This window comes from Biomphalaria glabrata, chromosome 11 (assembly GCF_947242115.1).
Source record: "Biomphalaria glabrata chromosome 11, xgBioGlab47.1, whole genome shotgun sequence".
Taxonomy (NCBI): domain Eukaryota; kingdom Metazoa; phylum Mollusca; class Gastropoda; family Planorbidae; genus Biomphalaria; species Biomphalaria glabrata.
The window spans coordinates 3,078,134-3,139,081 of NC_074721.1; the positions used below are offsets into that span (position 1 = coordinate 3,078,134).

The 60,948-nt window shown below is 36.3% G+C and overlaps 4 protein-coding genes and 1 long non-coding RNA gene across 10 annotated transcripts in view; 4 read left to right on the forward strand and 1 right to left on the reverse strand.

Moving 5' to 3' along the window:
* LOC106051628 (uncharacterized) overlaps positions 1–7,922 on the forward strand; it is a 13,829-nt gene extending 5,907 nt beyond the window's left edge. Inside the window, exons 3-5 of the mRNA XM_013206831.2 lie at positions 1,407–1,583; positions 4,853–5,038; positions 7,639–7,922. Coding sequence (XP_013062285.2) covers positions 1,407–1,583; positions 4,853–5,038; positions 7,639–7,760 — 485 coding nt within the window. The 3' untranslated portion in view covers positions 7,761–7,922. The remainder of the gene's footprint in view (positions 1–1,406; positions 1,584–4,852; positions 5,039–7,638) is intronic.
* A 7,960-nt stretch (positions 7,923–15,882) lies between these two features.
* LOC129928996 (uncharacterized) lies at positions 15,883–28,403 on the forward strand. Its single transcript, XM_056045635.1, has 4 exons — positions 15,883–16,151; positions 21,479–21,655; positions 25,478–25,663; positions 27,148–28,403. Exons 1-4 carry the CDS (start codon positions 15,923–15,925, stop codon positions 27,270–27,272), a joined length of 717 nt encoding a protein of 238 aa, XP_055901610.1. The 5' UTR covers positions 15,883–15,922; the 3' UTR covers positions 27,273–28,403.
* Positions 28,404–38,585: 10,182 nt separating this feature from the next.
* On the forward strand, positions 38,586–41,668 carry LOC129921778 (alpha-N-acetylgalactosamine-specific lectin-like). 2 transcript variants are annotated; one of them, XR_008773741.1, is made up of 3 exons: positions 38,586–38,823; positions 39,989–40,186; positions 41,389–41,668. XR_008773741.1 is itself a non-coding variant. In XM_056004568.1 (2 exons), exons 1-2 carry the CDS (start codon positions 39,928–39,930, stop codon positions 41,502–41,504), a joined length of 375 nt encoding a protein of 124 aa, XP_055860543.1. In that variant the 5' UTR covers positions 39,920–39,927; the 3' UTR covers positions 41,505–41,668. The 2 variants fall into 2 exon arrangements, 1 of the variants encoding a protein (XP_055860543.1); XM_056004568.1 differs by lacking the exon at positions 38,586–38,823 and having other exon boundaries at positions 39,920–40,186.
* A 358-nt stretch (positions 41,669–42,026) lies between these two features.
* On the reverse strand, positions 42,027–47,318 carry LOC106075327 (zinc finger protein OZF-like). 4 transcript variants are annotated; one of them, XM_056004563.1, is made up of 3 exons: positions 47,174–47,318; positions 45,633–45,969; positions 42,027–44,502 (listed from the first exon to the last, which is right to left on the reverse strand). In XM_056004563.1, the coding sequence occupies exons 2-3, from the start codon at positions 45,909–45,911 to the stop codon at positions 43,180–43,182; spliced, it is 1,602 nt and encodes a 533-aa protein (XP_055860538.1). In that variant the 5' UTR covers positions 45,912–45,969; positions 47,174–47,318; the 3' UTR covers positions 42,027–43,179. The 4 variants fall into 4 exon arrangements, with proteins under 4 accessions (XP_055860538.1, XP_055860539.1, XP_055860540.1 ...); XM_056004564.1 differs by lacking the exon at positions 47,174–47,318 and adding an exon at positions 46,624–46,774; XM_056004565.1 differs by lacking the exon at positions 47,174–47,318 and adding an exon at positions 46,460–46,593.
* Positions 47,319–47,371: 53 nt separating this feature from the next.
* LOC106050465 (uncharacterized) lies at positions 47,372–60,666 on the forward strand. 2 transcript variants are annotated; one of them, XR_008773742.1, is made up of 5 exons: positions 47,372–47,562; positions 53,236–53,655; positions 53,904–54,056; positions 55,981–56,113; positions 59,070–60,666. It is a non-coding gene; the product is annotated as an uncharacterized LOC106050465 (long non-coding RNA). The 2 variants fall into 2 exon arrangements; XR_008773743.1 differs by lacking the exon at positions 47,372–47,562 and adding an exon at positions 47,621–47,747.
* The last annotated feature ends 282 nt before the right edge of the window (positions 60,667–60,948 follow it).

Genomic DNA, 60,948 nt, shown 5'->3' on the forward strand with positions numbered 1-60,948 from the left:
TATGTGCAAGAGGTAGCAACACTTTTATATGTGCAAGAGGTAGCAACACTTTTATAGGTGTAAGACGTAGCAACACTTTTATAGGTGCAAGAGGTAGCAACACTTTTATATGTGCAAAAGGTAGCAACACTTTTATATGTGTAAGACGTAGCAACACATTTATAGGTGCAAGAGGTAGCAACACTTTTATATGTGTAAGACGTAGCAACACTTTTATATGTGTAAGAGGTAGCAACACTTTTATAGGTGTAAGACGTAGTAACACGTTTATAACTGCAAGAGGTAGCAACACTTTTATAGGTGCAAGAGGTAGCAACACTTTTATAGGTGTAAGAGGTAGCATCACCTTTATATGTGTAAGACGTAGCAACACTTGTATAGGTGCAAGTGGTAGCAACACTTTTATGGGTGTAAGAGGTAGCAACACTTTTATAGGTGTAAGACGTAGCAACACTTTTATAGGTGCAAGAGGTAGCAACACTTTTATATGTGTAAGACGTAGCAACACTTTTATATGTGTAAGAGGTAGCAACACTTTTATATGTGTAAGACGTAGCAACACTTTTATATGTGTAAGACGTAGCAACACTTTTATATGTGCAAGAGGTAGCAACACTTTATTATTATGTAGAGCTTTGAGCCAGCTAGCCCAAACAAGGTTCCTGTATTCAAAAACAATAATTAAGTTACAGTGATGTACCATTTTATTTTTGAGTTTTGGCAGCTTGTTTAAAACAATAGAGAAGTTAACATTTACATAGTTGCCACAGTTAGCTTCTAATAAGTCCTTTACAGTACTTTTAACTTTAAGGAATAATGGACATTCCAAATACATATGTTTCTCGTTAGGAGCATCTTCAAGATGGCATAATTTACATCCACGGTCATTTGCCCGTTTTTTAAGTTATAAGTTATTTTTATTTTTTTTTAAAGGTGTAAGTTATAAGTTAAGTTATTAAATCTCTCGGGCATCTTTCTGAAACTACATGATGTTGAAATACATCTTCATATACGTTTTTTTATTTTTAATTGCAATTATGATCTATCTGCTTACGCATAATTGATGAAGACACACACAAATAATTAAACAGTTCTTTATAAATGGTTTGCATTTTATATTCGTAAGAGAGATCCAATTATCAAATTCAATTATTATAGCTTTTATATATTATTAAAGCTTTTATATAGCGCTACTTTCATGCTTATAGCATGCTCAGAGCGCTTTTGGTCCAATCTCATTTGTGGACCGGTGGGGTGGGGGGGGGGGGTACCTAGGAGTTGGTTTTCCGTGCTGCCTTTAGGCGCTCAGTAAATGTGTCGAACCTCGAGCCCCCTTCTAGGTAGCCGAGACAAGCCTCTCGACCACGCTTCCCACTAAAATGAATACTTCTTTCTATTTCTGCAAGGTTCAAAAATAGCATCTACAGCTACAGCCAGGGACACCTCCACCTTTATGTTGTACCATGGTAGAGCCTGCAACGAGTCAGCTGGATTTAATACTGTTACAGATGGCACCACAACAGCATGTATCTGGATATCCTCAAGTTCTCTTCGCGCCGACTTGGCTTACAAAGATTGTCAATGTAATGTCAATGTCAAGAACACGTTTTGTCTATGTATAGTCTATGTAAAATCCATGTAACAACTTGGACAAATCTACATCTTTTGTGATAATTTCCGGGTGGAAGGAGAACCGGATTTAGACATGGCAAGGCCCTAAGCAATTTAAGATTTGGAGTCCTCTACAATATTGATATTTCCTTTACTCTTTCTCCAAATGAATATTGAAAATATCCCTATAACAATTTGGGGGGAGGCCCTAGTCTATAATTTATGTTGCCTAGAGGTAAATCCTAAGACTAAGACTGCTTTATTGATCCTTACGGAAAATTGTTGTGATTACAAGGACTCTTTTCTCATATAAAGACAACACAACAGAAAAATACACATGAATACAACAGACAACATAAAGAGTTCATTCAGCGACTACAAACAGGTATCTTGGTGCGTTTCATGTTCTCTGATCAATGAGTGGCGGTGATAGAGTCTGACCGAGTGAGGTACGAACGAGTTTTTGTACCGCTCCGTTCTTGTTTTGATTGACAGCAGTCGCCCACTTCGCGACGACATAGAGTATGGAGCTGGTGGCCGTTGTCTTCCAAGATTTTTTCAATTTTTCTTAGACACTTTTGTTCAAATAGTTCCTTTAAATGTGGTAATGTTGTGAGTGTAATTTTTTATGCTTTTTTAATGATGTTTTCTAGACGTCGCAACAGTTTAGATGAGGCGTTGCCTTGCCAACAAGTTATTCCGTATGTTAGCAGATTTTGTATAGTCGCGCCGTTAAAAGTCTCAAGGATCTTCTTGTTTAGTTTAAAGCTATTGAGTTTGTATAGCAAAAGGGTCGCTGGGCTGTTTTCTTTGTCAGAGTTCCAAGGTGGTCTTCCCATGAAAGCTTGTTGTTGACGATAACGCCTAGATATTTATATGCCTTTACTTGTTCTATAGATGAAGTGTTTATTTGCAGTTCACGTATAAATCCTGAAACGGGTGGAAGAATGGGAATATAGTTTTTGGATCTGAAAGAGATTGAAGTAGATCAAATATCAAATAACACTTTGATGAAGAATAAAGAGGCAGAATAAAGGATAATTTGTCAATAATCACAGGAAAGAAAGCCTCTGTCAGCCGTCTCTTCGAAAATATAATTATCTTACAAACTCAGGGCCGGACTGAAGGGAGGGCAGGAGGGGATACAACCACGGGATTCTCACAAGAAAAGGGCCTCCACAAAAGAAAACAATATTTCGGAATTTCGACATGTCAGAAACTTTTAAATACTTTTTTTTTTACATCATTAACGCTAACAATTTGATTCTGACTTCGGGTGACTAAGTTGTTGTGATATCACGACGTGCGTCCGCTTGTAACATGCTTTGAATATGCAAATACAGCTCCGGATGTACGGCAGTGCCTCTGCCAAGGGCCGTCACCCTCCACAATCTAAAAAGAATACACTTTAAAAAAAAAATATGCATTTTGAAATTAAAAAATTGGAAAGTGAGATTACATTATAATCACACATAGATGTAAGTGTTTTTTTATTTATCAGAAGTAGATCTTCATTAAAACCTTCTAAAAAGTGTAGAGGCCTCCAGAAAAATCGTGCCCTGGGGGCTCAACATACTTAAATCCGGCCTTCACTATTTTAAATAACATAAATGGATTCTTTTTAACAATTTCCCTTTACCTGTATTTATCTTCGCTAAGTGAGAGCGTATCGTCACTGAGCTCATAGAAAGAAAGTCATAACCTGTTTGTAGCTTTTGTTGCCCTAATATCACAACAGTACATTACAAGAAACATCAATTCACACTTTAAAATAAAAAATCTTATCTAATGGACATTTGTCTTTTTTAATTATAGCTTTTATTTACTTTCATGCTTATAGTATGTTCAGAGCGCTTTGGTCCAATCTCATTTGTGGACCAGTCGGGGGACGGGGGAAGGGGGCCTCTGTGGGAATGTTTTCCTTTAGGCCAGGGGTTCTCAGCTTGTGGGTGGCGACACCTTTGGGGGTCGAATGACGATTTGACAGGGGTCGTCTAAGATCATCGAAAATATGAATTGTTTTTGTCTAGTCTTCTATTGCTGTATGTGTGTATGGGGAGGGGGGGGGGTCGCGGCAGAGTGGGGGATTGAAAAAAGGGGTCGCCGGGCTTAAAAGGTTGAGAATCGCTGCTTTAGGCGCCCAGTAAACACAACTCTGCTCGAGTCGGGTGTCAAACATCGAGCCCCCTTCATAGGTAGCCAAGCCAAGCCAAGTGTACTTGGCCTCTCGACCACGCTTCCCAAACAATTAAACCTTTCAATATTGTAGAAATTATTTCCCTTTTTCGATATCAAAGAATTAATTGACTGTTTGGTTCTTTCTTTTTACAATACCTCTATTCCAGTCACTCCTTTATGGAGTAACCTGGGTTGGTTGGCGGACGCTGATCTAAAAAAACGGGCTCTAACGATTTCCCTGTATATTAAACAGTTGATGTATATCGCTGAAAAAAGAATTACTAGCTCGTTGGCCACACAGGGAAAACTCTAGTTTGACCGTTATAATTTTTCAAAGTCAAAAATTAATAAATATAAATTTGGCTTGAGTAGACTTACCTATAAAAAAAAGAACATGGCGTAGTCAGCCCTACTTATTCTATAACAAAGTAAATTTAAAGTTGCTTCAATACAATAGTACTAGGTCTAAATGTCCATTTAATGATAATATCAGTAAATAATCGCAAAAGTGTGAATTCCCTATAGTTTAATTGGTAGATGCATATGTTCATGCATCTGTTAGTGTCGAAATCTTGGGTTCGAAACCCGGTTTGAACCAAATGTTTTTAAAATTATTGATCAGGGAACATGAAATGCACCAAGATACCTGTGTGTAGTCTTTGAATGAACTCTTTATGTTGTCTGTTGTATTTATGTGTATTTTTCTGTTGTGTTGTCTTATATGAGAAAAGAGTCCTTGTAATCACAACAAATTTCCGTAAGGATCAATAAAGCAGTCTTAGTCTTAGTCTTAAGGTATTGTATTTTTAGAAAATGTAATTTTTAATGTTTTTCTTGTATTGGTTCATGTTTTGTTAGGTACAATAAATAATTACGGAAAGTTAAGTTTTAACTTGATCCGATAATGGGTGTGGGAGAAATACCGTTTCAACATTTTTACCAAATAGACAAAACAGATGCAGAGAAAGATAACGTGAGGTGATATAAACTTTGCAATCAGCTTTATACTTCAATATGGTGTAAACTAGTTCCTGTACTTTCGAATATCCACCTTACTTTGCAGACAAGAAGTCTCATCTGTTTGCCCCGAGAAGTTTGGACAAGTTTAATTTGCTCGGTCACGTGATGTTGAGCTACAATGACGATGTGTTCGTTGGTTTGGATGACTCCGAGGAGGAAGGCGTCTTCAGGCTTGCAGACGACGGATCGAAATTAAACCCAGATCTTATTCCTTTAATGTTTACCAAAGGTATGTACATGCAAAAAGACTACGAAGAATAGCGATAAGTCTGACTAAGCTTTGACTATACAATTTATAATAGTTTACAGTGTAGGGGTTTGGTTTAGTTTAGAGAGTATATTAGTTTGTACGTAAATATGGTTCCTTTTTAATTAGCGACAGTAGAAGTAATGACATGATAATGACCGCTATAAAAGTGGTACACAAAATAGTAGTGTGGCGCGGTGGATGAGTGGCTACCGGGACTGTGGTGTCAGCCCCTTTGTGGAACTGTGTGGCGGACTTTTTGGACTGGGTTGCTGGCTTTTGTTCCATCCCCACCTCGAGTGAGAAAAAAAAAACCAAAAGCTCACCCATAGTATCCACCGCGTCCTCTGTGTGATTTTAGCTGATGTTATTACCTCGTTATTTTCTATCAAGAAGCTTGAAACTATCAACTTCTTGTCAATACAGTATGTCGCTAAAGAGAAATTCCCAGTCTTGCTAGCGAAAGAAGAACAGGATGCAAGATGGGTAGAGCACTTTAAAGAGACCCTTAACCAACCGTCTCCAGACCTGGTTTACACATTCGAGGACCCTTCTCCGGACAATGATATCAAGGTCAAGACAGACCCAATAACTACAGAGGTTACCATGGCCATTGCAGTGCTTAAGAACAACAAAGCACCAGGCCTCGACATGGTGTCAGCAGAAATGCTAAAACATGGGGGACAGTGCATTGTTAACAGAATGACTGATCTCTTAAATCTCTGTTGGCGAACTTCTAAAGTCTCTGAGGACTGGCAAAAAATAGTGATTGTAAAGCTTCCAAAAAAGGGCAACTTGGCAGACTGCAACAACTGGAGGGGCATTACTCTCCTCTCTGTCCCGGGCAAAGTTTTGAGCACTGTTTTGTTGAGACGGCTTCAACGGTCTGTAGATGAGAAGCTCAGAGAAGAGCAAGCAGGCTTTCGAATAGGCAGATCATATGCAGAGCAAATCTTCGTTCTACGAAATATCATAGAACAAAGTCTTGAGTACCAACAACGGCTAGCGATCAGTTTCGTAGACTTTAAGAAGACGTTTGATAGTGTCCACCGAGAATCACTATGGAAAATAGTTAGAGAATACGGCATCCCAGAAAAATTCGTCCAGATCCTACGACATCTTTACAGTCAGTGTAGTTGCTGCATTAAAACACAAGAAGGAACAACCGAGTTTTTTAGCATCGAGACAGGGGTGAGACAGGGGTGCATCTTATCTCCCTTCCTTTTCCTCCTAGCCATCGACTACTTAATGAGGAGAGCAATGAACCAGACTGCCTTTGGTATTCCATGGCGTGAACAAAACTGAATGACAGACGTATACTTTGCACCAGACTATACATACTGTCACGGATGAATGTGTGTATGTATGTATAATCTATTTTTACAATCTGCGCGAATGAACGGAAGTGTGTTGGTTGTTAGACAGAGACCAGCGTGTGTGATATGCAGTAAAGCTGATTAAAGTTTATGTGTTTGATCTAGTGGTTTCATTGTTTTATTTCGTTAACTAGAACTGAACCAGGGACACCTAGACGTATTGAGACCTAAGGTAGATTCTATTGAGTTATAATTATAAATAGAATAGGAAAGCTGTGACACATACATAGCCTACATGTATACATACATACATACAAGAATTGCTCGCTTAAGAGTATAGGATTACTTTAGCAACCATATTACACAGAAACTAATGACATGACAGTTAGCTCAGTGGTAAAAAAAAAAAATCCCTTTCAGACCTTGTCACCTATAGAGCAGATGTAAAGGTCATATGAATCTATGACCGACGGTTAGCAAGGGTGTGAGACCGACCACCTTTACTTTCCTAATAAGGATCAATAAAGCAGTCTTAGTCTTAGTCTTAGTCCTAGTCTTAGTCTTAGTCTTAGTCTTAGTCTCAGTCTTAGTCTTAGTCTTAGTCTTAGTCCTTAGTCTTAGTCTTAGTCCTTGTCTTAGTCTTAGTCTTAGTCTTAGTCTTAGTCTTTGTCTCAGTCTCAGTCTCAGTCTTAGTCTTAGTCTTAGTCTTAGTCCTTAGTCTTAGTCTTAGTCCTTAGTCTTAGTCTTAGTCTTTAGTCTTAGTCTTAGTCTTAGTCTCAGTCTCAGTCTTAGTCTTAGTCTTAGTCTTTAGTCTTAGTCTCAGTCTTAGTCTTAGTCTTAGTCTTTAGTCTTAGTCTCAGTCTTAGTCTTAGTCTTAGTCTTTAGTCTTAGTCTTAGTCTTAGTCTCAGTCTCAGTCTTAGTCTTAGTCTCAATCTTAGTCTTAGTCTTAGTCTTTAGTCTTAGTCTTAGTCTCAGTCTCAGTCTTAGTCTTAGTCTTAGTCTTAGTCTCAATCTTAGTCTTAGTCTTAGTCTTTAGTCTTAGTCTTAGTCTCAGTCTTAGTCTTAGTCTTAGTCTCAATCTTAGTCTTAGTCTTAGTCTCAATCTTAGTCTTAGTCTTAGTCTCAATCTTAGTCTTAGTCTCAGTCTTAGTCTTAGTCTTAGTCTCAATCTTAGTCTTAGTCTTAGTCTCAATCTTAGTCTTAGTCTCAGTCTTAGTCTAACTTTTGATCATAATTCTCACGTTCTTTCTGCCCCACGATTTAAGGTCAGCCTGACAATTACTTCAATGAGGACTTTGTCTTCTATTACTCTGCCAGCAGGCGACTCAATGATGTGAAGGCCGACATAATCTCCAGATACGTTTGTGAAATATACATATTTATATAACATTTTTCAAAGGAAAGATTATCTTTGTAAAGTCTCTTGTTTGTTTTTTTTTCTTCTGAAAAATATCATTAGTTTAACAGAGAAGTAATAAATAAAACAGTAATAACATTTGGTTGTTTGATCTTGGGCTCTCTGTGACATACCACTTCTGGTCCTGACGAGAAGTAGTCTACCACAAAGTCTCTTGTATTGATTCTATTGTTCTTAAGCTCTTTTTTAATGGTTAATATCGTAGAGAACATTTTTTTTCATATAACTGTAAAATCCCTGTCTGGACTGTTCTGGAGATAATTCCAGTACACATACAATGGGGCTAAAGGTGGCATTTAAAAAACTTGTTATGAAAATTATATGCTGCATCGGTTGTCGTTCTTGCGTTTACATGTGCTTGTAACTCGTCCGTGAGAATGTGTTCACGAAATGTGTGTTGTGTAGTCATTTAGTGTATTAATCTTTCTCTCCTAATTAACGACACCATCGTTGATTCGATCTCATTAACTTACAAATATATTTTTTGTTTTTATAAACTTTAATTTGTGTTATATAAAAAGAACATGCATTCTCCTAAAATTGTATACCAAAAGTAACGTTTTCTGATTACAAACAAAAATGTTATTGAAGGGCAGAATCTACAAAAGTGAAAAATGAACATTTCTGTCAGAACGTGGAAAAATAATTACGGAGAGAAAGAGTTAAAGCCATACTAAGCGGACAAGTTTTTTAGTCTCTGGTTATTATTATGTTCAAAACAAACCTTATATCAACTCACTCTGTCTCTCTGGTAAAAAGTTCGTACACGTTAATTTCTCCAACAGTCAATCTCGGACCGAGCTAAAATTGTGCACACTTTTTTCTTTTACCTGACAACACAAGAATCAATTAAAGAAAACAAACTGTTGATTAACCCTTGGTAATCAACAGCACGCTAACCACTCTGCTAGTGAGGTACTTATGACAAGAGAAGATAGTATGGTTATATATTGTTAGTTTCAATTTAGAGCGGCGACCTATAAAAGGGGATTAATTCAGCTTATACCACTACTGCCGTCAATTACAAGTTCTCTCCTTGTTTGAGATACAGATAAATGAATTAAAACTTTAACAGTATTTACTAACTGATAGGCCTTATCACAAACTAATCTGTGTAACATAAGTATGTGAGTGTATGTGAGAGGTCACCAACTGTAAAGGATGTATGAGGGATGACCAATGTAAAATAGTTACTAATGTAAATTTCTCGAAAGTAAAGTGCAATCTGGGTTGTATAGTGGGTAGAACAGGTGTTCATATATTTCAGACCATCAACTGGTCATCAGGTTTTTAATTTATTGGTCACGGACGGACTGCTTCTGGTGCTGGCATCAAAGGGCTTAATACTGATAGTGGCTATTAGTTATAGTTGGAATCTGAAGCGTTTTAGGACAATAATTTAGTAGCTTAGATTAATTCCTTTGCGGCAAACGATATTTTGAACAAACGTGCCTAAGAAAAATTGAAAAAATCTTGGAAGACAACGGCCACCCGCTCCATCAGAACTACGCCAGGTCGTCGCGAAGTGGGCGACTGCTGTCAATCAAAACAAGAACGGAGCGGTACACAAACTCGTTCGTACCTCACTCGGTCAGACTCTATCACCGCCACTCATTGATCAGGGAACATGAAATGCACCAAGATACCTGTATGTAGTCGCTGAATGAACTCTTTAAGTTGTCTGTTGTATTTATGTGTATGTTTCTGTTGTGTTGTCTTTATGTGAGAAAAGAGTCCTTGTAATCACAACAAATTTCCGTAAGGATCAATAAAGCAAGTCTTAGTCTTAGTCTTAATCTTATTTTATAAACAGCGGAAACATCAAGTGTACCTATGTTAAGATTCCACCCTAGATGGTGCCGAAGATTAACTTGTAGCCTGTAGGCCTGCTATTGAGATCTAGATTTAGGCGTACAGTTATATAGATCTAAAAGCATTGCGAAAAAAAAACATTAAATGAAAAAAAAAAACTAGGTTACAAAGACAGTTTGTGTGGAAACACAAACTCAAAATCGGCCCCCCTAAGTGGTCCGCTCAGGCAGTTACTACAACAACTACACTGTCCGTTGATACCGAAAGAATAGACGTGCTGTTGAATTGTTAGTTCGACTAACGAATTGATACCACAGGATACGGAGATGTTTAATGTTATTATTATTATATTGTTAATATTCACAAGTATTTGATAAGCTGATAGTTATGAAGATATAGTTAAACCTTAGGTGTCACAAAGACCGCACAATGAATGAAGAGATTAGAAACAGGATTAATACAGCCATTGGACCTCACGAAGACCTGCTAACCACTGTCAACAACTCAAACTCACAAGGTCCTCAGGGCTCGAAAAGACCAATCTTCAGGGAACAGTACCAGGAATAAGATGAAGACAGAAAAAGCGATGAGAAGACAACATCAAAGAATAGGCGTGTCTGTCAGTAAATGAAACTCTATTAAAGTCAAAGGACAGAGAGGAATGAAACAAAACGGTAGACAGATCTTGTGTGGTGCCCCAATGGCCCAACAGGCTAAGAGATAGGATAAAGTGAAGTTAAATGTGAACACACCCTAACTGATGTTATATAATGATTATCTAATTGATCTAATCGTTTTGTAAAGGACCGATCTCATATTTAAAGCCTCAACAAATATAACTCTTCAAGCTTGTAGATATAGTACACTATTTGAAGAGGTGATGTGTCTCTTTACATTCCACCTTTTTTTTGGTTGGTTAACTCTTTCTCTCCTAACCGACGATACAAACGTTGATTCCATCAGAATGTGGTAAATAATTACACAGAGAAGGAGTTAAATATCAATGTGCTTGTCTGGATCAATTTCTTTTATTTGATTTTAAACTTTACTGTAATGTTTTCCGTTGTATAATAAATCACTAGAATATATAAAATGAAAGTTACTTTCCTTTCGAAATGTTTAAATAAAAGACAAAAATACAAATACACACACATCTTATGTTTTATTTTATTGTGCAAGAACGTATGTAGGAAACATCTTCCTTATTACCAACATAAACAAATAGAATAAAGAGTAGGTGGTGTTTAGCTCTCCCTGGTTTATCTCTTACTCTAATATACATAAATCTGAGTCTTCTACTTTTACCTACAACAAATATTGGTTACTGGGCTATGAATTATAGTAATATACGGTTTGTGTAGAAAAAAGGTCACTCATTTAGAAGTGTCCATTCTCCTAATAGAAGTTTAAGATAAGCAAACTCGGCACTTCTGTAGATGTGTGGCTTGTAGTCCAGCCTTTTCATTGACATTTTTCTCCAAGTAAACAAACTCATAGGGGGCGCGGTGGTCGAATGGTTAATCGCTTGGCTTCCGAACCTGACGTCCTGGGTTCGAATCCCGGTGAAGACTGGGATTTTGAATTTCGGGATTTTTAGGGCACCCCTGAGTCCACCCAACTCTAATGGGTACCTGACTTTAGTTGGAGAAAGTAAAGGCAGTTGGTCGCTGTGCTGGCCACATAACACCCTCCTCGTTAACCGTTGGCCAAAGAAACAGATGACCTTAACATCATCTGCCCCATAGATCGCAAGGTCTGAAAGGGGGAACTTATATTTTTTTTTAAACAAACTCATACCCCGTTACTCGTGGCTTGAAGTCCTGCTCCCTAATTAAGATTTACTACCAAATAAACAAACTCGTTTCTCTCGGTGTCAACATGCTGACATTACGTCCATCCTGACTTAACGTGGCCACCTGTTAATTTATGAATTCAATGTTATGGACTTAACATATAAAAAGGGGGTGGGAGTTGTTCATCTCTACCTCTGGAGATATTCTCAGACAGCTAGACAGACGACTGGTCAGCGTGACGTAGTTAACTTGCCCACTCAAAGGTCAAGACAAAGTAAAAAAAAAAGTGTCAGCCATTGCTGTTATGTATGTAATATGCATTTATAATGAAAAGCTTCATTTCTAATTCTTTGTAATAAAAGATGTTATTGTAATTATCAATGCATGTTTGAATGACCTGTGACAAGTGACATTGAGCTGGAATTAGGATTTAAGTGAGGAGGATTCGCGCAACACGTCGACCTCACTCTCTCGCCCTAAAGCCCATCCTTTTCCGGAAGCAAGATTTGGTCAAGAGTTTGGGTGCAGTGGATGTCCAGAGACTTTCTGTGTGTCTTGTCCTGCTCTAGAGTGCTCCACAGCACTGTGCTGGTATTTGCCTTTTTATCCGATTTGTCTACATTTGTGAAGTTACGCACAGGCCGCCAAATCCAGACTGCACATGCTAGGTTTGACAGAACCTCAGTGTACTGAGTGCCTTGGACACGTCAGATACCCTCAACCTGGTTTAGCCGGCCAGTCAAAGCCGTTTCCGGGGTGTGGCCGCTGCGCATGCTACAGCTTCTGGGAGTCACAGGTGAGAGTTGCTTGAATAAATAAAATGACATTAAAATATATTGAACTAAACAAAATGTAGAAAGAGACGTTGTTTCATCTTCTCATAAGAATCTTTTCAAATTTATACCGGATTCTAGAGGGGAGCGTCTGCCACAATATTAACTTAGAACTCTTTGAAGAAGACATTTCAAAATGTCTCCGCTAATATGAATATTCGAAACTTTCTTGTGTCAGAATAACGGTTTGGAATAGAAATGGTTTTAAAAAGAAATAGAAAAGGGAAACAAATTGATATGAAAAAAAGCTCGATTTAAGTGTTTTTCTCTTAGTGTGATCCTCATCATCTGCCCTACAGACCACAAGGTTTGAAAGGTGAAGTTGTGGTCCTCAGTGGATTTCACAGAATGTTCTATGTTCTTCCTTTTTTTCATAACGTCATACACAGTAGGTCGCCCGACGCCATAAGTCAAAGAAATATCAGTGAGAGTTTGAACCCCGGTCATACCTATTAATATTTTCCCATTGTTCAGGAAGAGATAAAGTTTTATGCTAACGTTTTACCAACATTGTTCAGCCTACTTACAACAAGTACCAAAAACTTCAACAGTATCAAATACGGCAGTCAAACTGCCTGATAGTGATCACAGAAAGAGTCATGAAAATATCACCAACTTAACACAGCAAGAAGGACATAATAGGAAGCGAAATTCGCTTATCATGACACTAAGTGCAGACGAAGCATACGCTACATTGTCGCCGAGTCAGCCCCGCGTAGAATTAATGAGTCCAAATAAAGTCAGTATAGGACTATCAACTGTAATGTATACGACTTCAGGGGAGGTAATCCTTTATAATAGGTCACACACAACCATAGATAACTCTGGCTTCATTGATGCGTTCGTGCGTCGTGTGCAAGCGTAAATTGCGTCTGAGATCATAGTCGAAACAAGTAAAATAGTTCATCAAATAATGTCCATTCAATTTATTAAATACGTTATTAAGTAAAATACTCATTCAAATTTTAATAAAAAAAAATTCTAAAACGATGTTCAATATAAATATTAGTAATTAGTTTTAACTGAAATGGCAACAGTATAACAATAAACTATCCTGAAATGTCGCTATTGGAGATGTCCACATTTCAAAGTAAATTGTATAAATAGTAAGCTTTGTAGTGCATCCAGTGTTCACAATGAAAGAAGCTTTGATAAGCTGTGTTGTTTAATAAGTAAAGAATTACTGTTATGTGCTTTTTGACACTAAAGAATCAAAAGTTCAATTTAACGCGTTTCATTTATCGTGAAAATCTCAAATGACTTGCATATAAAATGGAACCCATCTCAAGATCTAATAAAATAAATCGAAAACAAATGTTTACATTATTAACGTGGGGCCTTTAATAGTTTTAAAATAAACATTTTGTGTTTTGTTTAGATCGATAGTAAAAGACGATTTGGTGCTACTTTCTTATCATCTGTAGATCTAGATTATTCTAGCTTTAGATGAATCTATTTGACAGTGTTCTCTCGAAGTCTATTCCGAATGGAACTCTTTCCCTGTAGATCTAGTTAGAGAATTCGAGATTTAGATTTAGATATAGATATATTATTTTATATATTACAGACGTTACTCCCCCCCCCCCCAAAAAAAAAAAAAAAAAAAAAGAAAAGATATCCGCTAGAACAAATTCAAACAAGTGCTCCTTCTTCCTTAGTGCCATTAGAGAATGAAATGGGTTGCCTGAATCAGCCAGGAAAATCAACGACTTAGCAGAGGTTAAGTCATTAAATAACTTGCATGACTAGATTCACATATGAAATGCGTAGGACATAATTGTCTTCTGTTTTGAAGTAACGTCCTTAATCTATAAGAAGAAGTATATAACAAACACGAGTTTATATATAAGATAAGATAAGATAAGTTACATATGACCGAGATCGAGAGTTAAGTTAGTTGGTGAATAGACTTGATGTTCAGACAGTGTAGTCAGTTTTCGTAGGTAGTCTGTTGGTAAGAGTTGAAGTAGTCACTCAGTGAAATAAGCTGATGAACAGAGTTTTGTGAAGTTGATGACTATATATATAAAGTGAACTTAAAAAGTTAGCCAAGTAATAAATTATTAAAAGAGTTAATTAAAAGAGTTAATTAAAAGAGTTAATCGTCATGTACAAAGTATATACGTGTATTGAAGTGTTTTTCAAGACTGTTTGAATTACATGACATGTATTATGCTCATGGAAATTGGATACATCTTTATGTAAATAAGCGTCACATTATAAAGTGAAGACGTCACGTCTGAAAGTAGTTCCTGTAATCGTTTATGAAGTCCTCGGACTGTATTACTGCGCACAAATGCTAAGCTAATGCTACAGTGTTCATTATTGACAGTTACCTTGCTAATCTCACGTGGAAATTTTAACTTCTAAATGACCATATTGTATTAATGATTTAAGAATTGTTCGCAAAAGAATAACTTTAACAAGAGCTTCCTATTGTGAGAAAGACATTCTAAAGAGCCATTGTGTCTGCCGATAACGTTCAAGGGACACAACATAATGACTCCTGTTGATTTATTAAGAAGTCTCATGATAGCATGTCACGTTGACCGGAATTTAATTTTTAGTGAAGACGAGTTTAATTCTGTTTTACTTAATAAGCCAATAGTGTGGGTCAATACAGATGCTCTTCGCATTCTCGCTCTGCTAAATGTCAGAGAAGCGACTCATTGGATAGACCATGGTCTCTATCTTCATGGCAAGCTTAGAACTATTATACATCGTGTCTACAACTCGCTATGGTAAGTCTTGATTTTTCTTTGATGACTTTCATCTTGTGTTTCAGAAAGACCAATACATGGTGGTCGAGAGGCCAAGTGCGCTTGAACTTGGCTTGGCTTGGCTACCTAGAAGGGAGCTCGAGGTTCGACACCCGACTCGGGCAGAGTTGTGTTTACTGAGCGCCTAAAGGCAGCACGGAAAACTATCTCCTAGATACCCCCTCCCCCCCCCCCCCCCCACCGGTCCACAAATGAGATTGGACCAAATTAGCGCTCTGAGCATGCTATAAGCATGAAAATAGCGCTATATAAAAGCTATAATAATAATAATAATAATTATATGTTAATTTAATTTTAAACTCTATTGGGTACCTGACTATAGTTTCCAACCAACTCTATTGGGTACCTGACTATAGTTGGGGGAAGTTAAGTTACTCGTTGTGATGGCCACATGACATCCTGCTAGTTAACCGTTGGTCAAAGAAACAGATGACCTTAACATGATCTACACTATAGATTGCAAAGTCTGAAAGAGAACTTCTCCTTTTTTTTTACTTTCTGTATCTATGATCTATGAACTATTTAAAACTATACAATGGATTTAAGTATGTTAGCTTTGAAATTTTTTATTTTTTTTTTATGAACAGAGTCTGACTATCAATGAGCGATCCCCCCGCCCCCTATTTTTGCATAATCGTAATTCGATGTGAACTTAACTTTTTCTAGCGGGGGGGGGGGGGGAGGGGGCTGTGGTAAAAAATTTGCAACAGGCTTGTACAGGTCAAATGATCGCATTATTTTGTCTAGTCCAATGAAACCAGGGCTATGAGGCGTTATTATAAACTGTGGGCAGAATTTTCTAGGGGCGGGATAGCAGAAAGACATGTGGCCGGATATGGCTCGCGGTCCGTAATTAAAGCACCACTGTCGTAATTGTTGCAAACGGGTTATCAAGATATCAGTAATTAGGTCATATGTTAATGAATAACCAAATCTTTTTTTTTTTTTTTTGTCTTATAGTCGAGTGTGTTTGGACTCGTGAACACTTGTTTCAACTCAACAATGACATGTACCTGACTATAGTGAAACTAAGTGTCGAACTGAGCGATACCAATGTCTCGTATTGCTTAATGCAATGCCAGGCCCTCAACGGAGAGTGCAACAGTATTCTCTTCAATACAGACACCAGACAGTGTAGCTTAGGTAATGTCTGCAGGGCTTAATATAAGGTAGCTTTTAGTTAGGATCAGTTTATGCAGTGTTTCTCAAACTATGTTCTGCGGAATCCTTAGTGTTCCGCGAGGCCTGAATAGCTGTTCCGCGAGCTACTGGAACAATTAACAGGACACCATGTGAATTAAAAATCTCCGAAAAAAAAATGGATTAAGTATTCTAATAGATGCTAAGAGTGTGAGAAGTGCTCCGTTAAAGGAAAAGGTTTAGGAAACACTGGGTTAATGTATGCTTTAAAAGTACTATACTGGACAATCTGGACTGGACAGTATTGTCCCTCGCTCTTCGAGTGTACTATACTGGACAATCTGGACTGGACAGTATTGTCCCTCGCTCTTCGAGTGTAGCCTACTATACTGGACAATCTAGACTAGACAGTATTGTCCCACATTCTTCGAGTGTACTATACTGGACTATCTTGACTGGACAGTATTGTCCCAGGTTCTTCCAGTGTACTATACTGGGCTATCTTGACTGGACAGTATTGTCCATCACTCTTCGAGTGTAGCCTACTATACTGGACAATCTGGACTGGACAGAATTGTTCCACATTCTTCGAGTGTACTATTCTGGACAATCTGGATTGGACAGTATTGTCCCACATTCTTCGAGTGTACTATACTGGACAGTATTGTCCCACATTCTTCGAGTGTACTATACTGGGCTATCTTGACTGGACAGTATTGTCCCAGGTTCTTTGAATGTACTATTCTGGGCATTATTGGCTTACGTTCTTCGAATGTACTATACTGGACAGTATTGTCTCACGTTCTTCGAGTGTACTATACTGGACAGTATTGTCTCACGTTCTTCGAGTGTACTATACTGGACAGTATTGTCTCACCTTCTTCGAGTGTACTATACTGGACAGTATTGTCTCACGTTCTTCGAGTGTACTATACTGGAAAGTATTGTCTCACGTTCTTCGAGTGTACTATAATGGACATTATTGTCTCACGTTCTTCGTGTGTACTATACTGGACATTATTGTCTCACGTTCTTTGAGTGTACTATACTGGACATCATGGGCGTAGCCAGGGGGGGGGGGTTCTTGGGGTTCAAACACCCCCCACCCCGAAATGAAATCCCCCCCCGATAAACCCCTCTTCAATATAAAAAAGCAAATTACACATTCAAAATTTTATGAGCGTAGCCAAAGGGGTTTTGAGTTTAAACCTCCCCCTCCAGTTTGGGTTTGGAGCTAAAAAGTACCTCTTCAATATAAAAAAAGCAAATTACACACTATAAAATCTATGAGCGTAGTCAAAGGGGTTTTCAGTTTAAATCCCCACCTCCAGATGTTTTTTTCTTTAAAGTTAAAAACCCCTCCAGATGGTTTTGAGTTTAAAATTCCCCTACAGAGTGTTTAGAGTTGAAAACCTCTCTCTTCAATATTATTTTAAAGCAAACTACAGTCACCAAACTCTATGATCGTAGCTAAATGGGGTTTTGAATTTAAAAAAAAAAAAAAAAAAAAAAACTCCAGAGATTTTTTAGTTTAAAACCCCTCAACAGATGACTTGACGAAAAAACTTTCCTTTTCGATATAAAATCTAAAGCAAAATACAGGCATGTAATTCCAAAAGCGTAGGCAAGAAAGGTTACAAATTTCTACCAGTGGCTTGGGCTCCATTAATAAAGTGTGAATAGTCTTGTGCCGAAATTGAAAAACATTAAATGTGGCTCAACAAAGATGGCTAAGACAGATTTTAGGAGTCAGTCATAGAGATCGGGTCTAAATCAAAGAAATCATATGCCGAACTGGGAGTCGAATCCTTAGTAAGGTTGTGACAGAGCGTCCCATGAGGTTTTGCGGGACATGTTCTCCGACAAAATGAATTACGCAAAATAAGAGTTGCGGAAACAGCTTTCCGGAAAATGCGCCCAACGGTGCGAGAGGGTCTAAGTCAGTCAGAATAGCACATTAGCTTTTTGAAATAAAACTTTTTAATAGCAAGATAATACACTGTAGATACCTCAGAATATGCATTTTGTTGACTTTCAATACCAGAAATAGTGCTCGGCGGCGGGGCTTCGCCCCGCGCTGGGTGAGCGCTGCGAACTCCCCCAGACCCCCTTGCTAGCAAGGGCGGGGAGTCTACAATAAACAATAAACGTCTTCCGAAAGGGTCAGAATGTAATAAAGATTAATTATGTACATACACACACATATAATTTTTTTCCGCGGGGTGGGGGGGGGGAAATCCCCCCAAAACCCCTCCCGAAAAAAAATCCTGGCTACGCCCATGCTATACATTATTGTCTCACGTTCTTTGAGTGTACTATACTGGACATTATTGTCTCACGTTCTTCGAGTGTACTATACTGGACAGTATTGTCTCACGTTCTTCGAGTGTACTATACTGGACAGTATTGCCTCACATTCTTCGAGTGTACTATACTGGACAGTATTGTCTCACGTTCTTTGAGTGTACTATACTGGACAGTATTGTCTCACGTTCTTCGTGCGTACTATACTGGACAGTATTGCCTCACGTTCTTCGTGCGTACTATACTGGACAGTATTGTCTCACGTTCTTCGTGCGTACTATACTGGACAGTATTGTCTCACGTTCTTCGTGCGTACTATACTGGACAGTATTGCCTCACGTTCTTCGTGTGTACTATACTGGACAGTATTGTCACACCTTCTTTAAGTGAAGTTGAATGTGATGCTTAACAAATTGTAGCCACAGCGGGTAGCTAGGCTTCAAACACCTTTTGCTAAGTAGCATTATAATGAAGTCATTGACCTATATTTCAACTAGTTAGGCTGCATTCCTGCCTTGAAGCTGCATTATTAATCTAAGCGGATGATTGTATAGGAAACGCAATGCAATTATCATTAAAAGAACAAGAGAAGCGCTGATATTGAGCATTGTCTTTTATTGTATAGACTACAGGCGTCATTTCAAAAGATAAAATAATTACGCCCTACGCGTTAATCTAGTCATACGTGTTGATTAGAGACATAAACTCTGCCTAGTCGTTGGTTTACCTGGCTAATTCAGGCAACCAGCTGCATTTCATCGCTATTGTTGCATTACGAGTATCTTCTGTGGATTAGATTAATTTAATCAAAGTGGATTCCTTGCAGTTTTGGTGTTGGTACATTTGTCCACTGCTAACACGATTGTAAGCCGTCACGCTAAAAATATTTGCCATACTATTGATATCTGAAAGTGTAATTAAATAGATACATACTTTTGGTGATCCATTTTTTGGGAAGCAAGCTTAAATGAGAACAGCGTAAAAGAGTTGCCCCAAGAAGCGCTGTAAAGATTAAAAAAAGGCGACATTTTGCCCTCACTGGCATAGAGGAATGCAGTAGGTGGTTTCCGAAAGAGACGGCTGGAGATCTCTTACAAAGGTCAAGGATCACTTGTCACACTCTTGAGACCCATAAAAAGAGACAGGCGCGGACAATGAAAGAATAACCAAACTGGTCTCCCCGCAGCTAACGGCTTTGTCCCCAAAATTGTTGCTCTTCTTCATCTTGCAAATTCATGGATGTTAGTATCATGTTACGTGGAACCTAGTTAGACACGGTTCTCGAAAACGGCTCTAACGATTTTCATAGATATTCGACAGTTGATGTATATCTTTGGGAAAAGACTTACTAGCTATTTGCCCACATTGGGAAAACCCTAGTTTGACCATTACAATTTTTGGAAATATTATCTTCTAAAATCAAATTTGGTCTTGAAAATCTTTATCTTGAAAAGCCAATTCAGCGGGTATTTCCGCATGTAGAGATGACTAAGTAACGAGACGTTTAGGAACACTTTGCGCACTGTCTTCTAAGCGGTACGTGACGTTTTGGCGCCGCCGTTTTGGCGCCGCCGTTTTGGCCCAGCCGTTTTGGCGACGGGACGTTTTCGCGCGAGATATCATTTGACGATAATTTAATAAGCACGTAGCTTTTTTTTAATGAACCCTTGAATTCCAGCGACTTAGGCAAATAACCATGGTGTCTATGTATACTTAACTTAAAGTATTTTGAGAAACATGGTACATGTATTATATTTTTACTAATTATTAGCAAGTGTTTGGTATGTATAGCTGGAGATACCATACAGTCATTAAATAAACCAATGTTAATGTAAACAAATAATTGCATCAATTTTTAGTCTTTCATCGTTTCATTTTGTTTTTAATTTTAAAGTAATATCTTAAAAAAAATTTTTGAAAATAAAAGTGTGCCTCTTAATAAACACACATACACAAGCCAAAATGTTTATTAAAGAAAATGATGTGAAAAACAAACACACATTTACATTTAGTACGTGAAAAATATGTCTTAACAGAAACACTCGTGTAAAACATAAATATGAATAATTCTTTTAAAAGAAATAATACAATAAACGTACATAATGTATTTCGCGCCAAAACGTCCCGTCGCCAAAACGGCTCGCGCCAAAACGACCTTCGCGCCACAACGGCGAGGCCAAAACGGCGTCGCCAAAACGTCCTGCTTCGCTTCTAAGATCTAGAGGTATTCCATCATTAGACTTTAAGAAACGGAGTAGATTTATACATTCGCTTATCCAGAAAACTTTTTGGGGGGAAGGGGGTACGGGGTGCGGGGTTAAAAATGTTTCATTTGTTTTAAATCTATTATACATTAGTAATTAGCTAGTTGTTTTTATATTTATATAGAATCAAAAGCAAAATTGAGCGATTGTAAAGGGGGGGGGGACTATTGACCTACGCTGGAATTTGGATTTAAGTGAGGAGGATTCGCACAACACGTCGACCTCACTCTCTCGCCCTAAAGCCCATCCTTTTCCGGAAGCAAGATTTGGTCAAGAGTTTGGGTGCAGTGGATGACCAGAGACTTTCTGTGTGTCTTGTCCTGCTCTAGAGTGCTCCACAGCACTGTGCTGGTATTTGCCTTTCTGTCCGATTTGTCTAGTTGTGTGACGTTACACACAGGCCGCCCAGTCCAGACTTCATATGCTAGGTTTGACAGAACCTCAGTGTACTGAGTGCCACGGACACGTCAAATACCCTCAACCTGGTTTAGCCGGCCAGTCAAATCCGTTTCCGGGGTGTGGCCGCTGCGCATGCTACAGCTTCTGGGAGACGCAGGTGAGAGCTGGGTACCGCGTGGGGACCAAGAGTGAGCCAAGCTACCCTCAAAAAAGAGGGTACGACTGCCTGTCCACTAGAGGTGCTACCCCTCCTAGATACCCCAAACACCCCTGTGATTAATAGACAAATGACTTATTTGTTTAATTAACAGTTGATTAGTTTGTTTATCTGAAAAATGACCATTTGTTTTCTTTTCCTACTAGGTTCAAAAATAGAGACTACAGCTACAGCCAGGGACACATCGACCTTCTTGCTGTACCATGCTAGAGCCTGCAACAAAACAGATGGATTTGAAAAGTTTGCAGACGACATGACAACAGCCTGCGTGTGGATATCCACGAATTCTCTTAGCTACGTATTGGCCTACAGAGACTGTCAATGTAATGACCATGTTCAAGTTATGTCACTGCAATGACCATAGTAACAAATATGACATAGCTAACATTTTTTTTATATCGGAGGCTCGGTGGCTGAGCGGTAAAGCGCTTGGCTTCTGAATCCCGTTGAAAACTTGGAATTTTTTAATTTCGGGATCTTGAGGCCTTCCCTGAGTCCACCCAGCTCTAATGGGTACCTGACATTAGCTGGGGAAAAGTAGAGACAGTTGGTCGTTATGCTTCCACACAACGCCCTATATAACCGTGGGCCAAAGAAATAGATGACCTTTACACCATCTGCCCCATAGATCGCAATGCCCTGAAATGGTCAAATGGAGCGCCGGAGTCGATCTTTACAATAAATAACCTATCTAGAAGTACTTCAAAATATATGCGAAAGCTGGTGGTCAGTGTGTTGCCTACTTAGGCAATCCTTGCTAAGATCTGTAATTAATTACATTATTTATTTTAAAATTACGGGCTACAAATGCGATACTTATGTATAATTGAACTATTCGAATCATGATTGCAAAGGGATTCTACTCTTGAAATATATTATTAAGCGAGTTTATTTGGTTCTATTTGTCTACGTTAGTGACTTGAGATTAACTTACCTTATTTTCGCGCATATAACCGAGACCAACCATTATAGAAGGCAGGGCCGATCCTAGTAATTGCGGGTCCCTATGCGAATCGGATTGCGTGGAGTTTAGTCAGGGTAAGATTTTAATATTTGAAAATACATTCGTCTTTACAATAAATTGTTATTAAATGAAAGCTGACAATGTCGTTTTTTTTTTCTTTTAATCACGCGTAAAATTGGCACACCAAAATACACTTTTGTCTATTTTTTCAGGAGATTTTTTGAGTTAGATTTTTAATTTCAGGATATTTCCATGACTTTTTTATTTCCAGCAGCCCCTGGAAAATCAGGAATCCGAGGAAAACCTGCTATTATATATAAGTTATAATGTTTTAATTTAATAAGTTCCACCTAGAATTAGTGCGGGGCCCACTGCGACCGAATAGGTTGCCGTGGCCTAGGTCCTGCCCTGATAGAAGGCATGAGCTTTTACCTGCAACGTCACACTCTGTAGGCAGATTAGACTATTACATTATTAGCTCGTTGCCACGTCACAGGTCTGGTCGATTTTTTTTTCCCACTTACTTTGTAATTTGTGCGGGGTATACGCGTGTGCGGTTTATGTGAGCGAAAATACGGTAAATTGTTACAAGAGACTAGATCTAAATCTAATATTTTTTCTTCAGAATGAAGATTATTAGCTGAATCCGTGAAGACCAGAAAGCAAAGTAAATCTATATCTCCACACACAATGCTGAGATCCTACAGTAATTTTCCTTTTTTTTTTTATATCGCTAAATTAAATTAAAGGAGATTTTTAAATGTGGAACTCTACTCTCACCATTGACATTATTATTTATGGCAGTCCTATCTGGTTAATGGGACCACATCGGGACTCGTTTTAGGTCCTAATAACCGGCCGACCCGATTAAATGGGTTTGACAGTATAATATAATTTGTGTCGATACTTTTCAAATTTTGTTCGATTAAGCAGCTGTTCCGAATAACCAGAGTTCCAATGAATTGTATTTCGATGTATTTTTCAAGAAACGTCTGTACTTTCTTAGATTAACAAGGAAGTGCTCTCAACACAATTGATGTAGAACAATAACTGCTTAGAATAGAAGCAAAATTGAATAATAATAATAATACACCTTCAAGGCCCTTAACATTCCTAGGAACATCCTCGTTGCCTGTCAGAGGGCGGTACTGCTGCAGACCTGCCACATCACCAGAAAATTCCTCAGTGGAAACTGTTAAAAGGGACAACGATGAATTTTGTTTCTCTTTAGCGAAACTCGACCCTGGCAGCGCCAGAGAAGGACTACTCGTTCATTTCTAACATAATAATAATAAGGCTTGTATTCGTGTCCGAAGATTACGGAGGAGTGCAGTATCTCATGTGGCCACAAAGTCCTAGTTGTGACCTAATTAAAGAAACTTTAAATTCATTTTACGTTCCCCATCTCTTTGTTACTGAATGTAATCATGTAATCAGCAGGAGGATTGGCCTCTACATTTACCATCGTTTACATAGAAAACTAGATTGTTCTAATTCTCCATCGTGAACATTGAACTATGAATCGATCGAAAGATCAGTTAATTCAACCACTCGCTCGTATGGGCAGGGTTTAATCCACGAAAGTGGAGTGAGGCAAAAAAACAGAAATGGAAAAGTGGTTTGAGTGCTGGGACAAGTCCCAAAAAGCCCGTGGAGTCTGGGAGCGCATGAGGCGCCCTGACCGCACTTCCCCGTGGTGGAGGCTGTCCAGGCCTGAGCAAGCTATTATAGCACAGTGCAGGACAGGCCACTGTCCTGTTGGCTCATATTTCTCGCGGCTATGGCCAAATTTTGATTCACGGTGCCCCCGCTGCGGGGAAGAAGAGGAAACCGTGCCTCATATTCTGTTTGACTGCCCCAGACTTGCAGATCTCCGTCTCGACAGGTCTGGGAAACCCAAAATTCTCGACCTGTATGGCGACATTTATGCACTACGCAAGACAGCAGGGTTTCTGTCCAGGGCTTTTGCAAGAGAGGATTTGAGCCTCTCAAGCCCTCACTCTAATGGAGTTTGATGATGATGATGATGAATTCTGAATCGTGGAGGAGAAGCTTCAAAACCTTATTTCTTTCGAATTTTCTAAACTTCTCAATCTTCATTATTCCCATACTTCAGGCGGCTTCTGTTGATGTGTGTTTTATATAGGTTGCACCACTCGGTGTTTGGGAGTAACATCCCTTGTAACTGTTGTTGTCAACCAAGATGGCGTTAGATTAAACAGCTGATTTCATGTCTTATAATTTATATCCAGAGTCTTGTTATTATTCGTTCATGATAATCAACATGGTGGCAGCGGTAACAAGATTTATAGTTAGATTTATAGCAGTGGTATAAATCTAGTTAAATCAAAAAAAAAAAAAAAGAATATCAAAATGAGAGAGCTGGAGGTCACTAACAAGGGCCGAAGGATACACATTTGAGATCAAAAGAAAATCCAATGTCGAGGACAGACGTAGACGATGAAAAGAAAATGTAAATCGACCAGCGGATGACAATGGTTATGCCTGCGCTGTACGTGGAAAAATATGTGGGTCGCAGCGGAAACATTCTTTAATAATCTTCGGACTGGAAGACAAGCCTTATTATTATTTATTATATTATCTTATCTTATATAATACAGACGTTACTTCAAAAAAAGAAGATGATTACGTCCTACGCGTCATGCATTCAGTCATGCATATTAACCAATGACTTAAATTCTGCCAAGTCACTGGTTTTCCTGGCTAGCTCAGGCAACCCATTCCATGCTCTAATTGCACTAGGGAAGAAGGAGTATTTGTACAAATTTGTCCTAGCATATGGGACGAGGAATGTGTCTTTATCTTTGTGTCTTTCAGAGTATTTTATTAAATTTTGTTTTTGTATTTGAAGATTATGGTTCAGTGTTTTATGTCTAATTGCTACTTTACTTTTAAGTCTTCTGTCCCGAAGGCTTTAGTGATTTTACTAAAGGTGTTACTCCAGGCAAATGTGAATATTCGTTTGTTATGAATCTCACTGCTCTATTTTGTATCTGTTCCAGTTTCTTAATGTTTTCTTGAGTTGAGGGTGCCCAAATGGAGGATGCATATTCTATTATTGGCCTAACCAAGGTTAAGTAACATTTTATGATTTATAGTTGAGCGTTGTTTTTTGTTTCGTTATAAATACATCTATAAGTTTGAAGTTTTTATTCCACAGACAGGAAGTCTCATCTGTTTGCCCCAAGAGACGTGAACAAGTTTAATTTGTTCGATCACGTGATGTTCAGCTACAACACCACTCTGTGGGTTGGTTTGGATGACTCTGAGGAGGAAGGCGTCTTCAGGCTGGCAGACGATGGCTCCATATTGAACCCAATTCTTTATCCGGCAATGTTCAAAACAGGTCAGTGCTGTAATATATAAGAAGAGACAATGTGTTTCCATGTAAGAGTGACATTATAATTCTCCCATTTCCCATTCTCGGATGAAGTTCAAACTTTACACAATATTTCATTGAGCCTGGATGAATCAATCAAAAAAAAATTAAATAATTCATTAATTAATTTTCGGTGATTAATTATTTTGCTAAATATTGAAATAAGGGAAATAAATGCTACTTAATGAGAGATGCGCATGTGGTTACGGATTTAATCCCCATAATACGTTTGGACACGTTTTATACTTCCACTTCTCACGTTGAAATTCTGCATAATTATTCATAGTAGATGTAAATATACGAATCAATTAAAAAACAAAACAATTAATTGATCCTTTAGTACTAGTTAATTAGTTTTGTTTCATATAGCAGAAAGGGAGCTAAACCCTGCCATTTTAAGATGAATTGCAGTAATTAGTGGTTCTTTCCCTTAGAAATGCTTCTTTTTTTTAAAGTATTATTTTTTATATTACTAGTTACAAAGCCTTAATCAACTCACTTTGTCTGTCATTCTGCATGGTAAATCGTTTGTACACCTTATTTCTCTTACGCTCAATCTCTCTGACCTGACCACACCTTCAGCTCATATCAGGAACACTATAATTTGTGTTGACTTTCATAGTTGTATGATGGGTACATTCTCTCTGGCTGTGATTACCATCTTTATAAGTCTTCGTTCCTTAAACGTTTTCATTCTTTACACATGCGTCTATAAGTGCGAGTGGAATTTAAAACTGATGCGCATCTAACACAGAAATTAAGACGTTACGAATTCAATGGAAATGGCGAAGTCCACAGAGCTTCAACAGCTATCAAGTTAAAACACAGAATGGGACACAGTCGAGTCACAGTCGCAAAACGATGTTGTCCCTCTCGAAAAAAAAACAAACTATATGCCAACTTTCAATAACCTGAAAATCCCTGCACTATCTATGCAGGGCTGATATAGACTTGATAAGGTCCTGAGCTATTAAAGATATGGGGCCCCCTTTTAATGTTATTTTTTGCGTTTGCTCTTTTTTCCAAAATGATTGAAAATATCACTGTAGCCATTTTTTTTTCCTGGGAGCCGTGGATGAGGGTTGGTGGGGTTCCAATCTATCGGGAAATGTAAGCTAGAGCTTATGTTGCATCTAGTTTAATTCAACACGGTAGCTATGGTAACACGACGCCACCAGCGTTCAAAGTTCTTCATGTTTGGTGCAGCGTTACGTTCAATAGGTGCACGCCAGTATTTTATTGTACTAAGTTTTTTCATATTTTCTATGTTTTTTTACTCTTTTTTTTTTTTTAACATTTTGTGATAACGAAACAACAATGTAGTATTATTTTTATTTCTATTATATTTAAAGCAATGGTCTTTGTAAGATATTTGTTGTTAAAATGTGTTAAAGATTTTTTTTCTTCTTTTTGAAAGATTTTTTTTTTCTTCTTTTTGACCCACCTTTCAGGTCAACCTGACAATGGCAACAACAGCGAGGACTTCGTCTTCTATTATCCAGGCACCAGGCGATTTAATGACGTCAACGCACGCACAACTGCCAGATATGTTTGTGAAATATCCATTTTTGTATAAAACTATTTTCTATGAGTTGTTTGATTGCTGGTTTTGTAACTAGTACTGCTAGTAACCGATGCAGGTGAATTCAAGAACGACTTGGTTAAATAAAACTTTATGTAACTTTTAGTAGCAATATATACACAGATTTGACTTGGGAAGTAGATGTATGGAGAAAGAAAGAAAACTTATACAGGCGACATGATATCACGAGGATGGGTGAACTCCGCCTTTATTAGAAACAAATAAAACCTTATTTCAAGGCTAAAAATGACGCGCCCATTTTCAAGAAAGAGCGATTGAAAAATAAAATAAAGTGAAACATGGTCGTACTTTCACCACAGCTTGGCCTTTGATGATAAGTTATCAGCGGCATGATCATAATTCTTCTAATCGCACTTCTATCTCTCAAAAGATTTCCTCTACTTGCACCACACCTTGGCCTTTGATGATAAGTTATCAGCGGCATGATCATTAGTTTATTCTAATCGCACTTCTATCTCTCAAATGATTTTTTACTACTTCCACCAAACCTTGGCCTTCGATCCGGATAATATTATGATATTACAACCCCCACATCCAATAGAAGCGCTATAGCTAAGTACACACCCAGATTTACAATATAATATATAAGATTTCTCATTAAGAAAACAAAGTGGAAGCGGAAACACTATAAACGCATTAGTAACAAGTCATAAAATGTCAAAAAGCATTCTACATAATCATATTTATTTATGAAATATTTAATTGGGGATGAAGTGACCGGGGGATGAAGTAACTGGGGGATGAAGTGACCGGGGGACGAAATGACTGGGGATGAAGTGACCGGGGGATGAAGTGACCAGGGGATGAAATGACTGGGGATGAAGTGACCGGGGGATGACGTGACCGGGGATGAAGTGACCAGGGGATGAAGTGACCGGGGGATGACGTGACCGGGGATGAAATGACCGGTCACCAACATGATATAGTGGGAAATAAAAAAAAATCAAGAGAGGCAACTCACAATCAAGGGAGACAACAAAAGCATTCAACGATAGACCTTATTTAGAGCTGTGAGAGAGAAAGAGAGAGAGAAAGAAAGAGTTTTATGATATAGAACGAAATTAATGTGTCTTTTCCATTACGTTTCTCTCGCTGTTACACCTTTGCGTTGTTAAGAAAAGAAATAAATTTGATTAATTATTTCAAACAATTTATTGTGTTTTTTTTTAATTTGCTTTTGTTTCTATAAGATTGCTTAGAATAAAAAAAAAGGCATGTCTTTGAGTCTGAAGATTAATGAGGAATGCGGCATTTCTCGTGGCTACGCAGCTACAGCTGTCCCCATCTGTTAAGAGTACTTATCCTCGACCTTTTCTATGATGATTTTCATTTCTAAACATTTTTAAAACTAGATGTAGAAAAACTAGGTCCAGTGGACAACGACTTTGCCTGCCTCAGAAGTCAAAAAATATGTAGGTCGCAACTGGGTTCACGTAGTCACGTAAAACACATTTAAATCTCATCTTCGGAATCGAAGACATGGCCATTATTATATCTGCTCATATTTGTCTTGGAGATAGAGAGAAATGGCCATTATTATATCTGCTCATATTTGTCTCGGAGATAGAGAGAAATGGCCATTATTATATCTGCTCATATTTGTCTTGGAGAGAGTGAGAGAGAGAGAGATGGCCATTATTATATCTGATCATATTTGTCTTGGAGAGAGTGAGAGAGAGAGAGATGGCCATTATTATATCTGATCATATTTGTCTTGGATAGAGAGAGAGAGATGGCCATTATTATATCTGATCATATTTGTCTTGGAGAGAGTGAGAGAGAGAGAGAGATGGCCATTATTATATCTAATCATATTTGTCTTGGAGATAGAGAGAGAGAGATGGCCATTATTATATCTGCTCATATTTATCTTGGAGATAGAGAGAAATGGCCATTATTATATCTGCTCATATTTGTCTTGGAGAGAGAGAGAGAGAGAGAGATGGTGGCCATTATCATATCTGATCATATGTGTCTTGGAGAAAGAGAGAGAGATGGCCATTATTATATCTGATCATATTTGTCTTGGAGAGAGTGAGAGAGAGAGAGAGATGGCCATTATTATATCTAATCATATTTGTCTTGGAGATAGAGAGAGAGAGAGATGGCCATTATTATATCTGATCATATTTGTCTTGGAGATAGAGAGAGAGAGATGGCCATTATTATATCAGATCATATTTGTCTTGGAGATAGAGAGAGAGAGATGGCCATTATTATATCTGATCATATTTGTCTTGGAGAGAGAGAGAGAGAGATGGTCATTATAATATCTGCTCATATTTGTCTTGGAGAGAGAGAGAGAGAGAGATGGTGGCCATTATCATATCTGATCATATTTGTCTTGGAGAGAGAGAGAGAGATGGCCATTATTATATCTGATCATATTTGTCTTGGAGAGAGAGAGAGAGAGAGAGAGAGAGAGAGAGAGAGATGGCCATTATTATATCTGATCATATTTGTCTTGGAGAAAGTGAGAGAGAGAGAGAGAGATGGCCATTATTATATCTGATCATATTTGTCTTGGAGAGAGAGAGAGAGAGAGAGATGGCCTTTATTATATCTGCTCATATTTGTCTCGAAGAGAGAGAGAGAGAGATGGCCATTATTATATCTGATCATATTTGTCTTGGAGAGAGAGAGAGAGATAGCCATTATTATATCAGATCATATTTGTCTTGGAGAGAGAGAGAGAGAGATGGCCATTATTATATCAGATCATATTTGTCTTGGAGAGAGAGAGAGAGAGAGAGAGAGATGGCCATTATTATATCTGCTCATATTTGTCTTGGAGAGAGAGAGAAATGGCCATTATTATATCTGATCATATTTGTCTTGGAGAGAGAGAGAGAGAGAGAGAGAGAGAGAGATGGCCATTATTATATCTGATCATATTTGTCTTGGAGAGAGTGAGAGAGAGAGAGAGATGGCCATTATTATATCAGATCATATTTGTCTTGGAGAGAGTGAGAGAGAGAGAGAGAGAGATGGCCATTATTATATCTGATCATATTTGTCTTGAAGAGAGAGAGAGAGAGAGAGATGGCCATAATTATATCTGATCATATTTGTCTTGGAGAGAGAGAGAGAGAGATGGCCATTATTATATCAGATCATATTTGTCTTGGAGAGAGTGAGAGAGAGAGAGATGGCCATTATTATATCTGATCATATTTGTCTTGGAGAGAGAGAGAGAGAGAGAGAGAGAGAAATGGCCATTATTATATCAGATCATATTTGTCTTGGAGAGAGAGAGAGAGAGAGATGGCCATTATTATATCAGATCATATTTGTCTTGGAGAGAGAGAGAGAGAGAGAGAGATGGCCATTATTATATCAGATCATATTTGTCTTGGAGAGAGAGAGAGAGAGATGGCCATTATTATATCAGATCTTATCTCTGTTGGAGGGGGAGAGAGAGAGAGAGAGAGATGGCCAATCTGATCACATTTGTATTGTATAGAGAAGAGAGAGAGAAGGCCAATATTATATCTAATCATATTTCTATTAGAGGGAGAGAGAGAGAGATGGCCAATATTATATTTGATCATATTTGTCTTGGAGACAAAAATTCAACCAAAAAAATTCAAGAATAGCATGACAAGCAATGACTAGACAATCACTACTTTCTAGAATTAATGGGCGATCTTATTCAATAAGAATGTAATCCGGGATGTGTGTGTGTGTGTGTCTTTGTATTACATTCGAGACAAGTTCAATGACGTCATTCGGCGAATTGTTTAAAACTCTCCAAGGAGACAGTTTCGTTTATATAAACATCACGTGAAACAGCTGTTTTTTTTTTCTTTTCTTCCCATTCGTAATAAAAAAAAACCCCAGCTCTAATAGAAAATCCATTAAAGAAACAAAAAAGAAATATCAATATTAGCATCGAGCAAAAAAATATTTGGGTGATTGGTTCGATACCTCAGGGACATTCATTGAAGGATTATCTGGCGTTTCAACGTTCAGAAACCATGATATACCAGAGCTAGCGCTGAATATGATATAGTCAAATAATGGCTTATGATAAACTGCACAGTGGATGGTCGCTGTATATTTTGCCTTAAAAAAAACGCCTTTCATGTAGATTATATTGAATAAGTAAAATATACAAATACTTGTTAAAAAAAAACAAAGATAATATTGAGTGTACTTGCATCCATTAGTTTGGGTCGTTCATGTCATTAAATTTGAAATAGTTCTAGACTAATAATAATAAATCTGTGCGATTAGAAATATTTTTACCAATTGTTTTTGTTTATTTCATGCTTTTAGCTTTCTTAATGCGCTACGATCCGATCACCTGTCTGGACCAGGTGGGAAAAAAAGGGGAAAGAAGGGGTATCTGGGTGACGGTTACAGTGATAGCTTTTTAAATGTATTTTATTTTTTAAAAAGTTGCACAACTTGAATCCGAACTAGAAAGTTCAAGCTTCCTCAAGAAAATTCACTAATCACTGTGTTAGCGAAATGCTTATGAAATAGAAGGTTTATAAATATCTATTGATATTTTCAAACTATTTAGCTACGATCTAATTGTTTAATCTAATTCTCTACACAAACTAATTCAACTTATCAACTTATTTTTCAAGTACAATTTCTTTCCCTTATTCGAAACGAAATAATAAATGACCAATAATTAATTATTCTTGTTTCTTGATTCTTGTTTTGTCAGGTATAAGTTATAATTGTGCTAAGTTTCAAACTTGATCCGCAAATCTCGCGATTTTTAGGGCGCCCCTGAGTCAGCGCAACTCTAATTGGTACCTGACATTAGTTGGGGAAAGTAATCTTATCTTATATAATACAGACGTTCCTTCAAAAAAGAAGATGATTACGTCCTACGCGTCATGCATTTAGTCATGCATATTAACCAATGACTTAAATTCTGCCAGGTCACTGGTTTTCCTGGCTGGCTCAGGCAACCCATTCCATGCTCTAATAGCACTAGGGAAGAAGGAATAAGTAAAGGCGGTTGGCCGTTGTGTTAGCCACATGACATCCTGTTCATTAACCGTTGGCCAAAGAAACAGATGACCTTAACATCATCCATCCTATTGATCGCAAGGTCTGAAAGGGGAACTTTACTTTATTTTTAAATTTAAAAAATAAAATAGTTAAAAACTGTTAAAATCAAGTGGCTCATAGTACATACCAAGGTAAACACTTTTATTGTATTTAATCCATGGACTACTGTTTAAATATCGGCTACCTAGAGCAAACTTTCACAAGTATTGACTTCGGAATGGACCTTTGTGTCTAGGAAGATTAAAGAACTCACAACAAAAACATCTCAAGTGGCAGCTCTAGCAGGAGTTTATTGATTTCATCGCAGACTTCTTGCGCTCAGAGAGGCTTCAAGAAATACAAAGTAACAGAGTAAAGAAAACAATTAATGTTAAGGTACAAACCTATATAGAACAATTTAATGCCATCTAACAGATGAAGAAACAAAATTATTGGTCAACCATCATTGTTGGCTTGACGAGAAGAAATGTTACATAGTGATATTAGGAGGAGTTTTAGGAATACAAAGTTGGACAAAAAAAGAATTTAAAGTCTTCGCCAATGAGCTCAAAATATGTAGTTGGATTTTATAGAAAAATTAATATACTTCTTTCAGACTACAATCACTACATCATTGAGAGAAATTAAAATCTTACCGTTCTTGAAAAGTAAAATATCAATGCAGCAATCAATTTGTTGGAGAACTACTGTCACCGGAAATATGTATGAAGTACTTAAGGTAAGTGCATTTTCAATCCTGAGATATACATTAAAACTATTTTATATAATAATTTTATATAGCGCTACTTTCATGCTTATAGCATGCTCAGAGGACCAGTGGGGGGAGGGGGTATCTAGGAGTTGGTTTTCCGTTCTGCCTTTAGGCGCTCAGTAAACACAACTCTGCCCGAGTCGGGTGTCGAACCTCGAGCCCCTTTCTAGGTAGCCAAGCCAAGCCAAGTTCAAGCGCACTTGGCCTCTCGACCACGATTCCCACGTTTTCAAGTATTAAACTATTGCAATTATCTTAATTGTATTGTGATAAACATGAAAAAGAAAAGCATAAAAATACTATACAAAAAGGAAATACCTCCATTTATACTACTTACAGAACGCTTGTTTTTTTCTCTTAATAACTCATTAATGTTAGATTAAAAAATAATGAACAATTTTTTTTTACCTCGCCTCATTCCCCCCTCCTCCCCCGAGGAAGAATCCTGGTTAAGTGAAAGTATAGATCTACTTGACTTTATATACTGTTCCAGTGGCAGGCCATTCTATCTAGGCTTAGCAGACGATGCGCAAAATTGCCCTTAACTTTAATTTATTAACTCTTAAAGGAATAATGGCTTCAGGCAGAAATACCCGAGGACGTAGAGTCTTTTAAAGATTAATATTTTCTCATTCTTTAGAGAAATTGTATAAACTCCACAAAACTCCCCCTTTGCAGACACTGCGCCCACCCCTTTGAAACCGTAAACCATATCCTCTTTGAATGCCCCTCCCTAACCCACCTTAGGCAGACTCTACTTCCACTACAGCCCAACATAACCAACACCCTGTACGGCAGTGCTGAACAACTGAAGAAAACAGCACACTTTTTTTCCTTGGCACAGTCTGCAAAAGAGCTCACAACTCAGCAGCAATAAAGCTGGGTAGAAGAAGAAGAAGCAGAAGAAGAGAAATTGTAAATTGATTTCTTTTTTTTTACTTTGAAAAATTATAAAAGTCAAGCTAGAGTTTTCCCAGTGTAGCAAAAGAATTAGTAATTAATTTATTAAACGATATACATCAACTGTTATATTTCTAGGAAAATCGTTAGAGCCGTTTTCAAGATCCACGTCCAGGTTTTGCCCACCCAGAAGGTTACATGTTCCATGGAGTTTCCACGAAGTTACGAGTAAAATCGAGGGGATTGTTACAAACCAATTTAAAGCGTAGACACAACTTTCTATGGCTCTTAATTCCCTCGAGAGATTAATGATAGTATAGATCTAGACAACGAGGAGGAACAGGGGCGGACAGGCTATATGGGCATTCGGGCAAATGCCCGGTGGGCCGGTATCCAAATGGGCCAGTAGGACCACAGAAAGGGCCACATGGATGCCACTATGTATTAAATTGTTACAGGTTTTATAATATTCTTTTACAAACGGGGCCCTCTTAAATCTCTCTAATTGTAATTTAATTTAATAAATTATTCGAAATAATGTAATAGCCTACATCCGTAGACAGTGCTACTAGTATGCTTTTAGGGCCTACACACTGGGCGATTAAAAAGCAACGTAAGGGCTATGTTTTTTTTATTTTTTTTTTATAGAAATACAGAGCTCATTGTATGCATGTGAACAGTTATCGATGCTCAAAGTAATATAATGATTTTGAGGACCTATAATTGGATGTCCATCAAAAGAAATGTAATTTACGGGCCTGATTGTATAGAAATGCCTGGGCCGATTTTGACATCCAGTCCGCCCCTGTCTACGAAAGACAATACCTCTATTCATGCGAGAGCAATTGTTATAGCGGGCTTCAAGTTCAACACTGACCTGCAACGTCACAAAACATAGAGCAACGCAGCCGAAGTGCGAACAGAAAGGGAAGCAGCTACAAGTTTCCTTACAAATTCTACTTATTACTTCCCCTGTCTGTCTGGTCAAAATATTCGACACTGTTCAGTGTTCCTAACAAAAAATGAGTCAAGCAAAAAAAAATAAATAATAATTTTAAATTAAATAGTGGTATTTGATAAACTTTGTTTGGTATAAAAAAAAAAACAGAAAAAAATCTTACAGTATATAAACTAAAAAGTTATAGGTCCACCCCTTAGTTAAACTGTTTTTAAAAACTAGTATTTTGTATTTGTATTATTATTTTTTTTTTTTTTTATTCAATACTAATTGTTATGTCAACTGCTCTAGCTGCAGCATCCAGTTATGAAGTAAGCAATTGTACCTGGTCTGCATTTCCTCCAATGATGTCTTTATTGTTTGCAAGCTGGAGATTGGAAATAGACCGCCCGTGTATGGTCAAGCTGATAGTAACTTCTTGCTTTTGTCTAATTTGACATATCGTCTTCTAGTTGATTTATCATCTTACTTAGACTTAGACTTAGGTCCTTCCGCGCTGTTCGGCGCATTGGGCGGCAAGCTGTCTCCATAAAGATCTGTCACTGGCAATGTCTGAAGCCTCCTCCCACCTTGTGCCCAGTGTTCTGAGGTCCTCCATGAAGGTGTGTCGTCAAGTAATACGAGGACGTCCCTGTTTGCACTTTCCTCGTATTGGTTTCCATGTTATCGAAACTCTTGGTGTGCGTAATTCATTTTGTCGTAGAACATGTCCCGCAAACCTCATGCGATGCTCTGTCACAACCTCACTTATATCTTCGCGTAAATTAAATACAAAGTTTTTGCTTACATGGCGATGTCCTATCCTTTTATTTCTGATGTTGTCTTTGATAAACGCACACTTTAAAGTGTCTCTCTAGATTCTAGATTGTTACACAAGACTTGAGCATGGCTGAGCCACGAATTCAGTTTAGTTCATACTAGTTTTGTAAACGAGAAGTCGTAGTCTTACCAATTCTTACGCAAATCTGTTTCATTAGTTATCAGAAGTTTTTCTTTAATAATTTAGATAATTATATCTATGTACCAAGAGAAGTCGCGTACATTTGACATTTTTCGTAGATGTAAAAGCTGAAAGTAATTAGAAATACTTATTTTTCAATAGGTGACTAGATCTACTTGTGTCATGAACCTCTTCAACTGTTTTCTAACAATTATTTTTACAGGTAGGCAGTTCTATTAGTTTCATATAATATTCATATTATATAAGATAAGATTAGTTTCATAGTTGTTGTTTTTTTCTAAAGAAAAACTGTCTTTAACATTAAGTTCTACTAAATCATACATAATGTTCTGCCTCTGCCTCCCACACCCCCTCCTTTTATTTCTCTTTCTTTGTATCTCTTTTTAACTTTCTATCTCTTTGACCTATCTCTTTTCTACTTTCTTTCTCTTCCCTGTCTTTCTTTATCTTCTTTTTTCTTTATTCTTAATCAGACTTGTCCTCTTTCTATCTCTTTCTGTAATCTTTCTCCTCTCTCTCTTTTTTTTCATATTAAGATAATGAAAGCATAAAGATCGACATTCGCTTGTAGTTTTAAAACCAAAATATTCTGCGTTGGACTTTTGTTTTGTGCGATGATCGCTATGTATTGATGTGGCAAGGACAGACGCAGACTATGAAAATAAAATCTAAATCGACCACAGGTGGAAAATGGTTCTCTCTCCGCTGGCTTGGGCAAAATATATAGGTCGCGGCTAAGGCTGCGTAGCCAAAGTGATACTGCATTTTTTCGTTGATCATCAATGGAGAGAGACGTTCAACAAATCTTACGTGGTGCCCCAATGGTCCAGCAGACTGATAGGGGATGGTGAAAGGCTTATAACAATAATACAAACACTCTAAAGCAGTGTAATTTACGCATATAAAATCTACTGTTTTTGTCAAAATATAACATAACCTTTGTTTTTGTAAAACTATCTTGATAGCTTTAGATTCAATATGTTTTACTAGACAGCTTCGTGGCCTCTTATGTGGAAGTCAGGCTTTTTACACTGTACCCAAAGACCAACTTTAACGTTCAGATGACCCATCAAGTTCCTAGTGTCCAGGTGGACTCACTGTTAGACTGTGCTGTCCAGTGTGTCCAACTCATCACGCCCTGTCAGAGTTTCTTATATAACAGAACCTTAGGGACTTGCACTGTAGGCAAGTAACATTTAATAATTTTACTGGACATTCTTCTTTCTATTAATAATCCTTAGAGTATATTTTTCACATTATAATTGTTATTGTCACGGGCATGTTAAAAGTAAGTTACTTACAAATTGTCTTGTGCAAGATTTTAGTCTCTACACAGAAATGTGGATAATCTAAGCAGGGGTTCTCAACCTGTGGGTCGCAACCCCCTTTGGGGTCGATTGACGATTTGCCAGGGGTCGCCTAAGACCATCGAAAAAAATGGATTGTTTTGTCTATTCTTCTATTGCTGTGTGTGTGTGCGGGGGGGGGAGGGTCGAGACAGAGTGATGAGAACCGCTGATCTAAAGGATGATAATAGGTTTCTGATATCAGAAAATTAGAAAACTTTCTTTTTCTGAGATTGGAAACATACTAATAGGGGAGACAAACTAAAACAGAATCCCAAAATCAATTTCGTTGGTCAATAAGCTTGAAGCTTCATGTTAAGTCTACTTTAGTGAATTTTTAATTGAAAATTAAAATGTTTCTAGTATGTGTTCAACTGTATTCGTAATTTCTACTTGGAGGATTAGATTCCCCTAAACAAATGTCTCCGAAATACATTGGAGTGTGCCATTACATTTAACTTTGAAAAAGCAAGGGCATATGCACCACTCAATTTAGTAACAATTATATTTTTTAATCTGTGAAAACTATAGGAATAAAAACTACAACGCAATTTTCTCAGTTTGGCCACTATTAGATTATGCATCCTCTGTTTGGGAGCTCTAAACCCAAGCAAACATAATGAAACTAGAATAAATACAAAATAGAGCAGTGAGATTTAGAACAAACGAATATTTCTATTTGATTGAGTAACACCATTAGTAAAAATCACTTAACTTAGAGACACTTCAGGACAGAAGAATAAAAAGTAAAGTAGCTATAATAGCCTACATACAACACTGAACCAGAACTTACAAATAGAAAAACAAAACCTAATAAAATACTCAGAAAGACACAAAGATTGTGGCACATTTCTTATTCCAAACGCTAGAACAAATATGTACAAGTGCTCCTTCTTCCCTAGTGCCAATAGAGAATGGAATAGGTTGAATCAACCAGGAAAACCAACGATTTAGCAGAGTTTAAGTCATTGATTGACATGCCTGACTAGATTGACACAAGAAATGCGTAGGACGTAGTTGTCTTCTTTTTGAAGTAACGTCTGTAATATATAAGATAAGATAAGATAAAGAAAATTTCGTCTATACCGGTACTCATAAGTCAATAAAGTCAGTAAGTGTAGCAAGCATTAGAAGACTTCCAGATTTGGCATTGGGATGTCAATTTGTTATTATGAAAAGTAATTATAATTAACATGTCAACCTCCGTCCTAACACATAAACAGGCAACTGAAACTCCTTCATTAAATAGGCAAAGGCGAGAAAACGCAGAACTGAGACACATCTTCATAATTAAAAAAAATATATTTTTTTTTTTGGGAAGGTGGCTGTGAGGGATAGTCTAGATTGTATCGGTACCAACGGGTTATGTTAACAATATTTTTTTTATTTAGGCTCCTGGCTTGTGCCCTCAACCACTTCCTATGACGCCACTCTTGGGACCCTATACTACGTCACGGGCTCCTCGTGCGACAACTTCGGCTTTAACTTTACCCTCAGAAGAAACAACACAGTTAGCAGCTGTTTGTGGATCTCGACATTCGATGCCAACTATACAACAGCGAAAGGCTACTGTCAAGGTAAAAAACAAACCTATTTGTATGCACGTTAACAAAGATTTTACCAACCAACTCTGTCTGTCTGCCTGCCTGCCTACCTGCCTGTCTGTCTGTCCGCCTGCCTGTCTGTCCGCCTCCCTGTCTGTCTGTTATTTCTCTCACTGCCCAATTTCGAATCAAATCAAAACGTTACACAGTTATTCATTGCCCTAATAAAATATGAATCCCAATTTAAAAAAAAACAACAAAATTGTGGCAATTAAATAATTTAGTTTAATGTCTAGAAAAGAAATACATCTTACAATATATATATATATTGTTAGGCGCTTCCGCGGTGTCGAATGCAATCAAACCAAATGAAGGTAAAACTCAACGAAATGTACAGTCCACTAACTCTGGCTAAAGGCCGAACAATGAATAAAAGTTAGTCGACGCTGATACTGAATATCGAGCAAGTTTAATAACAATGAAGGGAACCATCGAATGTCAGCTACGTTCATAAAAAGCTACTGATTTCTACAATGTCCTGGAATAGTCTGTTTATGTCGACTTCTATTTCGTTCTGACTCTAAAACCCGATCCTTGTTTTTACTAGTCACGTCATTGTCACTAAGTAAAAACTTCCCCAATTTCTGAAATTTCTTTGTTTCATATATTATAATATATATGGAAAATGATAATTACTGTTTCTATAGATGTATGCCTGAGCTTATCTACTTAGCAAGGGGGCTCCAGGTTGGAGTCATGACTTGTGCCGAGCATCACGTCAACATCTCATTGACTCTCTTCTCAAACAACTTTCAAACAAGTCCACTAAGAAGTATTTTACGTTAGCAATTGAGCATGCTCTAGCACAGCGGTTCTCAACCTTTTAAGCTTAGCGACCCCTTTTTACAATCCCCCACTCTGACGCGACCCCCCTCCACATACATACAGCAATAGAAGAATAGACAATAACAATCCATATTTTCGATGGTCTTAGGCGACCCCTGACAAATCGTCAATTGACTCCCAAGGGGGTCGCGACCCACAGGTTGAGAACCCCTAATCTAGCATAAGATACGAAATAGTTCAGATATCGTTATTAATAGTTATCATGGCAATCGGTTCTCTTTCATTTCAAAAATGTCTATGAACCAAGATTTGACAGGCAAACTATATTTTGAAGTTAAAGTTTTGCGTTTAGTTTTAGGAGGATATCTGTACACTATGAAAGTTCCAGAAAAAGTTTACATTTTGATGGATGCCCTGAAGTACAACGCCATCAACGATTTTTGGGTAGGCCTGGATGACATCCTTGAAGAAGGTGTTTACCGATGGGCAGACGATGACTCTTTATTGATAGACAACGCCGTCAACTCCAGTTGGCCATGGTTCGCAATTAGTAAGTTATTTAAATATATATATCTTAGTTACGAATTTTAATCTATACGCTCATCTTCAGTCGAGAATTCGCTATCAATAAGCCATCAATGAATATGACTGTAACATCTATACTTTGCGTGGTGGCCGAGGGGTAAAGCGGTTAGCTTTCAATTTGAGAGTCTCGAGTTCAAATTCCGCTGAAGACTGGACACTCCAGAGTCCACCCGACTCTAATGGTTACTTGACGCACGTTAGAAAAGTAAAAGCGGTTGAGTCGTTGTGCTGGTCACTTAAGACACTCGTTAACCATTGGCCATGGAAACAGATGAGCTGTACATCATCTGCCCCCCCCCCCTCTTACCTTTCAGGATGTCAAAGGTCCTTTAATTTTTTATCTTTTTTTTTAAAACTCATATTGAGATGAAAGCATGGGCATTGTTTATGGTTGGAACGATGTCGCCCACACAGCAGTTTCCCCCTCTCCGCGCAGCTGATGTGACCAAAGGAACGGAATATCCGATACAGTTTGGGATCAGTAGCGCCGCAGGATCTGCCAGGCTGTAGCACGGTGTGCCACAATCTGCCTAAGGGTCACCAGCTCCTGATTTTTCCTCAGGGTTGTCTCCCGAAGCCTTTCCCGTGTTTGGGTATAGCCGCAAGGCAGCGGAGGTTTTGATTCAGAGTTTTCCTTCTCCTAGATATGTAGCCAACCAAGGCTAACGAGCCCCTCCTGCCCGAAGCTTACTGGTTTAGGCGCCAGTTGCTCGCCTTTGCCCCTTCTGTCTGTGGTAACGGTTCCGCCAGGCTCAGTAACTGAGCCACACGTGAAGGCCAGGAGTTGGACTGGTTGTCAGAGGCTATTTGAGACGCATGCCATTGGAAGCACTTTATAGGTAATGATGGGCTTAAGACCATTACCACTTCCGGCGTTAACAACTTTGCGGAACCTCTCTAAACTACTGATCAGAAAAGCCCTTGATACTAAAAACATCATTGTATAAAAAAAACCTGACCGGGCCGATTTGACACCCAATCCGGCCCTGCTTTTGTGTCTAGATTAGTTCATAAGATAACTACTGTCAGTTTGCTAAAAAGTGCTATCACTATTAAAATCTTGAACTCAGCGTTATATTTAATTTTTAGTTATCAGTGAGTGTGTGTGTGTTTAGTGGACATATAAAGGTTACATTGCAAATAATTCATTGTTTTCTATATCCGCAGATCAACCAGACAATTTGGGAAATGAAGATTGTATAGAATACAGTAAATCTATTTATCCTGTCAACGATATCTCCTGTTCTTTGCTGTTTAGATTTATTTGTGAGTTAGAACTATAACTGTCGCTTAAATATCACATAGGCCTACTAGTCGACCGGCGGCGTAGCATACGCCGCTATTTTGCAGGGCCGGCCTTAGGTGACCGCAGTGGGCCCCACACTAATTCTATGTGTATAAATTATTAAATTAAACCATTGTATAACAGCTACATATAAAATTGAAAAGCCGATGATTAGTCCCAATCAATGCGCTATTAGGGCATGGAATGGGTTGCCTGAGCTAGCCAGGAAAACCAGTGACTTGGCAGAATTTAAGTCATTGGTTAATATGCATGACTAAATGCATGACGCGTAGGACGTAATCATCTTCTTTTTTGAAGTAACGTCTGTATTATATAAGAAGATAAGAATGTGTAGGACTAGCATTGATTCTCTCAATGTACATGTCTACATGTGTTCACACTGATGCTACTGTCACTATAGCTTGATCTAAGCGTAGTGCTTTAACCCTTTAACTGCCAACATGTGAATTAGATCTGAAATAGTGTTTCGCTAGACATTTGAAAACTTAGACAATGAATGTATTTCAATAAGAATGTATTTCTCGAACAAGGAATGTAACTAACTTAAGATGAACTAATTCATATTTTGTGATCTCTTGACATGGCATTCACATTGGAAATATGAAATTGGAATTAAAAAAAAAATGTGTGACATATTACTTTTTAAATTAAATTATAGATGGCAAAACAATGAGAATGAAACATCTTTTCAAATTATCTAATCTATCTAAAAATAAATAAAAAGATTTGCACCACATTAAAACTAAAATCTAAGGGAATATATGACAAAGTGTTTAAAAATTGAATTAATTAATAATATATTATTCTAAATTTATGATGACAAAAATAATTAGAGAACATTTATTTTGAGCATTTAACAGATTTTTATAAGACTATAAAATAGATTTTTATAAGAATATAAATCACAAGCCAATGTTTTATTGGCCTCCTTCAGTCGTCGAACGACTATATGGTTCATCTCAAACAGCGAGACAAAAGCTAGGGCATTGTTTATGGTCAGAACGATGTCGCCCACACAGCATTTCCCCCCTATCTGCACAGCTGATGTGACCAAGGTAACAGAATATCTGATAAAGTTTGACATCAGTAACGCTGTAGGCTCGGCCAGGCTGTAGCACAGTGTGCCACAATCTGCCAATAGGTCACTAGCTCCTGTTTTTTCCTGAATACTTAAGTTTTCAAAACAATAAAAAATATGCACACGCTTTATTTAGGAATGAAGCACAAAACATGCTAAAACTATAAAATTGTAATATGTATAATTATCTTCTTTTTTTGAACAAACATTGTATTTATTTTTATTAGATAAGACGGTGATAGATCATGTTATGCGACATTTATTTTTATCATTTAAATCATTAGATGTGTATTACTTAATGTAGGTCTGCATGAGCAAGTTGTTCTGTCAGGCACAAAATACAGATTTTTCATTTAGTACTTAATACAACTAGTTTGTAATTTTTTTTAAAGCACTGGTAATTAAAAACAACATGAAATCATCACATTAAAATGTTAACATTTACACATATAATAATTAGCATTATTATAGAAAGCAAAACCATACTTCGATAATAGCTCAAAGAACCGTATTATCATTAACAATTATTTTAAATACCGATATTACATTTTAAAACTAAAGCTAGACAACACATTCACATCAAATGTGTACTAACATGTTTTTCTACTAGTTGTGCATTACAAAAACGTCTATTACAAAGTACACATTTCAAAGGCATTCTATTAATGTGTATCATTAAATGATTTTTTATTTCTTGCAGGGATAAGAAATTGTTATTGCAAAGGATACATTTGAATTGTTTTCCATTAACATGACTCTCTAAGTGTATTGCTAATGTTAACTTGCTGGACAAAATGGCATTACATGTCAGACAGTTAAGTTCCTCTTTTGAGTTTTGGCTATGAACAAATTGATGTCTTTTTAAATCTGATCTGTGAGAAAATGTTCTCTGACATTTTTGACATTGACATAGTTTTTCACCATTATGAATCTGAAGGTGTTGTTTAAAACTTGAAGACTGAGAAAATACTTCCTGACATATTTGACATTTATATTGTTCTTTACCAGAATGGACCACCTGATGTATTTTTAAATTTGAATACTGAGAAAAAGCTTTCAAACATATTTGACATTGAAATGGTTTTTCTCCCGTATGGACCATTTGATGTTTTTTAAATTGTTGAGATCTTGAAAATAACTCCAGGCATATTTGACACTTAAATGGTTTTTCCCCTGTATGGAGCACTTGATGTGTTTTTAAATTTGAAGACTGAGAAAAAGCTTTCAAACATATTTGACATTGAAATGGTTTTTCTCCTGTATGGACCATTTGATGTTTTTTAAATTGTTGAGATCTTGAAAATAACTCCAGGCATATTTGACACTTAAATGGTTTTTCCCCTGTATGGAGCACTTGATGTGTTTTTAAATTTGAATACTGAGAAAAATCTTTCAAACATATTTGACATTGAAATTGTTTTTCACCTGTATGGAGCACTTGATGTTGTTTTAAACTTGATGAATAAGAAAAAGTTTTTAAACATATTTTACATTGAAATGGTTTTTCACCTGTATGGACTCGCCGATGTATCTTTAATTTTGAAGATGCTGAAAATGTTTTTAGACATAGTTGGCAGGTAAATGGTTTTTCACCTGTATGGACATTTTGATGTTCTTTTAAACTTGATGACTGAGAAAAAGCTTTCAAACATATTTGACATTGAAATGGTTTTTCACCTGTATGGACTAGCTGATGTTTCTTTACATTTGAAGATGTTGAAAATGCTTTTAGACATAGTTGGCACTTAAATGGTTTTTCTTCTTTATGGACCATCTGATGTATTTTTAATTTTGAAGATGTCGGAAATACTTTCAGACATGTTTGACATTTATTTTCTTTATCTTGTTTTTGTTTTTCTTTGAAAAAAGTTTTTTCTTTAAGTTTTTTAAACTGCATCTGAAAAAAAAATTGAATAAAAAGATAATGGAACCTTAAAAGTAATAATATTTGGTTGTGTATTGCGCTTTTGTTATGACCAGAATGCTTTTACTGGATAGGTTGTATAATCAAGGAGAAAGTTTCCATGTTCCTTTAACAGGTTGAAGCTAAATACTGAATTCTGAATTCCTAGTCTGTATCAGGATTCGAGGTTTCTCAGTTAGGTAGTATTGCAGTTTCTTTTCACTCAGCCTCTAGTCACAACATTCTAATGCTCACATCCAGTACTTTCTAGAAGTAATCTAAAGATAATATTCTTTTGTCTCTTTTTATAGACCTGTCTGTAAATGAAACCCCAACACACATTTCAGACCCCTCATAATCACTTAAGTGACCAATCAGTTGTAACATTAAAAACAAAACAACGCATGGTCTTCATGTAAGATCTTTGTTGTCTGTCAGGGTATTTTGGGTATTTTGGCAGTATCATTTCCCTGTGTTCTGCGCTGTCTATTTTAAAGGCCAGCTGCTGCCACATTACATTCTTCTCCAAGCCAGGTGAGGGCAGAGAAGAGATTTTTTTTTAATGTCTAAAGAATGGTGGAGCCTTCATTATGTCATCAATCTTTAAATAGAGTTGAAAACAGATTTCTCAAAACAGTTACACAGTCAGTTTATTCTTTCTTTTATCCAGATGGAACTTGTGACCCTAAGAATAAGGAGACCAAATGTATTCTTATTCTATTTATTCAAGCTTAAATAGTAGGCTACATAGTCAAGAATTATTTTTTTGTATTTTACAGTTTTCAAACATTTTCGGCATTTTCAAAACCAGAGCTAAAGAGCAATTCTTGAAAAAAAACTTACAAAAAAAAAAAAAACTTCTAAAAATATGCATAAACACACAGAGAAGAATATTTAGACATTATAAAGATGTTAAAAAACTTAAAGAGGGAAAAAAAATGCCATAAAAATTGAATCGAGTGAGATTAAGGAGTGGTATGATTCAATGAATTTAATAATTACATATTTCAGTCTAGATCAATGTAAGAATTTAACATGTATATATACATTAACTTAAGGTGACTCAGGCATGGATATTTAAGAAATTTATTAATGTGTAATATTAAATAGCTTTTCTGCCTTACCTGGAAATGATTAAGATTTGATGTTTCTCTCATTTCATGACTAATGTCCTGTTTCAAGTCTGACGATGAATTCAACTTCTTGTCTGTTTCTTCTCCTGGAACTTCTGTGCCGTTACATTGTCTTTTCATCCCGTTTCTCTGATCAAGAGAACAGTTTGGCTCACAGTGTGACATGCAAGACAACTTAGGAGATTCTTCTTCAGATGTTGGGGCTGACAAAATGTCTTCCTCCATTTCCTTTTTAATTACATGTTTTAGATCCAAAGTAAAATTGTCCATGGTTTCTATCACGTATTGCTAGCTTCTTGGTTTCTTTTCAAATTTCTATACACAATATCTGTAACAAATAAAAAAAAAATTAAAATTTAAAAGCTAGTACAGGTAAATAAACTTATTATTGTTTCTTTTATCAGTGTTCAAATAAACGTTATATATTTAATGTTTTCTATTTGAAGTGCACTGGGAGGGAGTACACAGTAACTAATCGTCAAGTGTATCCTTATGTTCCTGAATCCTACAACTTATGGGAACCTACATTAGAGAAACTGTTATAAATTTGGTAATAATAAAATAAATTATGCATAACTTATATGCATTCTTTTATAGTCTATTTTAATTATGAGTAAAAATTGTTTTAAAAAATTTCCAGTAGACTTGTCTCAAACTATGACCATAAATCCACTATTAGGTCAAATGGACCAAGAAACAAGATTACAAAGAGAGTTTGTGTTATCTTTTCTGGTATTTTTTATGTGTCAGTCTGTCTGTCTGTCATGTTAATATCGAAAAAAACAAAACAATTAAAAGCTATTGAAAATTTGGTTAACCTTTAATTTTCCTTTCGAAACATCTCAATAGTTTTAAGTATCTATAATAGATTGTTCCGGATGTTTGTACCATAAAGTGACAGAAAAAAAAGAATTCTAGATAAATCTAATACTGTTAATTAATTTTTTTAATAGTCTCGTATGAAAATTAGCTGTAGGCCTACCATAGCCTTGTGGACAGATGCTTATACCATATTTTGGTGTCAGAAAGTTGTTTTCCTTTAAAATGGGAACATAATATTAACAATAATGAGATTTTAAAACGTTTAGCTAGAAAATTAACTGTAATACTAGTAATAGTAACTACGACAGAAGTGCGATTTTACATAGATCTACACAGAGTTAGAATGTTTTTCATAGAAATTAGAAATCCGGAACAATCGATATTCGTAGATCTAAATGAGAAGATTATTTGTTTTATTTATTAGAAGAGGGATTTTAAACAGTTGTGTTAGTAGATTCTTCATAGAGATATAAAATCCAGAACAAATTTGGTGACGATTTGTAAAAAAATTTAAGTAATGTAGAAGGATTTCTATTTCAAAATCAAATACGGAACATTCTTAGATTCTATGCAGATTAAAAAAACAAACTCTCTTAAAACTTAATCTTGTTTCTTATTTCAAAACCTGAACAACCAATTGTCGATATTTTTGACAAAAAAAAAAAAAGGAATGTGTTTTAAGTTGAAAATACGATAATTAAACTATAGACCATGGATGCAAGATCGCCGGCTGTAGCCGGCAAAATCGAAGTAAAAAAAAAAGCTTGACGGCAAACGCCAGTCCGACTGATTGCCGGCTTGGTATCGGACTTTTTTTTTCCCATTGACAATCACGTTTTGATCTTTCAAACTAAAACTTAATATATCGAATTCAAAGAAAGACAGGAAGTTACAATTCTTAAATTACGGCGCATGCGCTTATTTCCGAGAGATCTTGATTCTAGATCTATTTCTACATTTTAAAATGATTTTAGAAGTTGAAGTTGAACGTATTTACCCGAAAATGCGAAATTACCGTACCTTACCGTATGATGAATGATGATGGTCAGATGGATTTTGATGGTATCAACTATCATTAAATCATATTCATATCATCGCAGTGAGTGTGAATAATCAATAATGTGACATTAATAATGATACTGATAGTTATATAAATATTATAATATATTATATAGTCTAGATCTAGAATAATCTCTAGAATACTCTAGATAATCTCAGTAGATGACAAGATGAAGATGATAATGATAGATCGATATCAATGAGTATGACTATGAGATGAGTCTAGTAAGTATTATTAATAATTATTAATTAACTATTAGATTTATCTAGTCAATCTAGATAATTAGAATAAAATTCAATAAATCTAGATATAGAATCTAATACAGTTACAATCTTGAATCTACCACTTAGTCCACTAGCCTGACTAGGTTTAGTCAACCCAAGTCTAGTGGTAGTCCCTGGGCAGAAGCAGCGTAGATCTAGATCAAAAGTAGATCGTATCTATTATAATCTAATCTATTCAGATATAATATTCTACTAGTAAACTCTAGATCTAATTAATTCTATATCTATCATCTAGATCTAATAATAAAAAACGCCAGGGAGAGAACAAACTGTAATAATAAATGGCTCTAAATCAACACCGATAACAGTAAACTCAGGTGTACCTCAAGGAACAGTCTTGGGTCCACTACTATTTTTAATTTACATAAATGATTTACCAAATTGCATTACTTCAGGAACAAAAGTCAGATTATTTGCAGACGATTACATAATATATAGAACAATAAAAACAACACAAGACACAGATATTTTACAAAGAGAATTAGATGAATTACAGAAATATGAATCAAATTGGAGCATGTCTTTCCACCCAGAAAAATTTCAGTTGTTAAGAGTAACAAAAAAACTAAAACAAATTAATTCCACTTATCTTATTCATGGCAAACCAGTAACACAGACTAAAAACGCAAAATACCTAGATGTTATAATAAATGAAAAACTGTCATGGAATCCCCATATTGATGAAACTACAAAAAAATCAAACAAAGCATTAGGATTTATTAAAAGAAATTTCTATAAATCAAATAAGAACATAAAACTAAAATGTTATTTAACCTTGGTTAGGCCAATAATAGAATATGCATCCTCCGTTTGGGACCCCTCAACTCAAGAAAACATTAAGAAACTGGAACAGACACAAACTAGAGCAGTGAGATTCATAACAAACGAATATTCACATTTGACTAGAGTAACACCTTTAGTAAAAATCACTAAGTTTAGAAAGCCTTCAGGACAGAAGGCTCAAAAGTAAAGTAGCAATCATACATAAAACACTGAACCATAATCTTCAAATACAAAAACAAATTTTAATAAAATACTCTTAAAGACACAAAGATAAAGGCACATTCCTCATCTCATATGCTAGGACAAATTTGTACAAATACTCCTTCTTCCCTAGTGCTATTAGAGCATGGAATGGGTTGCCTGAGCTAGCCAGGAAAACCAGTGACTTGGCAGAATTGAAGTCATTGGTTAATATGCATGACTAAATGCATGACGCGTAGGACGTAATCATCTTCTTTTTTGAAGTAACGTCTGTATTATATAAGATATATATTAAGATAAAAAACATTTTTAAAAAGGCAAGACTAGTACATGATTCTACTTCTAAGCTAGGGCTAGACTTCTAGCATTAGGCCTAAGGCCTAATAGAATAAATAGATTAGTGTCCAGATCTAACTTCTAGATCTAGAACTAAATCTAGAGTATATAATTTGGATTTAGGTCTAGACTAGAAATTCCTAGCTATTCCCCTGGTATTACAAATTATTAACTTAAATTAGCACTGAAAATTCTAAAAAGCATATAGGCCTACAGGGTGCGTCAAAAAAATGTATACACACTTTGAACTGTCATAGACAATTTATTTCCCATTCTACAATGCTAAATTTCTGGACATGGTAAGCCTAATGACGCACCCTGTATATAGTTCATAAAAAAACAACTTTGCTTTTTTCTTCTCTTTAATGTAGTTATAATTAAGATCTTTCAGTATTCCGCTATCCACGTCTCTCTCTTGGCCACCCACCTCTCTCTCTCTGTATGAGATGATCCATAGTCGCGAAGCTAGTAAAAAGTGTTCTCTCCCCCCCCCCCCTCTCTCTTTGTTAGTTAGCCAAGTGTAGATCAACTTCACCATGCACCAAGGATCTTCTCATGGAAAATCAGATGAATGCCTGGGCATTAGCTGTGGTGGGGAACGATGTTGCCCACATATCAGTTCCCCCCTCTCCGCGCAGCTGAAGTATCCAAAGGAAAGGCAAGTGTTGATACAGTTTGAGGTCAGCGGCATTGCAGACTTGCCAGGGTGTATTTAAAAAAATATTAAGAAACACAAACATTTGTTAAAAAAAACAAAGCTAACAACATATTGGATCTATACATATACAGATCTAGATCGAAATTTATAGATCTACAAATTTAGATATTATGGATCATTTCAAAAGACATAGATAAAGGAAGGTAAAAACACTAAGAAATAACACATCAATCGTATTTAAAAAACAAACAAAAAGGAAAATAGTGGTAAAAAAAAATTAGAATAGACAATATATATATAACTACAAACAACCAACCATCAAAACACATTTACTAAATAACACCTTAACAAAAGAATTAAATCCACTGGAGCTCAAAGTAGGCATGCTTGAAACAATTGAAAGCTATAAAAAAAAACAGCTATCCATATTTTTACAGACGGATCGGCTTTCAAAGCCACCATCAATGGTGGTCTTGGTGCCTTCCTGGTCTTCCCTAAAAATGAACACTTTGAGATAAGCGCACCCTATGGCGATTACTGCTCAAACTTCCAAGCCAAAATTGAGGCAATTACCATAGCACTACAGACAGTGGAAAACAAATTATATGAAGGAGTGCAACCACCATCAGATATTGTTGTCTTCACAGGCCCCCAATCTACTCTGCAATCACTTAACAGCAGCACCTCAAACAGCCCAAGAGAGTTGACAACACTCATTGTGATAATCCACCAGATGATATCAAAATTAAATATCAATATCACACTATAGTGGATCCCTGGACACATTGGCATCATGGGAAATGAAAAGGCAGATAAGCTATCAAAGGCAGGTTCATCTATGGAACAACCAGATAGACCTGTTAACTACCTCACCCTAAGGTCAATGTTAGTCAACAATCACAAAGAGGAGTGGCTCAACCAATGGGCATCAGGAAACACAGGCAGAGCCATGTACAAAGAAATGACAATGCCTAACAAACTGGACAGTATTAACTTCCTCCCCCGCAAAGAACAATCTACAATTTTCCAACTAAGAACAGGACACACACCACTATTAAATTACCACCTGAACAAAATAAACTCCACACAACTCCCCCTTTGCAGACACTGCACCCACCCCTTTGAAACTGTAAACCATATCCTCTTTGGATGCCCCTCCCTAATCCACCTTAGGCAGACCCTACTTCCACTACAGCCCAACATAAACAAAAACCTGTACGGCAGTGCTGAACAACTGAAGAAAACAGCACACTTTTTTTCCTTGGCACAGTCTGCAAAAGAGCTCTCAGCTCAGCAGCAATAAAGCTGGCTAGAAGAAGAAGAAGAACAATTAAAAAGAAGACAGAACAACAAGAAACATATTGTATTAACACCAAATGAAAATTAACAGAAAATAGCATTGCTTTTGAAAACATGAAGTAAAGTTAATTCTTGGTATTTTTGAAGACACTTTTTTTTTTTTTTGGAACATAAACAATAACAAAATAGTAACAAAGATGGCTGACCAGTGAACTCCATCAGAATTACCAAATATTTATTTAATTTTTAAGAACAAACCAAAAAAAAATTTTTTTTTAAATAATAAACAGCCTATAACTATAAAAGTATTATAATAATAGTTAGAGTAATATTAATGGTAGTAAAGTACAAAATACTTAAACGAATATTCACATTTGACTAGAGTAACACCGTTAGTAAAATCACTAAATTTAGAAAGCCTTCAGGATAGAAGACTCATAAGTAAAACACTAAATTATAATCTTCAAATACAAAAACAAAATCTAATAATGTACTCAGAAAGACACAAAGATTAAGGCACATTCCTCGTTCCATATGCTAAGTCAAATTTGTACAAATGCTCCTACTTCCCTAGCGCTATTAGAGCATGGAAGGGGTTGCCTGAGCTAACCAGGAAAACCAGTGACTTGGCAGAATTTAAATCATTGGTTAATATGCATGACTAAATGACTCACTTAGTATCAAGACAAATGGGACTACAAGTGTTGTTGTTTTTTCTTAAGAAGTACTCTTTTTTTCCCCCTCATTTATTCATAGATATTTTATTTATTAAATCTTTCTAAATAAGAAATTTTCTCATTTGCCTGACTTACAGCTAGTCATTCCTTAGAAAGCCTGAAAAGTCTATAGATTTCATGAGCAAAGTAGAACATAGAGAATAATTTCCTAATTGGCTAGATAATGCTTAGCTAAACATTCTATAGAATGTCTGCATCTCACACTAAGATATAGGCCCCTAAGAATATCTACAAGTGATAACCATAACCAGTTTTGGCTTTAAAACATGTAAATCAACATTCAATTATAGTATACAAAAAAAAACATAGATCTCGGTAGATGAAACAAATTGCTAGTAAAAGACTTTGTGGAAGCTCCAATTTAATTTGTGAGAGATAAGATAAAAGATAATTGTTATTGATCCAATCAAATGGAAATTCAGTTTGACTACAATTGACAACCTCAGCAGATCTATTATCTATATCTTCTACTTCTTTTCTCTCAATTTCTTTAATCAAAAGTATAATAAGGTCATGATCATTCTATCAAGTTCATGTAACACAGACTAAAACGCAAAATACCTAGATGTTATAATAAATGAAAAACTGTCATGGAATCCCCATATTGATGAAACTATAAAAAAATCAAAGCATTAGGGTTTATTTAAAAAAAATCTCTATCATTCAAATAAGAATATAAAACTAAAATTTCATTTAACGTTGGTTAGGCCAATAATAGAATATACATCCTCTGTTTGGGACCCCTCAACTCAAGAAAACATTAAGAAATTAGAACAGACACAAAATAGAGCAGTGAGATTTATATTAAACAAATATTCACATTTGACTAGTAGTAAAATCACTAAATTTAGAAAGCCTTCAGGATAGAAGACCTAAAAGTATAAAGTAAAGTAGCAATTATACATAAAACACTGAACCATAATCTTCAAATACAAAAACAAAATCTAATAAAATACTCAGAAAGACACAAGGATAATGGCACATTCCATTATCATCTTCTTTTTTTGAAGTAACCTTTGTATTATATAAGATAAGATGTTTTAAAGAAAAAATTCACAAAATTGCATTTTGACTACCGTATTATTTTCTTTATCTTTGACATAATGATGACATCCTGATCTTTGCTATGGTATAGCCTTCATACTTTGATCGTTGGAGTGTTGTCTCAATGATCGTAAGTTTGAACCCTGCTTGCCACCCTGCAGGGCTAAGATGTCCAGTCTTCTGTTCTAAAAAGTCTCAAACATAAAAATTATGTAAAAAAAATAAGTAAAAAGACTAAAAGACAACTTTTTCCTCTCTAGAATCCTGTAGAGGGCTTTTATTTGCTCTATCTTAAACTATGTGCTGTTATTTGAGCAGGAAATAATACTTGCATATACCAAATGTTTAGTTGGTTCTTTATACATTTCAGAGACATGGAGAGCCAATATTGAAAAAAAAACTCCAGACTTTCACAACCAGTTTGCCCAATATTAGGAAGTAGGTGGCCTGTAAAGATATCTACTGTCAACTTGTGGGAAAGAACCAAGCGAAAACCCATAGCCATATTAAAAAGTGAAAGAGGAGCAGGATAGGAGGAAAACCAGCTACCAATGATTCAAGGCAGGCACTTGATTGAATCCGCTAGGAAAGAGGAAAGTGGACAGACCCAAGCAAATCTGGAAGAGTTCAGTCATCAGTGAAGCTGATTATACTGGAATGACATGGGAGAAGATGAAGAAAGCTGCTCAGAGCCACGTTTGGTGGATAGATGTGGCCCTCCTCTCACAGGAGTAAGACTAAGACGATGACTGCTTTAGTGATCCTTATGGATATTTAGTGATTACCATAAGTAAGTATACCATTATTGGTCCATTTTTTTTTTTAAATGCTTTGGACATTCCTTCAGTTTTGAAGATTATTGCATCCAATCTTCTGCAGGGCGGCAAGGTATGGCGGTCAGCAAAGTTTAAACTATACACCATCCAGACAACAGTTCAGAGCACTTACCACAGGACCAGGCAGCCATTTTTTATCTTGGTGATATTGTACACACATTTTAATTTTTTTTAATGCATATTTTTATTTTCTCTTTGAAAGGTGTAGAAACCATTGAAGACTACATTTGCACTCAGAGATTTAAAGGATGTAGAGTCAACTACAAAGAGCGTTCATGCATTGAAGAAGAATTTGTGGGCTGTGAAAATCCATTTCCATACAAAACTAAGAGAGAATGTCTCAGAGATTTTCGTGGTATGGCATTTAATATTTCTATTTATAACTGTTGAATACTTTGTGCCAAAGATTTCTTATCCTTGCATTTAATGCATATCTGTCTGTAGGAATATCTGTAAAGTATTTTTTTAAGATAAATTTCACATAGCCTGAATTTTTATAGAATTTTAAATTTATAGATAAATATATTTATGTCTATAATATTAGCCAATGTTTGATGGCTTCCTCTGCCTTATTGTTTTCTGTAATTAACTTTTTAAAGATTAGTTTGTCCTCTAAGCTCTCATGTTTATGTTTGTAATGTAATCACAGCGCCTTGAATCTACATCATGATTGTTAACAGCACTCTTATAAATTATTATTATTGTAGCCTTTGGATACCTTTGATCAGCAGAATTAGTTTATCTCAAATGAATTGAAATGTGGAAGTGATTCTTGTTGACCTCCCTTAAAAGTCCTTGTTGGTCTCCTTCACTCGTGGAATAACTATGGTTCATCTCGAGATGAAAACCTGGACATTACATATGATTGAAACAATGTCACCCACACAACAGTTCCCTGCTATCCACATGTCCAAATGAATGGCAGGTACGTCATACAGTTTGGGATCAGCAGTATCTCAGGTTGTGCCACTGTGTGCTGGAATCTGCCTAGGAGTCACCACCTCCTGATTTTTTCCTTCCGAAGATTTTCCCATGTATAGCCATCAGGCAGCAGAGGTTTGGATTAAGAGTTTCCCTTACCTTAAGAGTTTCTCGTCTCAGATGGGTAGCTAGATAGTCAAAGCTTACAAGCCCTTCCTTTGCAAAGCTTACTGTTTTAGGTGCCACTTGTTGGCCTTTGCCCCTGTCAATAATAACAGTTCTGCTGGACCCAATCTCTGAGCTACATATGAAGGTCAGGAGTTTGACATTTTATCAGAAGCTAATTGAGACTCATGCCATTCGTAGCATTTTATAGGTTGTAGATTGCTTATATCCATTACCACTTCTGGCAATAACAACCTTATGGAATCCTAGTCTTGCAGAATTTTATTTAAGCTCAATCGTTACAGGAGCTTGATGACCTTTCCTATCATTAGTTTCCCTGACATTATGTTCTACATTATATATAACTTGAATTTCCATCACTACCATGGAATGGCTGCTTGTAGATAAGGAATGAAGGTTATGAAGCCACTGAAAGTTATATTTTGATTCCCTGTTTGTTTTTTAATGTTCTTTTTAGAAATGGCTCTATGATGGAGTCAAGGAAAAGACTGAGAAATATGCCTTGAAATTTAAATTCATTGACATGTTTGGAGAATATATGGAAAAAAACAACAACAATAGACCTAAACAGCTAGATACGTGTCCATGTTAGCCAAGTGAACATTGTTTTAGATTTGGTGACCTCTGTTTTAACTAATATTGAGAATTTGATTATCTTAATAAGAATGACATAAAACTCAGTACATGATCTAAAAAAAAGCATTCTTATTCTAAAAAGAATTTTTCTATCTTTAACATTTCCTATTTCCAATGTTTTATCTTCATTATCAGTATCCTAGTAATAAAACTATTTCAATGCACTAAATATAACTAGTAAAGTAAAGTTCCCCTTTCAAACCTTGCAATCTTTAGGGCAGATGATGTAAGGGTTGTCTGTTTCTATGGATAATGTTTAACAAGGGTGTCATGTGGCCAGCACAATGACCAACCACCTTTACTTTCCCTTAAAAATTTGAGGTACCCATTAGGTGGATGGACTCAGGAGCATTCTAAGAATCCTGAAATTGTAAAAAAAATCCCAGTCTTCACCAAGGTTAAATCTAAGACCCTCAGTTTGGAAGCCAAGTGTTGTACCTCTCAGCCACAGCACCGCCAAAATAAAACTAAATCATTTATCTTCTCTTACTACAGATTAAATATAATTGTAATAAATTTCTACCATTGTTCTACAGGTCATGGCAACATTTGTGAATATCGTAAACCATGCAGAAATAACGGCACTTGTTCACCACTACCTCCAATCATGTTCCAACATTCAATGTGAGTGTGCTGCCACGGGTTACTATGGTGACAGGTGTGGAAATAGTAAGTCTTAGACTGAATACATTTATCTAATAAATAGTTTGGAATCAACCTCTAGGCTTATGGGACAAAGTTACCTTAGTCTTAGAGGTAGGGCCTAGGTTTACACTAAGTATTCAAGTATAGTCCTGGGTGTTACTACATTGTTCATTTTATAATCACTGGGCAGTGTTTTATACCATGTGAACCAATAGTTCAGCATTTCGATTAGCTGGTTTAGACAGAATGAATCTCTGTTGTAAGAGATTCAGGGTATACAACTCTAGCAATAATATCTTTTTCTTTTGTCTGTATTGAGAAACTACAGTTTTATGGAGAATTAAATTTTTTAGTATAACTGTATCACTGACCAATGTTAATGGAAGTGCCCTCTACAGTCACAAAGATCAACGGTCTTCTAGCAGTAAGATTCATAACAAACAGATATTAACATTTGATTATAGTAACACCTTTAGTAAAATTTTTGAATTTAGAAACACTTAAGGATAAAAGAGTTAAAAAAACTAAAGGAGCAACAATGCATACAACACTGAACCATTATCTTCAAATACAAAACCTAATAAAATACTCAGAATGACACAAAGATAAAACGCACATTCCTTGTTCTATATGATAAGACAAATTTGTACTCCTTCTTCCCTTGTGCTATTAGAGCATGGCATGGGTTGCCTGAGTCAGCCAGTAAAACCAGTGGCAGAATTTAAGTCATTGATTAACATGCAGGACTACATTGACCTAGGGACACACATAGGACACAATCAACTGTATTTTATAAGATAAGAAGATGAGATAATGCAAAAAGATGGCACTTGAATGTGGGGGGGGGGGGGGGGGGCTTATGAATGCTCTTAGTTTATTTCATCTGCAGATGAACATGCCGAGAAAAATTAAAAGATTTAAAACAGTCTAAGAAAGAGTGCCCAAAAGAAGAAAGGATGTTTTAAATAAGTGGCAAGTCAGGATTAAAAACATGGGTTTAGTTGTTTAGTTAGATTGGTTTATATTTGTATCAAACTGCTTGCTATTATTTTGCTTTTGTTCAAATTTCTGTTTTGACTGATGATTTCTCACTTTGATATGGTCTGCAACATTCACCTTCTCCTATCGCTTAGTTTGTTTTGGCACCTCACAAGATCTGTTGAATGTCTTTCTCCATTCCTCTTTGTCTTTTGTCTTGGATAGAATTTCTTTCAATAAAAGGCCTGTCCATTCTTTTATGTTGTCTTCCCATCCCTTTCTCTGCCTTTTTTTCCTGGAACTATTCCTTGAAGGAAGGTCTTTGTGAGCCCCGAGGACAATGTGATATTGCCATAGAGTTTAATTTTGAGTTTTTTTTATTGAATTGCTGTATTAATCCTGTTTCTAATCACTTTGCTTGTGTTGAGGTCATTGTATGTAATTCCTAGAATCTTTCAGTAGCATCTCAATTCCATTGCTAGGATCCTCCTCTCTAGTTCTGCAGTCATCATCTCAGATTCACAAGCATATAAAAATGTTGCCATGACCAGTCTGATTTCATGATAATTATGAACATAAACACTTAAGTTGACTATAATTATATGTCTTTAATTTCAAAACATGCCAATTTTTCACTTGGAATTTGACTGTTATATAAATACTAATAATATTGTCAAATGCCATTCTGTATCTGTGTAAAATGATTTTCTTTTTCACTTTTGTCATTATCCTGATGCACAAATTATGTGATTTGAAGTTTGTGTTCTATATATCTGTATACTTCTGTCCAGATGGGTTTGTCTCTAGTCACCTGAAACACTCCACTCATCCTTCATCTTCAGAAGAAAAGACTCTTGTTGTCATTATTACAATTTTTGTCTATTTAATAGTTCTTCTTGTGTGATCCAGAATTTCGACCTTGTAAACATTTGAAATACCGGTACATTGAAAATCATTATTGACATTTAGTTACGCATGCTAAATGTTTTTCTTTATTTAAAAAAAAAATGTGTCAGGAATTGCTGCTTGTGGTATACACTCTGGACTGTCATCTCAACAGTTTCTGGTTTCTAAGCTTGCCTTCCACCACTCCTTGACACCCGGGGTTAGTCAAGAAAGAGTTTGACTTGCATCTGCTTGGGGGAGCTACCACCTTCTAATAAGCGCGTCCCCAGGTGGCGGATAGGGGAAGGACCCTTAGATATAAGGGTTAGCTGTGAATACCTAATAAACAACCACGGACCAACTGGTTTGCAGTCATTGAGGATGAGGTGGAGAATTCCAGTGGTTAGAATATTTACTAAAACCATCTCAGAAATCTAGGGAAATGATTGCAAAAAGCGAGTATAGGGCGCTTTAATTCTAAACTGGGTAGATGAAGTTCGTTAGCTAGGGATAGCAGTTCATCTAGGAGAGAAAACTCCAAAAATAAACACTTGCTGCCTTGCAGATGATCTTGGATGATCAAAGGCTATGGGAGCATGCCCAAAAAGAAAAGCAGGCTGAAGTCAAGAGTCAATGGGCCTCCTGGCGCATAACACATTGACACGCAACCTCATCTATAAAATGAGAAAGAAGAAGAAGAAGACTTGCATCTGGTGACTGCTATGCATTGGGGATGGTTCTGAGGTCTGAAGTTCGAATCCTCCTTGTATTACTACAGTTTCTTCACCTTCTCAAGAAGCTGCTTTTATGTTTGATGTCACGTTTCATTATTATCTTATCTCGTTTGAGATCTGTATTGTTTGAGATCTATCTGATCATGTTTAAGATCTTTTTTTTTTCTTATTTAAGATCTATCTGATTTAAATTGTGATCTATTTTATATTTTTGAAATCTTTTTTATCTTGTGAAGATCTTTCTGATCTAATTTGTGATCTATTTTATCTTGTTTGAGATCATTTTATCTTATTTGAGATGTCTCTTTCTTAGCTTCTGCAAAAAGAATTTCAAGAGATGATGATATTTATATTAAACCCTGATTGCTTTTTTTTTTTTCTAGAATGTCCCAAAGATTTGTCAGCTAAGGAGCCTAAAATGTTGGCCTGTTTACAAATATGAGATCTTCCTTAACTACACAAGTACCTTACAGAAGAAGGCTTCTCATTTGTGTTTGGATATGCCTCCTGTACCAAGGCTCACTAGACTGGACATTTATATAGCCTAATATTATGTTACTGACAAGTATCTAAGTATTGCATGTCCTGTCCAAGCCTCAATGACTAAGATAATTAAAGGTATTCATGATTATAAGATAAGTAGAATGCAATGAAAATCAAAGATGCTGGTATTAAAACAAGAAAAAGTAGGCAACTGTATAGCTTACTTTTCTACTGTCTATAATGTTTGTAGATTCTAAAGTTAGAAAGTGTCTTTTTTTAATGACACATTGCCTGTCAATACTGTTTAGTTTAAATCACCCTAAGTGATGGTCAAGCTCAACAGATATTATTAATAAATAAGCAGCTTTTTTTTCTGGGTATTATTCAACCACAGAAGCTGTGAGGGAGATCTGAAATCCATTGCTTACTTGTCTAGCAGAAAGATTTCCATCCATTTAGTGATAAAAGATTAAGTGTACACAACTTTTAGTAGTCACCACATAACACTTACATTTTGATGCTCAAGACAGTACTGTTCATGAATGGTTTAGTTCTTTTCATGCAGAGAGTGTTCAAGAAAGATAAGGTCAAAGGTTAATTGGAGTTGTTTTTATGCTGTGACAGTGTTAAATTTCCCTCGTGTTTTATGTATGAGTTTAAAGACATTAACCATATTTTTTGTTTTACAAATGTAGGAAGAACACGTTAATAAACTTTGTCTTTGAATCTGAAATTGTAAAACACTTAGAGAAAAAATTACAATGTTTTGTTTTTTAATTTAAATTTATCAAGAACCTGCTATTCATTTACTTTGACTGTTGACTTTAAGTTAGAAATTAAACAAAGATTTCTTTGAGGTATATTTGTTAATGACCATAGGCATTAAAGAGAGTTGACTTAGCTAACTGTACTTTTCAACAAGATAATGTCTTAAAGAAGTTAAGAGATTTTGATGGAATTCTGTGGTTGAATAACATAAGTAAAGTTAATCAATCACAAGAGTCCATCAAAAATATAAAATGCTAAAAAAATATAAAAGATTAAATTAAATTTTTGAGATTACATATACTTTATGTAGAATCTTTTTTCAACAAAGTTTACCAGTATAGGTATTTAGACCTAGGAACAAATGATAACTGGATATATTTTTTTTTTAAAACACTGGCATGTATATAACTTGTTACTATTACTTTTTAATATCTGCAATATCAATTGTGGTTTTCTTTTAAGAGTTCTATATGAAAATGTTACTTCTGAACACTGCTGATTTACTAGATTTTATTCAATTATGTTTTTTAAATGAAATATTGTACAATGGCATATCTGTTTGTATTATAGAATTAAGGTTTTTATAGCTATATATTAAAAACATCTTAAATTTAATGTAGTTTATGCACTGAATAATTTTTTAAACTTTTGGATAATTTATACTAATTTTGTTATGTGTGTATATTTGTAGAATATGAATATCATATTAAAGGCATTTATTTACTTACATTATAGTTTGTATAGTCATTTACAGACTTCAGTGGAGATTCTTTGTACATTGAAACTTGTTGGTAGTGTCAATGTTACTAAGTTAACTTCAAGTACTTAAGTATAGTTCTGGGTGTTCACTACATTGTTTATTACACAATGACCTGGCAGAGCTTTATACCATGTGAACTGATAGATTATTATGCTGATTAGCTTTTAAAATGTGGTTTTGACAGAACAAATATCTGTTGTAAGAGGTTTAGGGTATACAACTCTAGCAATATAGTTAACGGTTGGATCAGA

Excerpts from the sequence above, each read along its gene's own strand:
- LOC129928996 (XM_056045635.1), top strand. The coding sequence starts at position 15,923 with ATGTTAATGAATAACCAAATCTTTTTTTTTTTTTTTTGTCTTATAGTC. Across the intron at positions 16,152-21,478 it reads CACCAGACAGTGTAGCTTAG|GTTCAAAAATAGAGACTACA; the intron begins GTAATGTCTGCA and ends TTTTCCTACTAG. Across the intron at positions 25,664-27,147 it reads TCCGGCAATGTTCAAAACAG|GTCAACCTGACAATGGCAAC; the intron begins GTCAGTGCTGTA and ends CCCACCTTTCAG.
- LOC129921778 (XM_056004568.1), top strand. The coding sequence starts at position 39,928 with ATGTCTATGAACCAAGATTTGACAGGCAAACTATATTTTGAAGTTAAA. Across the intron at positions 40,187-41,388 it reads TTGGCCATGGTTCGCAATTA|ATCAACCAGACAATTTGGGA; the intron begins GTAAGTTATTTA and ends CTATATCCGCAG.
- LOC106075327 (XM_056004563.1), bottom strand. The coding sequence starts at position 45,911 with ATGGACAATTTTACTTTGGATCTAAAACATGTAATTAAAAAGGAAATG. Across the intron at positions 44,503-45,632 it reads CAAATCTTAATCATTTCCAG|ATGCAGTTTAAAAAACTTAA; the intron begins GTAAGGCAGAAA and ends TTTTTTTTTCAG.